This window comes from Zeugodacus cucurbitae, chromosome 5, assembly GCF_028554725.1.
Source record: "Zeugodacus cucurbitae isolate PBARC_wt_2022May chromosome 5, idZeuCucr1.2, whole genome shotgun sequence".
Taxonomy (NCBI): domain Eukaryota; kingdom Metazoa; phylum Arthropoda; class Insecta; order Diptera; family Tephritidae; genus Zeugodacus; species Zeugodacus cucurbitae.
In genome coordinates, this window is record NC_071670.1 from 28452176 (window position 1) to 28523800 (window position 71625).

Here is a 71625-nt window from a genome sequence, read left to right on the forward strand (position 1 = left end):
CAAAATGGCGAAAACCAAAAACACATAAAGTGTCATAACTAAGCCACTTGAGTAAAAATTGAGATATCTTAATGAAACTTGGAACACGTGTTCCTTGGTACCATAAGAAGGTTAAGTTCGAAGATGGGCGGAATCGGACCACTGCCACACCCACAAAATGGCGATAACCAAAAACACATAAGGGGCTATAACTAAGCCATAAATAAAAATATGAAAATAAAATTTGAAACATAGAATCGCATTAGGGAAGGGCACATGTGAATGTAATTTTTTTGGAAAAGTGGGCGTGACCCCCCCTAAATAGGTTTTTGGTATATATCTTGCAAACCAATTAAGCTATATAAACCAAATTTTCTGCAGTCGTTTCTTTTAGCTGTTTCCTTATACAGTCCAAAGAAATCGGATAATAACCACGCCCACCTCCCATACAAAGGTTAGGGTGAAAATTACTAAAAGTGCGTTAACACTAAGCAGAAACGTCGGAAACACCAAATTTTACAAAAGAAATGGCAGAAGGAAGCTGCACTGAAATTTTTTTATGAAATGGAAAATGGGTGTGGCGTCGCCCATTTATGGGTCAAAAACCATATCTCAAGAACTACTCGACAGATTTCAATGAAATTCGGTATATTATATTTTCTTGACACCCTGATGACACTGGTGGAATATGGGCGAAATCGGTTCACAACTACGCCTACTTCCCATATAACTCAATTTTGAATCCTTCTGATTCGTTCACTTTATAATGTATACATAAGGAACCGATAAAGATAGCGAAATAAAATTTTACACAAATACTGTATTTGAGCTGTCACATCACTTGTGGAAAAATTGTCAAAATAGAACCATGACTTTTCAAGGCCCCTGATATCAAACATGAAGAACTCAGTGCCTAAGGGTAATTTTTCCCCGAAAATATAGGTAGATCTCTAAATAAATTGCGAGAGTATAAAATGTTCGGTTGCACCTGAACTTAGCCTTTCCTTACTTGTTCACTTTAGTAATAACTCAGAAAATTACAAAACAACATATAATCACATTTTGGTTTACGTGGTAACTTCGTAGAGTAGCATTCGGACGCATTCGTTGGTGAACGAAATAACAAACCACTGTGGCAATGAAATAAATGCACAATTCACTAAACACCATAGCTGGTACAAACGGCAAATTTGTAACTCTAGATCAAAACAATGTTTTAGGGCTACAACAAGAATTACACACTCGACAACAGTAATGAGACAAATGAATTGTTTAACAGAGTCATATTATTTGAAATAAATGTACAGTCATTTATGTGTCGTACCGACATTGAAAACATCTTGAAAACACAATGTGTGGATTGTGGAACCAAAGTCGTTCTGAGCGACATCAAGTGTTTTCAATGCGTTGACAGTGCACAAATTTATTTGTTCGTTTAAATTTTGGGCAACGAGAATGGTAAGTTTTAGAATCTTTTATATTAGCTTAAAATTATTGTTAATGTTCGTGTTTTATGGAATCACGACAAGAAAATTTTAATAATGAAAGTACAGTAATTCCCGCTTAAGTGCCCCTTCTTAACATGCAAAATTTTTAGAACACTTAAGCGGGAAAGGCCGTGTAAGTGTCTCGTGGTACTTACCAAGCTTTTTCTCAAATACTTCGATCCAATATTTTTTCATTTGGAATGAAAGTGACATTTATTTCTTATTAATAACAAAAGTACTTATTAATAACAATAAATATAAAAAAAAAAAAACATTATAAAACTATGTATGTGTTTTCCTTTTGACAATTCTCAGCGCATTCAAGGTCAAACATATTAAAAGGCACTTAAAAGAAAAAAATTGCAAACAATTTTGTATTTGTGGCCTAAATATTACAGTCACTTAAGCGGAAAAGGCACTTAAGCGGAAGCTCTTAAGCGGGGAATTTTATATGTTAATTTAGAGAAAAAACAACGAAGCCGCAAAATATAGTCACTTAAGCGGGAAAGGCACTTAAACGGGGGAGCACTTAAGCGGGGATCACTGTATTACAACGATGATTCTTCAAGAGAATTGATAGAGACTCTTCCAACCAAGCACCTTTGCCTTGAGAAGAGTTGAACAAACAACGTTTAATCCTATTAGATATAATAAAGGAACTTGGGACGCCGATTAAATCATGTTGGATAAAACTTTGAATAGGTTTCTACTAATGCAAAAGTATTTAATTAAATATCATTAATATCAGCAACGTAAGAATAATTTTTGGGAACACGATTACTAACGAAGTTGATCTGTGTTTTTGAAAGAAAACTCTTGAATGAACCGAAGTTTATTTAATAAATTATGCGGCATCCATCGGCCCCTATAAAAAATGGATACGAACTACCGAAAAGCTATTCCGCTCGAGAAAAGGGTGGCTATAGCAATATTTGCTTTGTTACTACAACTCCACTACCATTTCTTCTAAAATGTGGCTTATTTTGCCACAATTCAATTAAGAGAGCTTCCTCCCTCTCATTCCATGAATTTCTCTTTTTGTACTTTTTTTTATTCTGTTTTAAAATGTAAACAGATATTAACTGCTAATTTGGGAATGGCAAAATATGTCTTTAAATTATATGAACTAAACTAGATTATAATGAGTGGAATGTAAGTTTTCAAGTAGTTTTCAGCGAAAAATATGATTTCGTTTGACAGATTTTGCATGGATGAAAACAAAAGTTTTAGAACGAAACCCCATTTTTCAATGAAAACATGTTTTCAAGTTTGAGCTATATCTATGTGATTAATAAAAAATGCTAATTTGTATACTCTCGCAACAAAGTCGGTACGAGAGTATTATAGTTTTGTCCACATAACGGTTGGTTGTAAGTCATAAAACTAAACGAGTTAGATATAGGGTTATATATATCAAAATGATCAGGATGACGAGAAAAGTTCAAACCCGGATGTCTGTCTGTACGTCCGTGCAAGCTGCAACTTGAGTAAAAATTGAGATATCTTGATGAAACTTGGAAGACGTATTTCTTGGCACCATAAGAAGGTTAAGTTCGAAAATGGACGTAATCGGACCACTGTCACGCCCACAAAATGTCGAAAACCGAAAACACTTAAAGTGCCATAACTAAGCTATGGAAATAAAATTTGGTATGAAGGATAGCACTATGAAGGGGCATATGTGGATTTAATTTTTTTGGGGAAGTGGGCGTGGCCCTGCCCCCTACTAAGTTTTTTGTACATATATCGGAAACTACTTAAGTTAACTTAAGGTAACTTTCTAGAGTCGTTTCTTTTAGGTACTACCTTATACAGTCCAAAAATGGAGGAAATTGGATTATAACCACGCCCACCTCCCATACAGAGGTTATGTTGAAAACTACTAAAAGTGCGTTAACTCACTAACGAAAAACGGCAGAAACATTAAATTTCATATAAGATATGACAGATGGAAGCTGCACTCAGATTTTTTTACAAAATGGAAAATGGGCGTGGCATCGCCCACTTATGGGTCAAAAACCATATCTCAGGAACTACTCGACCGATTTCAATGAAACTTGGTTTGTAATAGTTTCCTTAGATCCCAATGATATGTTGTGAAAATAATCCAAATCGCTTCACAACCATGCCTACTTCCTATATAACAGAACTTTGAAGACGATCTGAATCGTTTACTTTACAATATATAAAGTAAGCGCTAGTGAAGATATCGGTGCAGAATTTTACACAAATACTACTTATAGTGTAGCAGCCCCATACTAAAAATCGCCGAAATCGGACCATAGGTTTTCAAGGCCCCATATATCGAACAATATATATGACGAATATGTGGGTCAAATTGTGTATTATATAATATTAATAAAGTTAAATAAATAAATTGCGAGAGTATAAAATGTTCGGTTACACCCGAACTTAGCCCTTCCTTACTTGTTAATTATAAAAATGTTTTGTGCTCCAAATTAAGACCTAGGCTACCTAACACCTTTCGTAGGATTTTTTTCTCGAATATGCCAATATCGTCAAACTGTCACTATTCTAATAAATTTAATGTATTCGTATGTAAATCATACACTGCTAGAAATATACCATCTTATCTTGTTATAAATGGTGCGTTTTGAAAGATGGTATGAATTATATTTTAATTTTACATATAACAAGTAAGGAAGGGGTAAGTTATGGTACCGAACATTTTCTACTTCATTGATGTAATGATAACACACAATTTGACCCATATATTCGGCATAAAGTCATCTAGAATAACGAAAATCATCATTTATAACATATGATGTCTGAGGTAATTCCTGAACCGATTCCACTAAATTTCACCACCAATGTACAATACATATATCATTTAAAAGGTATAAGACACACTGAACCGATTTTAACCATTTTTTGTTTAGAGACACACTATTAGAAGAAAACGATTCCCTCTGAAGTGTATTAAAATATCTGAGGGATTTACGGATATTTTCGGTAAAAAAAATTACCCCTAGGCACTGAGTTCTTTAAGTTCGATATCCGGGGCATTGAAAAGTTATAGTCCGATTTCGACGACTGATGCCTGACCTCAAATACAGTATTTGTGTAAAGTTTTATTCCGCTATCTGGAATGGTTCCCAATGAATATTTCAAGATACCTTAATTTTTACTCAAGTTATCCGTTACATGGCTGGACGGACGGACAGACATACGCTATATCCAACTCATTTAGTTTTATGGGATATACACAACCGTTATGTGAACAAAACTATAATACTCTTTTAGCAACAACGCATGGATAATGCGAATGGAAGTATGACGCGGAATATTTATCTGATTTAAGCCATATTTGAAATTTGCATCACCGATGCTGAATCCACACCATCTGTAAACAATTTAATTTTACTGTATCAACAATCTTATTAATGTGAATGAGAAATAATAGTGGTGCCAATATTGATCATTGGGGTAGTTTTATGGGAAATATCGCTTCGTTAGAAATGAATGAGATCGATCCATTTAAGATCGTTTTCCAGTATTCCCAATTTATTATTGTTTATTTTTTGTATTAGTATATCAGGATCCACTTTTTAGATCCAAAAAATCGCAGTAATAACATGTTTCCTATTTAGTTCTTCCATATTTAATGACGTTTCACACAAATGTTTTCTTCTGAACTCTGATTGTTCTTTTATTATTATATTAATTGGTTTTATTCTAGGAATTTCACTGTTCTTGTCATAGTATCCATTATTTTTTATCACATGGACATTGCGTGCAGAGAAGCGACGAATTGAATAACTTTCTAGCATTGTTCAATATACTTGTTTCATTTAAACGTTCTATACATGAACTATATTGTGCCCCATTTCGGTAAGACATTATCATCATTTTCATTTGTAAACTTTCTTGAAAAGTTCAAGTTCTTCAAGAAACAAAAAGGTAACAAATTTTCAAAATTCCTTGTTTCACCTTCAATCCACTGATAGTCCTCTGTCTTGCTGAGATTACTGATACTGCTTAATATTCATTTAAATTATGTTTAATAAGTTTTTTAATTATAATCCAACTAAAATTCTTTATCCGGTTTATTGGAAATTACATATATCAGTTGGATATATATATCTCTTCACTTATCAACCACTGGGCAAATGGTTGTCGAATTTTCATCTATCGAATAAAATTCAGGAATATGTAAACAATAACGGTAATATTAAAAAAATAAACGAATTGCAATAGCTAACTTATATGCACATACTTACATACATACATACATACATATGTATATAATATTGATTCATCAGCATTCTATAATATGAAGAGCTCTGTTAAATAAATCTAAATTCAGGGCTCGCACGCTTTAGCCTTTGTTGGCCGTAAAAGGTGAAAAGTAGGCGGCTATGTAGACTAAACAAACAATGATGCGACAAATTGGAGGAAACACCTACTCGTCGACTGCCAATTGTATGACGAATCGGTGCTTGAATAGCAGCCCACTGAGCACAATTAGGAAGCTCTATGGAGTGCGCCTGTGGTGCTTCAACGTTCAGATGTTTGTACATACATGTATGAGTATGTGCGTAAGTTACATTAGAGTATGTATATTTCTGGATAGTGTGCACTTAGTAGAAATGTGATTTATGCTTGAACGTATATTTGTATGTATAATACACACATATTTTTATGTAGACGTGTCTCCGTGGTGTTTCGTTGCATTTGGTTGGCCAACAAAAGGCCGAGAAAACAACGTCACTATGGAAGCAATAGCACGTGTCGACACACTTTTTGACTGGTGACATTTTCACTTGACGACAAACCGCGTTTTAATTGGTTCTTTCATTTACAAACACACTCACAATGGGCGCAGAGTGTCAACACGTGTCCTTATTAACTAATATTTACAAAATATTATTTCGTTCTCAAATCACGTGAAGTATGCTTTGAATTAACTTGAAATTTGTACGTTTTTTTCAAGTTGAGAGCAAAATACTATATGCGCTTTTTAGTCTTATACTGTCATCTCTCAAAATAATTACAAGCATGCACTTTAAATTTGCAGGACCGAATATTATTACCTAATAAATTTCGACCAACCTTTATTTTATGGTAATATAATAGTTTATTGACACATTGTTCGTGGCCCATTCAACGAATTTCTACCATTAACATTCACCGTACAACGAAGTTCCTTTGTCGCCTCAGAGTTGATGGCAAATTTTGATGGGAAACTTCTTCACCAGCACATTTAACGCCGATGTTCCACTAATATTCATTAGATATGGAACTTACCGCAGTCCGGACTGACAACCACGGCCCAACTTAACTCATGTAAAAGTATACATATACCAAAATGTATAATACTATCATTGGAAAATCATAACCATTACCTTTCAATGATTTCCATGCTAAACATACTTACATACATACATACATACATATGTATGTGCAAATGGCAAGTGTTCTCCACCTAAAGTGAGGGTTGGCAAACGTATTTATTACCTTCAAAATAAAATATGAATGGGAAGTAACATCAAAGAGAATATCATGTAGGGACATTTAAGTACACACAGACATACATACACATACTGGTGTGCAACGATACTTACATCAAACAGTTGGCGGCTGGTGGAAATCATCACTGAGGCTCTCGTTCAATTCGCATTTTGCGTTCACATGAATTATCGAAAATCAATTAGAACGAACAACTACTAACTGAGCATTTGTTGTTGTATTAAATATAGACAACCAGCATAATGGGATCAATGTGAAAAGCAATCGAATATTTTTAATCTCACAACTTATTGCGCAGAGTAAATATTTTTACTCACCTAACAGTTGTACTAAAGTTTAATAATAATACTGTAATAAATTGAAATAAAAAATCTATCATAATAACAATTAAGGAAGGGCTAAGTTCGGGTGTAACCGAACATTATAATATTCTCGCAATTCATTTATTCAATGTCATTGAGATTATACACACATCGTTCGTACATTGGCCATATATTCAATAGAATAACGAAAATCATTAAACAGTGATCCCCGCTTAAGTACCTTTCCCACTTAAGTGATCATATTTTGAGGCATCGTTGCTTTTCCTCTCAATTTACATATAAAATTCCCCGCTTAAGAGAATTCGCCTAAGTTCCTTTCCCGCTTAAATGCCTGTAATATTTAAGCCACAAACAAAATTGTTTGCAAAATCCTGTTTTAAGTGCCTTTTAATCTTTTGAATACGCTGAGTATTGTCAAAAGTTTTTTTCATATTTGTTGTTATTAATAAGTATTTTTGTTATTAATTAGAAATAAATGTGACTTTCATTCTAAAAGGAAAATATATAGATCGAAATATTTGAGAAAAAGCTTGGTAAGTGCTTTCCCGGTTAAGTGTCTTAAATTTATAGTAAATTGGGGCAGGGGTAATTCCTGGACCGATTTCACTAATTTTCATCACCAAACTACAGTATATCCAATATTATACGATCACTAAATTGTGCTAAGATATCTCACAAATTAGCCGTTATATACGGTATAAAGTCTACCGGAAGTTTGAAAATCCGTATGCGAGGTATATGGGCCTAGAGGAAATATTGGCCCGATTTCGTCTATTTTTGGCACAGAGGCAAACAATTAGAAAAACACATCTCCTTTGAATTTAGTTTCAATATATAAGAGATTTGCCGATATTTTCAATAAAATATTTGACAAAGGCTCTGATGTCCTCATGTCCGATTACCCTGAAAAGTTATAGTTCGATTACGGTGAATTTTATACTGGCTATGTTACACTAGAAATACAGTATTTGTGCAAAGTTTTGTTCGGATATCTTCACTGGTGTTTAACTTATATAAGGTCCAATCAGTATGTTGACGGTGGGGTCTCCCTTTTTGTGGATTGGGCAGAATGCACTTAGATTCCCATCGTTCTTCCGACCATATTCCGCAAAGAAGCTGGTGCATGAACCTTATCAGTTCTTCGCCGCCGTAATTGAATAGTTCGGTCGGCAATCCATCGGCCCCCCGCTTTGTTGTTCTCTTCAGGTAATTGCTTTTTGAATTTCTTCATCGTCGGGCAATGGAACGTCTGTTCCATCCTCGTCGATTGGGGAATCGGGTTCGCTATCTCATGGTGTTGCACTTTCACTGCCATTCAGCAGGTTGGAGAAGTGTTCCCTCCACAAACTAATTATATCACCTAAAGGGGTCCTATAGGAGTGTCTTGAAACCTTCTGGTAGTCGCCGAATCTCTTCGTAAAATTTTCGAACATTACTCCTGTCGTCCAGCTTGTCAAGCTCTCTTAGTCACGCATTTCAGCCTCTCTCTTTTTTTGCCTGCAAATGCGTCTTGCTTCTCTCTTCAGCTCCCGGTATATTTCCCATCCCGCTCGTGTTGCGGTCGGTCGCAAAATTCTGAGGTAGGTAGTCTGTTTCCTCTCCACTGCGAGACGGCAATTCTCATCGTACCAGCTCGTTTTTTGTCGTTGCCGAATCTTCCTTGTGTTTGATGAGGTGTGCGCTTTGCTATACAGAGGCGGGTGCGTATCTTAGTTGCTACAAGATAGTGACTCGGACCACGGTGTTAGGGCCACGTAGCGTACGCACATAAAAAAACTGTCGTGATTCGATCTGGGGGCAGCAAAGTAGCTTGATTTATTTCTTTATGCTGGCATCTAGTACTACAGACAACAATATTTCGGGCACCGGCGAAGTCGATCAGTCTCAGCCCATTTGGCCTTTAATACGTTTGCAGTGGTCGTCATCGAAATTGGGGTCTCTCATCCTAGGCTGTTGTTTCGTTTTCATTGGGGGATTATTTTATGTGGCGGGTCCCAAACCATACGCATAACCGCATAAGCGGGATACGCCTTCTCTCTTTAGCACGCCTCTAAACGGATATCTGTTGATGTCTAAGACCGGAAGTCATGAATCGTTCCTAGTTACTGCCATTAACAGTCAGAAACTTTTCTCACTTACGTGAACTTCTACATATGACTCCATCCACCCCCATATAGCAAATGTAAATCCATAAACGATCGCTTTGTCTGACTCTAAACGATATTTAGTGATCAATTTTACATATACATATGTAAATACATTATACATAAATATTTACAGTGATCCCCGCTGAAGTGCCCCGCTTAAGCGGGATTCATTTAAGTGCCTTTCCCGCTTAAGTGTCTCAAAGGTCTTGCATGTTAAGAACTTGTACTTAAGCGGGGATTACTGTATTCTGATCTTCTATTGATTTATCATCTTCTTCATAGAATCATGTAGAACCATAATTTAAACTATTTCTTGGCGGCCGTTACGCCATGTTGAAAAAAAGTGCAGTGTTTTTTTTCATAAATTAATATCTCCGAAACTTCTTAAACGATTTTAATGAAATTTACAGACGATATAATTAATAGTACGTAGTTTAATGTTATATTATGACCAAAAAAAATTTCCTAATTTTGACCAAACAAATGTCAAAAAAAATTTTTGAGTTAATTTTGAGTTAATTTGGCCACTTTTTTTAACTTTCTAATAAAAATTTTTCGATTCCTTATGATTTCACCTTTATTTAAAAAAAATAAAATTTTGGAGACTTGAATAGTTTTCGAGATATTGAGATTTTAGTGGGAGCGCGCACCACGATTTCTATGTACTGCGTTGCCGTACCGTTAAACGTGCACGAACCTGCATTAGCTACCCTGCACATTGAACGCGTATAACATAACGCTGATTTGCTCGCAACTACATCGTTGGAGATTTATAAAAAATAGGTAAGTTTAAATAGATTTTAAGTTGAACGGCACCTAAAGCAATATTTGGGTTTCCACTATGCCACGATATAAATGCTTTAATCCTTTAAAAAAACAGCGACATGCTTTAGTTGATAAAACAAATGTCCGCCCTGTTTCAAAAGAAATAGTTGAAACGTTTTCAATTGATAGCAATAATTTTATTTGCAATACTTGCCATTTACAAGTTACAAAGTTAGAAGTCAACCTTGATATAAGTGCAAGAATTATTTCACACTGTTGAAAATGTAAACAAAGAAGAGTTTTGTCACCCAGATGATTTGGATAATAATGAAATGGAAAATATTAATTTTGTTTACGAAAGTGAAAAAGATATTGAAGAATTAAATAAAATTTTGAGAATATTAAGTATTTCACCAATTGTTAGCAGCAGGAATCTTCGTACGCAGGCGGCACAAAAAAAAAGGTAAATGAATTTCGGGAGGTTTTTGAAAATAAATTGAAAAAAGTATTTCAATATGAAGAAACTGAAAGTGCTAAAAATGATTTAGAAGATTTAATTGATGAAATTAAAGCAGAGTTAAGAAAAAATCCTAGCAAATCTCGAAAAATAGAATTGTTAACAGTGGTTCCAAAGAGTTGGAGTACTCTTCTGCGCGCTCCCAGAAAATCTCAATATCTCGAAAACTATTCAAGTCTCCAAAATTTTCTTTTTTTTTAAATAAAGGCGAAATCATAAGGAATCGAAAAATTTTTATTAGAAAGTTAAAAAAAGTGGCCAAATTAACTCAAAAATTTTTTTTGACATTTGTTTGGTCAAAATTAGGAAATTTTTTTTGGTCATAATATAACATTAAATTACGTACTATTAATTTTATCGTCTGTAAATTTCATTAAAATCGATTAAGAAGTTTCGGAGATATTAATTTATGAAAAAAACACTGCACTTTTTTTCAACATGGCGTAGCGACCACCATTTTGAAAATTTTTCAGAATTCTTTTTGGGGTTAAAATTTACTTATATAAGACTATTATTTCCCAAAGTTTCAAAAAAATCGGAAGACCACTTGCAAATCGTTTTTCTTCTGACGGAGTCTTGCCCATATGTATAAAATATACATAATACATACTTTCATAAAAAATATGTTTATATTTTTATCATAAATACATTTCGTACAATACTAAAATAAACAACGTATTTCATAACTTTAAACTTCCATATACATACATACATGTATAATATATATATGTATATACATACGTATTTGCGTTTTTTTATTTTTATTTTTATAGTAGAGGGAAGCATCGAAAGCTGAAGTGCGGAACTTTAATCCAGTAAACCTAATCTACTTCCACCATAAAACACTCCCTCGGAATCACCGGATTAAGTATGACTTCACGGGAGTGTCAAGACAATTTAAATCTCCTCTATAGCGCGGACTGACTGACCTAGCCTGTTGTAGATGTCTCAGTTCTGTCACCATTATGGCTGCCGCTTCGCTAACAGCTTTCCAATTATCGGAGGACTGACACTTTTTCCATATATCTGAAAAGCAAGGGCAATAAAAAAATACGTGCTCAGAGTCTTCTACGGACTCTGCACATACCGAGCAATATGGACTAACGTCATGACGGAATTTGTATAGGTAACTTCTAAAGCACCCGTGATCACTCAGGTGGAAATCAAGGTCCCCATGCTTTCTATATATCCACGAATAGATGTCCGGTATTAGTCTGCGGGCTCACCGTTCTTTAGTTGAGGCTTCCCACCGTTGCTGCCACTTCATGGTTCCTCTCGCCTAACTTTTTATTTTCTGAAGGGGGCGCTGCTAACTTATGCAGTCCCACGAATTCATCTCCCTGGATGTCAATAAAAGGCGGCATGCTGGCCAGCACTTCAGCAGCAACGCTAGATATGGTTCGGAAAGCACTTATAACTATTATTGCCGACAGTCTATGTATTACGATTATTGGTCTCGCATACGCTTTAATACTTGTATCTATTTTACATTCTCTGATAAGTATTCATTCGAATTTGCAAAATTTTTCAATCTGAAGTGAATTTGCAGAGAATGTAAAATATTCATAATAATAAACATTCTCTGTTTACATTCTCAGCAATTTGCAAAGCAAAACAAAAACACATATGACTAACCTATGTTCTATATAGCAGAGATATAAGTAATTTAGCATAATTTTAATATATGGCCGTGTGGCCTAATGGATAAGGCGTCGGACTTCGGATCCGAAGATTGCAGGTTCGAGTCCTGTCACGGTCGCACTGAAATTGTTTTTTTTTTTTAATTTTTGTTGTTTCGTATTATATATGTAAGTAAAAAATATATTTTAAATGTAATAAATTTTAAAGAAAATGTTGGTTCAACGAATGAGATTCAGTTAACAATCAGTTAAAAGGTGATTAATTCCAAGTTTTATTAAAAGATTTACAAACATAAACTATATTTTCAACCGGTAAGCAGAATGAACTTTCTTGTGAGAGTGTATAGTTCAAGAAGACGTCAACGACAAGTTTTAAATTATTACAGCATCGAATCCTTAGCACATAACTTATCCATTTGTTGATTGTAAAACGAGTTGAAATTGATGCGATGCACAAGATTTATAAACCGATCCGATGGGTTATCCGAGGCCACATCATTGATTTGCTTCAAGAGTCCAATAAGTAAGCCAGTAAATTCCAGGTCAAAGCGCTTTACGCGTTCGGAAAAGGTATCGTTCGGTGCCAGCGATGACTCGGACTTGAAAGTATAATTATTGAGAAATATTAATGGATTTGTTTAAATTTCACAAATGATATTTACAAAACAAAAAACATACATCGAAAGCTTAATAAAAAAATACATATATATAGAGCGACAAAATTAACGCTTTAAAGTTAAAAATAACAAAACAAAGTATGAATATGGTTGTTAGAGAACTCAGGGTGAAAGAAGTCTGAATGTAAATTCGTTTATACCTGCTTCTGACTCGAAATATCAACATCCGAATCAGAATTATCCTCGTCATTGCTGTCGCAGACCATAGACTTAAGCTCAGCATCAAGAAAGAAACGTTGGGATTTCTTTTCAAGCAATCGGAAAACAAGATTATGGACAATATTATGCACGAGTACAAGTAATATGTATAAGAATAAGGAGAGAAACATGCGCATACATATTTATAGTATTTTGAGTAGTTGTAAAGTAATAAATTATTTCAAAAGCTACTTACTACTTGCTAAACTAAAATAAGTTAATATTTTTAACAATTATTAAACGGTTATTGAAGATATTGATACCAGTTCCATATTCTTACCTGTATGAATTCACAGAACTTCAAACAAATGTTGCAGAGCTTGAAAATGGAACGATTAAGCAACGTAGTGTCAGTCAGCATACAATTCTTCAAGCAGGAGTCAAGAAAGTCTTGATGAAATGAAAGCACTTCATCGACGTTTTCAACCTGGAACAAAATTAATTAATTGCTGCTCACCTACACTCTCAATTCTCATTTAAGGAGTTAGATGGGTTTCAAAGTTTTTAAATTTGAAAGTTTTTTATATTATTAAATAGTGCAAAATGATTAAAATATTATCCAAAATATCAAATCAATCCGACTAATATTCTAGGAGATATACCATTTGGAAGTTTTAATGTAAACATTTAAACGCGTTTATCTCAAAATTCAACGATTTCTCATATGAAGTTACGAAGCGATTTTGTTCAAATTTTGCACACATCTTTGGAATGACATTATCTAGTTAATGAACGAAGGATTTTTTTATTTTTATTATAACTTTGTTTTCGAACCAATTGGTTTAAATTCTGTCAAAAATTCAAATTTCAATATTTTCTTTTTCCCTCTTTCATTAGCTATATTTATCCATTTACTTTTGAAGTCTTTTTGTTTTATTGTTTTTTATTAACCAATCATGAGTTATGATGTCCACGGAACTACCGTTTTTTTTGGACACGTCATGAAAGATAGGTGCCAACGGCTGAGTTTTCGGAATTTTTAAACAAAACTGTTTAAGCTTAATACACTTAATTGTTTAAATTAAATATATAATAGAATATATTAAAAAAATTGTAAAAATACCCTTGGTTGTAGCTTCTGAAACCCATCTAACACCTTAATAACTTTCTCATTATACCTTATTCATATTTTGTATGAAAATGTGCCAATTTGGCTCGATAACTTCTACCATCATGTAATACTCAAGATTTTGAACAGCATTCATCATGCGCTGACGTAAAGTAAATGCGGAACGATAAAGCTCCGCTGCCTGTGGCGAAAACTTTTTGGCTATTGAGTTTTCCTTCCATATTCTAAAATGATATTTGATTGCAATAAATATGTATATAAAAACAATTTAGTTAAAATATTTTCAAATTACTTGCACAACTGCCGCTCAACGTGTTTGCAGTAGAATAACTGTCTGAATAGCATCTGGTACTTTGAAATCGCTATGTGATTCAAAACCAACGAGACTGGCCACTTCACTTCGTATCTGAAAGCGAAACACTCCAAACCATTGAGGTCCAGTCGATCATGGGACAGCCAGTATTCTAGAATAAATATTTGTATATTAAAATTATAGGAAAAAAATCAATGACAACCAAAGAAAAAGGTACACACCTTCTTCGTTATTCATAATTTTGGACATTTGGGTCACTAAGTCATACGTCAACAATTCACAGTGCAAGTCATCTTTATATGGATCATGTTTAGCAGAAGACAAACGCAATGTAAGACCAAGCAAGTTCTCCAATGTCATAGGCAACACCTTATCTACATTCTTTGCCAATTCATCTTCGCAAGCATCCATGAACTGTGTTATGAAATCGCCTTGATGCAACAGTAGATAGCGCTTTACAGACATCAGGTGCCCCATTAGATCGTTTTCTTTAAGCAACACTTCTAAGAGATTCTTCGAAGCGAATCGATATGCGTTTTGTATAACAACAATATGATTTTGATTTGTGGGCGAAAATTGTAAATTCATCAACTGTGGAGGAGTCACTTTTTTGCCACACTGACGGATAACATTCAAGTATTTACCCGTACGTAAAATAATATCTGAAACTTTTTCTAGAAAACATGGTATGCGTTCACGGCGTATTGTGTAGCTGCAATAAATTTCGAAATACAATATATTCAACATTATCATCATATAATCATATCATGACATATAATATTTGATTACCGTTTCTCCCAGTAATCGGCGGAATAATGTTCGGGCAATTCTTCGCGACGTATGACCTCATTGTCTTCCACCAAGAACTCTTGCTGCGGATCGCAAATTACGCCTTTTTGTACCCACAGCTGCAGAATTTCCATGTATGGTACAGCCGCTAAATGTGTTAATTGAATGACAAACTTTTGCGACTCTTCATCGCCAGTTAAAGTGCTGATCTTGTTAAAGAGAAGCGTTAGCGCCTGACCACCACGTAACTCATTCTAGAAGAAAATTATAAGTAAATTAAACCAAAACTGTGGTAATTAGTTAACCTACCTCTAGAATATCGGATACCACACCGGCCAAAACTTCCATTGTATTTAAGGTGGGTCGCACATAAAACAACATTTTGTGTACTGTTAAATTTCCAGCATTCAACTCCGCTTCCAGTTGGGCCAAAAGCAACTTTTTTTATATCAATACACACATTATAAATTAAAAAAATACAAATATTATATTTTAGTTTGTGTGTATTAAACTTACATAATAATCGTGTATTAAACTGTTCAATGCTTCACTAAAAGCTTGTAAAACCTGACCACATTCCGTAAAGCTTGCACTTTGAATGAACTGCTCTATACATGTGTAGTAGGAAGCTAAGGGTAGCATTTCCTGTGCGATATCTCTTAATGAATTGTGTATTTGCTCAGATATAATGAATTTAATTCCTTGTCGACCGGTCATACATTCTATTGGGGTTATATAGGATCCACGCATACCTGTTAAACAGTATAGAAGATCGTACAAAAGCAGCGTTTCTTGACTGCTTATAGGAATTGCTTTTATATTATTTTGAGGAAACTGTAGATTATCAAGTGTACGGAAATCCCAAGGCGCATCTGCATGTTGTTTATTACATGAAGGAAATAATGGCGTTGTTGGAGAGTGTCCACCAGTTACATTAGTTATAGAATTATTCTGCACTGTTTTAGTTACGCACCCAGTAGCTGCTTGAACTACACGTTCCTTAATCTGTAATGCATGAATAAAATAGGGGAATGAATAAACGATACTTATTTATTAACGCAACCACCGCAATTTAATAGTTAAGAAGTACGAACAAAAATACGCCATGCCTTAAGCCCACTTGGGTAGGACTACTTTCGGTCATCGGCCGTGATTGATCCATCATCATTTTGGTGGCTTTAATACGTAAGTACAGAATAAGCAAATATTTATAGTTCTTTCACGTACCTCCGATACACAATCCGGAGTAACTGTTTCAAACATTTTTTTACTTATCAACGGTGTAGAAGTAGATATATCCTTTTTACGTATTGCCTGCATAATATTTGTATCAGAATAGTGATTTAGAAAATTCAACAAACAATAGAACGGATCTTTTCTGAAAGATAAAAATTATGTGCATTTTATTTCATTAGCACAAAAATTGTATACATACTTTTCCAATAATTTAGCAGCTTCCAGCAAATGCTCTTCAGCTTTTGGTTGGTTTTTTGAAATTATCTCTAAAATTTTCAATAATTTCCGATTTGACCGTTTTTCTTTTGTTGTGCGAAACTCCCGTAGTACATCGTCAGCAGTAAAAGTTGCACTGAAAAGAATTTGCAAATACAATGTATTGAAATAACATTAAAAAAAAACAAATTAAATCCCGCTAATTTTAATTTAAATGAATAACAACAATTTGTTACTACTAGCATTTTAGTAAACAATATACAGCAGCTGTCACAAATATAGTTCCAAATAATCTCACTTTGAATGCTGGATAAGTGTTTTTAATGCTACACGCATAGGATCCTTTGTAGTATTTGCATCCATCACTTATCAATCAACAAATTTATTTCTATACAAATTATTTAGCTTAAATATAAGCAAGCTTTTTCATTGCCCATTTAGTAAATCATAGATCGTACGCTCTCTAAATTTTGACTTATTGAAAAGAAAACAATGAAGTATTGGCCGCACTTAAAATGAAATATCGTAAAAAGGTAGATTCCCATGAATGTACTCTCAAAATTAATGAAATAAGTGTAAATTTCATTATGTATGAATTGATGATTTGAAAATCACTAGTTTTTGTTTATATCATGCAATCAATAATCATTTATTTATAAAATATTTTCACAAAATAGATTTCTTTATTTTTATTTCTTCAAGGTTTGAAAATATCCCGAAATTCAATGTACGCGTCACTAATTAGCCTATAGTAAAATATATATGTACATATGTTTATACTTTTATGGTTGTTAATATCAGCTGTTTTCAAGCTAAGGAAAAACGCCTTGTTCTCTTGTTTTCGTTTATAGTAAAAATAACAACAGATTAATATATTCGTACAAATGTTCCAATATCTTCAAAGCGGGCGTGTAAATATACAATTGTTGCAAGAGGCTGCATGCAAAGAGATTGCAAATCTTTTAGGGCTCATTGATGGATCCAAACTATTAATTTTAGATGAAGAAATTCTGGGTCCCATTGGCTTGGTGGCTTCTCCTTCGCTTTTTTCCGAACGGAACATTAAGTTGCTCAAACTAAAAGTAGATGCACAAATCCCCCGCGATGCATCTAACATCATATACATTGTACGATCACACGTCAGACTTATGGAAGTTATTGCTGAACATGTTAAAAATAATCTGGATAAAAACAGACAGTTTCACATCTATTTCGTGCCGCGACGATCTTGTTTGTGCATCAAGCACTTAGAGAACTTAAAAGTGTATCAAAATTTCACCCAAATAAAGGAATTAGAATGGAATTTCTTCCCTTTAGACGTGGATACTGTGTCCATGGAACTGCCTTTTGCTTTTCGGGATGTCGCTGTTGATGGTGATCCAACTGTGTTTTATCAAGCAGCTGTAGGAATAGTGCAGTTACAACGCCTCTTTGGACGAATACCAAAAATCTATGGAAAGGGTAGTCATTCACGAAGAATATGGGAGCATGCAAAACAATTAGGTGCCGAGGAAAAAATGTTGAACGGGGATAAAGGATTGATAGATCAAATTATTTTGCTTGATCGTTCAATAGACATTCTCAGTGCTGTGGCTACTCAACTCACATATGAAGGGTTAATCGATGAATTTTTCGGCATAAAAAACAATAAACTTGTCTTGCCAGCAGAACTTTTCACATCGAGTGCAGAAGAACAAAACGCACAGCAAACCCAATTTGTCTCGGGAAAGAAAACATTGTTTATGAATTCTGGAGAAAAATTGTATGCCCAATTAAGAAATAAAAATTTTAATGAAGTTGGCAAAATTCTGGCACGAAATGCTCGAGAAATAAGTGCCCAAATGAACACAAAAACACAGGATACCTCGGTGCAGGATATGAAACGTTTTGTGGATAAATTACCAGCATTGCTAGCACAAAAGCAATCGGTGGCAGTACATACAACAATTGCGGAAATTATTCGTAAAAAAGTGGACACCTTCGAATTTTCCGATGATCTAGCAGCCGAGCAAGAGTTTATGATGTGCGAAGACACAGACAAGGCCAGTGCATATATTGAGGATATGATAGCAAAAAAAGGTGACCTTGAAAATGTTTTGCGACTAATGGCGATGCAATGTGCAGCGGCATCTGGATTTAAGGAAAAAGTAATATTTAGTATTAAAAATCGTGTCTAAACACTTAAGTGCATATATTATTCCTTCAGGTTTTGAATTATTACAAACGTGAGTTGGTTCAGGTGTATGGTTTGGATGTTTTACTTAAAATAAGTAATTTGGAAAAGGCCGGTCTTTTGTACACTCAATCGGAATCCCGTGCGTATGCAGTCCTACGCAAGGTCAGTAACAATATATATATAAAATAAACATATACTAAAAGTTATTTATTTTTTAATATATTTTATTTTAGACTCTTAATTTGACTGTGGAGGATGTCGTTGAAATAGAACCAAAAGATATAAGTTATGTACACAGTTTTTATGCACCATTAACAGCGCGTATTGTAGAACAGACGCTGAAACCTCTAGGTTGGCAAACCTTGAAGAGTCAAATTAACAACTTACCAGGACCAACATTTGAAGATTTTCAAGCTCAACTAATAGGTATAGGTGGTCGTCACAACTCATCGACGCCAATAGATGGTTCTGCTCTTAATATTCCTCGTGTTATTTTGGTATTTTTCGTGGGCGGTTGTACTTTTGCGGAAATTGCAGCCCTGAGGTTTTTATCACAACAAGAGGATAATAATGTTGAATTCATTATAGCCACTACAAAAATTATTAATAAACATAGCTTTATGAATAGCTTGATGTCATAATCGACCTAAACATGTATTGATATGTATGAATATTACGAATATAAAATATAAAAAACTATATACTAAATTATAATAAAATATGTACATATATTCATACTAAGGTATTTTATGTTATACATTTATAACAATTACAGTTGAACTTCCATAACTCGAACTCTTGAATTGACAATAGAAATCGAACTTTTCGACCAGGGTATAATAAAAAATGTTAAATTTTAGTATCAAGGCAGAATTTCAAAGGAGACAGGGACTCCCCATCGTGTTGACATGTTGATGTGAACAAAAAATATGATATATTATACTTATGGATTGTATAAATCTTGTTACAAAGGCATGGAGTACAGGCGTCAAGAGCCAAACAATAGCAACCAACAACAAACAAAATTGCAGAATATACGTTTGAACGTATGTATGTAGTACATACAACATTTTTCCAACTGGCGCCGAATTCCTGGAAGGGAAAGAGAAGAATGGCGCGTTATTATCGATTCTGCTATAATCGGATAAACGGTTCCTACGCCAATTACATACATACATACATACATACATACATAAAACTTTATGCAAATGACATTAATAAAACTGTATAAAACAATATTTTACAGCTTTTTGAAAATTTGTATTTTTTAATGAAAACTTCTATAACTAGAAGTCTCTCTAACTCGAAGTTTTTTTTGGATTATGGTGATTCGAGTTAAAGAAGTTCACCTGTATTTTAATATTTACCCTCGATCAAAAGTAAACAGTATCTGTGCTTAAAAGTAGAACGCAGATAACTCCCATCCAATGCGACGTGATATCCGGAATTAGAATAATATATTCCCTGCCTTTGTTGATATTGCAGAAACATAACAAAATATCTGATCTGGCTCAATTCGTTAAAATTTGAGTAGACAAACCCCTTCGCTCTTTATAATATAGCTGATTAAACTATATATAGGATATTTGACAACACACTGTCATTCCAAAGAAATGAGTTACAATTAACATTTTTACCAAACATGTATGTAGACATACTTATTTGGCCAATCGAAACACCATTTAAAACATTTTCCGAATAATTTGGAGAAATTTTGCGAATTTGCCAGTCCTTGGCCGGGTAATAATTTAGCTCCGTTCTGGCTACGTAGAAAACACTGTCATGAGAACGCTTATACGCGGCAGAGTTGTGTTTTAGTTAAATTCTGTCTTACCGTATAAGTGAAGCTATTTAGGTCTGCCATACCACTTTAATGATTTTAATTTACGATTAAATGCTTTGTTTTTTAAATAAATTATTTTAGTCCAAATATATTTTCAAATTTACAAATTTTTAACAATAGACATCGATTTGCTGGGAAGAAATCGAGGAATATTTTCTCACATGTGACTACATTGTAAAACTTATTCTTACATACACATATCCTCTGGCTCTCAGTTTCTACGGAGTAACATACCAAATACCAGGTTTTGATTTGCTATGGTTTCAAATACTAAATAGCTTCGACAATGTTTTAATTTATTTTACCAACTACAACAAAAAATAAACAAACAATTTATATGATTTTTGCCGTCTTTATTTTTATAGACTTATTAATTTGTTATCTTCGATTTTATTATATCTAGCATAAAAATAAAATAAATTTGAATTTCAATATTTTTAACATAAAGTTTTTCTTATGGTTCCTTAATATGTTTCTAAGTTTTGTTGGTTTTTTTTTTATAATATATATATTAATATATATATATAGGTATGTATATGAATTTATTTTTGTTGTATTATTACAAATTGTATGTTACTACAAAACTAAACTACTAGAAATGTGTTTTAGATTTGCTTTGTTTATGTTATTTTAATAATTATAATTGGTATAATTGGTCGATTTTTGCTGGCGTGGAATCTATTTTACACATTTTTATATGTGGAAATTGCATTTGCATTGTTAATTACAACTTGTAGTGCTTATTTAAAATAAATATTTAATGAAGCAGAGGAAAGGAACAACAACTGTAGCGTTAAATGGTAATACAATATATTTTTCAATGAATTTATGTGATAGTATTCTACTGATATTTTCATTAAGTAGAAATCAGCGGAGCAATAGTGTTGAAGTACTTCAATGACTGACTCATTTGTTGTTATTCAAATCGTATTAACAATACTGTTATCCTTTCCTCCGTGAACATAATATAATTATATTTAAAATATTTGTAATAAAGTACTGTACACAGTTTAGGTTTTAGTGGGCGTTTCACACCTCATTCAAGTTATATGCTCAAGAGCTCTCCATATTTATTATTCGGCAGCTTTATTATAGAAGTTTTAAGTTTGTTTAATGATGTATAGTTTTTTCTATTTATGGTCTTTACAAATTTGTGTTGTTGTATGCTCACTTATAGGTATACATTTTTCAACTCTGCACAAAACTGAACAAATGACGTACAAAGCAATTCATTAATCGGTGGATAGGATAAATGCTGCTGCAACCTTTTTCACCACACAATTCAACAACAAAAAATAATAGAAAAGAATAAAACATGAACAAATATACAATATTAATTTGTTTACTAAAATTACGTAATATTATATTAACACAACATTTTGGCTAATTGTTAATTTTCAAAAAATTAATTTTATTTTAAATATCCTAATTTGCCTTTCTATTTTGTTATTATCGAATTTCTTGATATACAAACATTTCACTTTTTCTATGCATTTCACAATACTTTCATATTCATAATTTCTTATAAAACATGGGCGACTCTAAATAGGAAAGCGAAATCGTAATCACAAACCAACGCAGTCAAAATATACAGATAATGGCGAATATTAAATATTGCAAATTCCAGAACGCATTGACTATATGCTCAGTGACGATACTCGACCGTATCTTAATCATATAAGCTTCTCTTGATTTTCAAATTTAAGATTTATGCAAAGAAAAAAATAATTTTTAGTTTAAAAAGGATACAATATTTGAGGGATTCCACCAATAATATCAAGTTTCAACTTTGAAAACCTCATGTTTTCCTAAAACTTGCTTGATTTCGGTATCATTTAATGATTAAAAGGATTTACAGATCTTACAGCAACAAAAGATGTGCACAGTTCAAACTCATTTTAATGGAATGTTAACTCAACTACATATTTTAGCAGCAAAAGTTCCCTACGAGCAGCTTACACAAGGATTTGACAATACTGAAAGCACCAGTGGGACAAACTAGGGGATTCCGAGCAGCTCTCAGATATGGCCAGTGCTGAAAACTTGACTAAACTTTTTCATTAAGGGGATAAATTACTATTAAAAAGCAAATATGAATTTAATATTTTAAACATAACAATTAAAAGTAGCAAATTTTCTGCAATTGAGTTTTCCAAAAGCTACACTTATCAAGAAATCAAAATAATTTCTAAATATTAAAATTTCTAATGAAGGGGACTAGACTCAACTGTGGGACAGACAGGCTGATGTATGCAAAATTTTACAATTTCATACTGTTTCCGATTGTATATACACATATGTATATATCAACAAAACCCAAGATGTTGCACTCTTTGATATGTAATATCACAGTAAGAAAATTAAGAAAAATTCTCCATGTTATTAGCGACTTTTAAAGAGTGTTAAGCTTTTTTTCGAAAATAATAACAAGGACACCGATACAACTGAGTACTGCACAAAAAGACACCATACAACCATACGTAATTGTTCCAGTATTATTTGAATATACAATTGGATGTATATTTATGTTTGGCTGCATGCTTATACTCAGCATTCTGAACCTAACCATGGATATCGAAGCTCGACTGTATCAGTCTATATGAAACATAGCTCTGTAGTATAATGCGACTGCATACACCACTGTTTTGCTTTACTTTTTAAAGTAACATTGCATGATAATCCAAAGTTCGTATCATATAAATACTAGATGGAAGAGGAAATGCCTTTTTTCACGCCAGCTTTATATGCATACGAGTAAACACCATATGTAAGCGAACATTCGTGCAGACATATGGACATAAGACAGTGTGTATGTATTTTTTCCATTCGTTTATAGCGCTATTATACTGCATTATAAAAAACTAGCGCCCTATTGCGAACGCCTCTTTTTGATTATCTTATACAAAGCCTACAGCTTAAGAAACTCGCCACTAATGCATATGTTTTCTTAAATTTCATTACCGCTTTTCATATCTTGAATATATGCTTTGCTTTGTTTCTCCATTGCAATTTTGCTTTAATTAGTTCAATAACTTAATTTTAAACACATGAACCGGCGATAACTGCCATTACGTATTATGCTTTTGATGTTTATATGTATGTATTATGTTTGCTTCAATCAGTTTTTATATTTTTAATTTATTATTAGTTTTGTTTCACTCACTTGTTCATAACTTTTTTATAAGTATTTCTACCTTTTTTAATGTATTCGTTATTTTTATTAGTGTTTAGTTATAATTGTTTGTTTTGAGTTTCCTTTTTTACATTACTTCTTTTACTTGGTTTTTACCATCATCACTAGAATTACGAAATCCTTTCTTTGTTATTGAAATTATGTTAGTTGTAATAAAATTGCCGTGTTTATACTTATTAATGTTTTTATGCTATAGGGAGCCAGCCGGAAAACTTGTAGAGCTATTACTATGCGCTAAACTGATCATGGACCCTGATAAGCTACCCTCCTCGTCGGGGTATGTTTCGCGCGATACTTCGCTGAGTGATAGAGCGCTAAAAGTGAAATAGAGTAAAAAAAATAAATGTTAATAAATGCTTGCTATTTTATGCAAATAAGTCAATAATCAAAAACAAAATCAAAATAAAGTGGAATTGTAGGCCTAAATATATACGGTTTTTTGTTTAGAACAAATCAACGACGTTATAGTAAAGTTTAGAATTTATGTTATGCTGAACATTATTTTAGGTTCGATTACATCTATTTTCGTGCTAAAAAATGAGATTCTAAAATACCATTAATGTGCGAGTTATACAGTAGCGGACAGTGAAATCCGGACAACGAAAATATTATGGGTTTTTCTTATTATTTTAAAGAGTTTTCAATTTGTCTCAAGTATCTCCCGATACTTAGTCCCGTTAAGGGTGCCATCGATTAGGGCTAGTTGACCAAAAACATGGTAGAAAAAAGTAAACCAAGTTCACTCAGCTGCCACCCTGCTTAACTGTTATTTTTTATTTAATATTATTTTGCCCAAAGTAAACGGTTTCGACAGATTTTTATCGTGGCGGCTCGACGAGGGTTCAAACCAACTTCTTCGATGAACCGTTTTTGCGCTAACTTTCGTACCGCCATCTTCAAATAACACCACTTTAATGTCTTCAGAGCCAGAGCCACTTTTTTCTCTTATAGATTCATATTTAAAGAATAATTTCTGAAATAAAAAAAAATTAAAATTGCGACGTCATTTCCGGTGACCCCTCGAAAAAAAGGAGCGTCCGCTTTGTCAGCATAACTCCTGACAGGATCATCCAAATTGAAAAAAAAATAAGTGTTTTAAGTAGGACCATAAACTAGTGCTCGAACGAAGGAAAGACAAAAAAAGTAAAAATTGGAATTTTGGTTGTCAAATTGATTTTGGACAGATGTTAGAGATACAATTTACTCGTGTTTGGACGAAGGATTTTTTTAATTACAAATATTAAAAAAAAAAAAGAAAATGTGCAGCAAATTTAAGCGAAATTTTTCTTTTTTTTTGAAAATGTCTGCAAAATTCCAATTTTTACTTTCCTCCCTTTCTTTTTTTCCTTTTTTACTCGACAAAACCCATGTAACCCCTTAAAAGAGACGTGGTTCTATGAATTTTTATATAAATTCTTCGAAAGAGGACTTGCTGAAGCCAACTCTATTAGTAATTTCCGAATGGCCAGATTTTCTTTCGCAAAATCAAAATATTACTCTTTTGCATATCGGACATTATTTTTTATATTCGGTATATTTATACTTTAACGAACACGAACATAAAAATAAACTATGAAACTCTTGAGAAGAAACACCACAGGCATATATGTAGTCATATTGTAGTATACTACAGAAACCATCACCGGTGTCCCCATATTCTCACCTGAAACCTAACGCAAGCGATTCCTGATCGAAAGCTTCCAGTTCTCTGGCATGCTTCTCTTGTTTGATACGTAAACGTTCAGCACGCTCCTGATTGAACTGCTGCAACTCCGCATTCATCTGTATCAAACGAAATATAAATTCAATATTTTTCATGACTAAGAACTGGTGTTATAACTTTACTTTGCTCTCCAGTAAACCTCTTCGCACGTTTACACGATTCTCTAACTCTTTGCGCTCACGATCACGTTGCTCTTGAGCTTGTTTCTTGTTTTTATTTTGATAGGCAGTGAGCACATCAAGTTCGTATTCCAACTGCTCGTTGGTACGATGGCACTCAATCACTTGGGTCTCATCCAATTTATAACTCTGACTTTGGAACATGTCAGCGATGCTTTGTTCGTACTAAAAATGCGAAATATTAAATATTACAAACATATCTCATGCAATGTAAATCAAAGTATGCTAAATTATGTATATATATTCACCTGTTCACCGAGAAGTGTTAGTTTTCGATGCTTCTCCTCCTTTAATTGTTTTATAACCTCCTTCTGTTGCTCTTTTGGTGTTGTCTGAAGAATTTGTGCCTTATAGCGTTTATATTGTTTTGTTTGAGTTTTGCAAGTTTCCCGGAATTGTTTGCGGATTTGCAACTCTTTTTGCTATATAGAGAATACAACAATGCAAATTTAATAATAACAAATTTTAAAGAAATTGATTAAATGGATTTTGTATAATTTGAAAATAGTATTTTCTTACTATTGAAAGTTAATAGTTACTGAAACATGGCGAGCTGGGTCGAAAAATTAAAAATATATAAAGCTAGGGCTTTACAATCAAGGTTGTTGTGGAATCTGATAGTTGTCGGATAAAAAATCGATTGTGGTTCGCGTCATGAATTATGATATTATTGGTTGGATGTTCGAATCAGAAATCTTATTGGTTTTCGGTGTCATGGAAACCGATTTTTACGATTTAACTTTCAGAAACAAACCAAGGGCCTCGGAGCTGACAGATTTGAAATATTATGTTCAAATTTATTTTGATTTGCCGTTAAAACGCTTTAGAAATATATAATTAATATTAAAAGAGAAGATACGAATGCTAATTTACATACTTATTGAATTACATATTACATACAAGTTAAACAATATATTTGTACACATAAATATAAACATTTTTAATATGAGTACCACTTTTGACTTCCCTTGAACATAGAGCGAATTTCTGATTCCCTAAAATTTTCCTTTTCTCATTTGAACTATTTTCTTTGTCTAATAAAATAAAAGTTGGAATAACTTCTCATGTTAATTATATTTTACGAGTTTAAAGAATAGTTGGATGAAATAATTTGATTAGGATTTCAAAAAAATGTTCTTGTTAATTTTGCCCCATGAATAAATAGTGGCACAGCTCTAATATTGATTTTGCATGTATTCGAAAAGATGAAAATCCAATCAGATTCTGTGACAACATTGAAAATCAGAATTGGTTTGCCATTCGAATATTTAGAAAATCTTTATTTGTTTTAATGACACCTCTGAATAATATATACATATGTATATATGTAGTAGGATTCGCAATCATTAATATATACAAATACAAACCTTCAAACTTTTGGGATGTTGTCTGATTTCAAGTGCGTGCTTCCTCAAAAGTTCTTTTTTAACGCGTTCCATATAGTCATTTTGATTCTTCAGTTCCGTATCGTGCTGAGTATTTATCTGTAAAGAGCAGATTCAATGAGATTTTTTTTGCAAATTCGTGTTGGTTATCGTGATTGCTCAGTAAGCATAAATGTATATAGACAGTGTGGATAAACGAGCTTACCTGTTCCTCGCGAAGCTGATGTACACTTTTTTGTTGACGATATTCTAGTTCCTGTGTTTTTTCATGATGTTTGAGCAGAATAGCATGCGCTTGCTCCAACTGATGGTGCTTTTTGCTTAATTCCTAGAAATATGTAAATTCTCATTAGCCTAAGACTTAAATATGCGTCATTGTTAGAACTCACATCACGCAATAACTGATCTTCGAGCTCGTGCAGAGATATTAGGCGTCTCCTCCTGAACTTTCGCATTTCCAAATCAATGTACTGTTTTTGTACTCGCAGTAAACGTTGTTCCTCTTGCGCTTCCGCTTGCTTCAAGTTGTCTTTCTGTGATTGCAACGTCAGGTCACGTTGACGTTTGGGTGTCGATTCATCCATCGATAGTTCACGTTTCCATCGCTCTTTATTAGCCTTGTATTCCTTTTTACGATTCAAATCGAAGGCTTTGCGTTCACTTTCTTGTTTCAATGAAATCTCCTTAAATAGTTTCTTCTCTGATGCGGTTGTTTGCTTTGGACGTCGTTCCAAGTCCTGCTGATGTTTCGCCTGAGCAGAAAAAAACATTGTCAAGAGAGAATTTTAACAATAATTATGTCAACAAAACCTCTAAACGCTCCAGTTCTCGTGTAAAGTTGTATAACAGATTATCATATTCTTTGTCTAATGCGCCCTTGTGAGCCTCCATTTCCAATTTACACCTCTCCTCGAGCTTCACCAACGCAGCTTGATGCTCGCGTCGCATTCGTTTATAGCCAGACATTTGCTCATGCATTTCCTCCTGTTCGAAATGGGAATAATAATTATTGTACTACCAGTTGGAGTTTAAATGAATATTGTTTGACATTTAACGATGTCGGACGAAACATATTGAACTGATCGTCCAAACATGGAAAAACTAAAAGAATTACACATAAAACTGTTTTAAAAGTAACCTAAAATATATTTAACTTTAATATTATATTTTACTGATGAAATTTATTAATAATATCATCAAAGGGATTTGATTCTTCATAATAACACGAAAAATGTATGGAATTAGTTTTGATTAACTAAAATTGTAGTTGATAATCCAATCGATATTCGTAAATAATTTCAATAAAAATACTTAGAAATCCGCAATTAGTGTTGATAACTTCTTTAATTAAAAATAAGCGCCAGTAACTTGAAGAGAAGAGCACATGTAGCGGGTTCAAATTTGTAGGTACTAACTAGAAGTTTTTAATTTTAAATAAAGAAAATAAATTCGACAAAATATGATCTAAATACGTCTGTCCGGAACTATAGAGAGAAGTAATATTTCCTAATTATTGGTAAAGGTTTGTTAAAATATGGAGAAAGGTGTGGAATTGCTTCGGTGCTTAAAAGAACCTTTCTTGATTTCATTCAAAATATATAAGATATTGTGGAGAAGAGAATCGAGATGAAACAACTGAATAACGATAAGGAAACTTTTAGGCAATAAAAATTCTTCAAGTGGCTAACCAAACAAATCCAAATCGGCAAAAAATTCTGGAAAATACAGTTATTATTAAAAAGAAATCAAAACATTGTAAGTTTAAAAAATAGATAATTCAGATTAGATCGCTACTTTCATTGTCCAATAAAATAATTTCTCATTTTGATTCTATTTCTCGGGTTTAATTAATATTTTGCAGTAATTATGTCATTAGAATTCCAAAAAATAATGTCTTGTTACTTTTGCCCAATGAATAAATAGTGGCACAGCTGATTGGTTTTACTTATATTCGAAAATATGAAATCCAATCAGATTCTGTGACACCATTGAAAATCAGAATTGGTTTACCATTCTGACAATTAAGCAAATCTGCTTTGGATTCCACAACACCCCTGAGTATTTCGCTTCTGTGCTAAATTAATGCAAATCAGTGCTTCAGAGTATGCGATGTGACATTAAATACTGGGTTTTACGCTTTGGTTCACTATGTTTCATTGTAATTTTGTGTTTGTTTTTTAGTTGCCATCATTTAAGTCAGTGATTTTAATATACAAAGAAATTAATTTTTCTTTATTAAAATCTAGATTATTTGCTGCTGAATAATGAATACCTTTCAATTCAGTATGCTTTGTTGGACACTTTACATATTGATGTTTAATGACAATTTTGTTATGCATATATCTTATCTAGCAAAGCTGCAAACACTTAACCAACACACTACAAGTCAATGGACTTAATGCTAGAAAAGCAGCATTGACATTATACTCTACATGAAACTCTCATATGAATATCTTTATATATAAAATTCTTCTGTACGTGTGCATGTCACTGAACTCATCCAAAACGGTTGGACCAATTTGAATGCGATTTTCTGTGTGTCATTTGTAGTCACCATTCGGTCAAATTTATATTGGCGCTATTTAACCGACAAGCCCAAATTAATTATCATCGAAGTGATCTAACGGGAGTCCCAGGAAACGAGCTTCTTCAACAGGATCGGACCAAAGGGAAAGGAGTGCTAGATAGTGGGGTTTAGTGGACATGTAAAGAGGGGGTTAGTGTTATGCGGGGACTCTTTAAATGCAATATTAGGTATGTCGGGGTTCAGTTTGGATAAGTAGGAGTTTAACCAGCTACAGTATCCAGAACGAAGTTGAGTGAGTGTCGCACTAGTTTCGCGAATCAACTCGAGGTCTGTGTCTGCAGTGGGTGGTGTTTTATCTCCAAGTATACCATCCGCGGGGAATGTCGATGAAGGTGTTAATGGCTCTTCTGTGAGTGGCGCTCAGTGCTTGTCGAAAGTTTGTCGCATCCGAACTCCGGTGATGGGTCTGGGAGTCGGCTCGGATCGTTCGTGACACACTAGTATTAGTACATGTATTTTCTTCGAATTGTAATAAACAATTTTATTTTTTTCATTTTTACGGTTGAAAAAAATGCTTTATTGATTAACTGTGGGACTGAAATTAATTGGGTTTGATCAATTTTTAACTCGCTTTACTAAAAATAACTTAAATTTATATTTTGCCAGACCAACAACCAAGCACATTCAATTAGGAAATAATTTGAGATGACAACATAACTAATGAAATGCAACAGATGGTGGGAAATGGACGTACTTATAATGTTCAAAGACAAATAGCACTTTTAAATAACAAGCATAAAACGACCACACCCTTTCAATTGTTTCAGAAACAAGCTAATTGTGACAACTGCAGAACTAATGATTAAGAGTGCGTTTAATGAGTTTAATTTAACAGCTTAGAAACATCAGCACCTGTTAAGAAATATCTGAGAACACCGTATGTAGTCGCATGATAATACTGATTGTTGTTCATATCTCATAATAGATGGGAAGAGGTTTAACTTAAAATTCGGTAGTTTTTTCTTGAAATTCTTGTGATTGTAAAAATTCGTCATTTGTGCAAAACTTCAATTCAATTATGAGATTTGACATTGGCCACTTTTTGCGCATGTGGATGGACACAGGGCATAGGAGTATGGTTCCTATTAAGAATAATGTGTTAATCATGTATCAGTATGCTATATTTTCACATATTAATATTGAAATGAGTGAAAGTTTTAAACGAATTGTGTGCATTTGTTCAGAGCCACATAAAATGTTTGGTACTTAACTATTAAACATCGCTACTATATCTTTTGCTATAAAGATGATAAAATATCTTTTTTTTTTTTTGTTTAAAAAAATGTGGATGCACATTTTAAATTTAGTTTTATATTATGAGTGTGGGTTATAGACAAATGAGATAAATAACAATAAAGCTAAAATAACAATAAAAAGTTTGGTAGTGGTAATGCCAGTACATAAGTAAGTTGGTTCAAATTGAACTTTTTCCCAGCTTTGATATTTTAACACTGACGAGTGTTCATTTACAAATGCTGTATAATGTGATAAGTACATCACAATTTGCAGAAACGAAAATCCATATTATACATATATGGATGCTATTAAAACGACCGATTAGGTGATGGACTTAAAATTGTATGAGTGATTGAATGGTGACAGATATTTAATCAAACAACTTTGTGACCAATTATTTACCTGCATATGTTCCTTCTGTTGTTTTGTTACAATACTTGTAGTGCGAATAGTCGCAAAATTGTTGGGACCATGCTCGTTGACTTGTGACGATGCTGCATATACTGCTGCTGCGGTGGCAGGTGATGACAAAAAGCGAGGCATACGATCGCCGGCACCGCCCGCACTGCCCACGCAAACACCGCTACTTTGAGATAGCATGCCTGTACCCATATTCGCTGTAGAAGCAGGTGAACCACCTCCTGCTGAATGACTGGTTGACGATACAGGCATTATAGGCGCTGGCACAACCGAAGTTGAATTTGTTGGTGTAACATTATTGTTCATATTGTGCATTATGTTAGGAAGTGGCGGCAGATTTCTTTGTCGTGACGAATTTCGTGCAGCAGCACTACTTGCAGCCGCTGCTGCTGCCGCCGCCGCTTGTTGTTGATAATTCACAGCAATATGTTGCTGTTGCGTCAATAAATGATTTTGTGTGGTGGGAATAGAATTCGACGAAGAGCTCTGTAAAATAGAAAGATATTAATTACGTACTTATGTACTTGTGGGTAAAGTTGGGATTGCTGTACTACTTGACTACTGGCCGCCGACACACCCACCGAATGTATGGAGTGTTCTGAAGTAATACTATTACTCTTACTGCTATCACCGCCAGCATGTTCATCCTGGGTATCATCCGTATCGCCAATGGCGCTCTCAGTCTCGCAGGTATCTACCATTAGTATTTTTTTCATTTTACGATAATTCAAATTATCCAATTCACGCACGGCCGCTTTTGTACGCGCAATCAATTCCAACAGCACAATATCTGAGCGCGGCTGTGTCAAAAATTCGTGTTTTAAAAGTTTCGTTGACGAAGGTCGCTCCACGGGCATTTTTTTTAGACACAGCTCAACAAAATTGCAAAATGTATCGGACCATTCATTTTTCTGAAAGTATATTTTAGGAATAATAAATAAAAAATATTTCCAAATACTAATATTGGGTCGTGTGTCTTACGGATAAATTTGGTGAATCATTTTGAGCAATGTGATAAAGAGCAGACATTGCATTCATGTTGAAATATGGAGGTTTCCGTTCAGCCAATTCAATACAAGTAATACCCAAGGACCACACATCAACTTTGCCATCATACTGTCCCTCATCCATAGCTAGAATTACTTCCGGGGCCATCCAATACGGGGTGCCCACAAAACTGTTAGCTGGACACTTGATAGCAGCGCTTCCAAAATCCGCCAATTTGACAATACCATTATCGGTGAGTAGAATATTTCCTGCTTTTATGTCTCTATGTATTCGCCCCAAACTGTGTAAGTAACTCAAGCCATTCAAAACGCCATCACATATCGCAGCAATTTCATTCTCGTGTAAAGGTTTCTTATGTACTTCTATAATATCTGAAGCCGAACCTACACAATATTCCATTACAAGCCACGCTGTTGATTCACGTAAATAACAACCCTTATACTCAATGGTGTTCGGATGATTCAATTGACGAAGAAATCTAAAAATGTAGAACATGTTAATTAAATATGAAGTACAATAATACTTTTGTATGCACAATCAACCTGATTTCTTTAAGAATATCCTGCCATTTTTCAAGGCTTTGTTTGCCCAAATAGGACATCTTTTTAATGGCCACGATTTCTTTGGTGAGGTTGCATCGTGCATAATAAACAGCGCCAAACGAGCCATGACCAATTTCACGCAAATCCTCGAATATTTTTTCTGGATCATGTTTATAGAAAAGATCGGCAATTTCCGGATCCTTAAGACTTCCAGGACGTGCTGGTGGCATCGTTGTTCATGTTATGTTTCTCTGTGATGGTGCCGATGTATGCTAATTCTCTTGGCAATATTGGTTATACTGAACCTTCACGATTCTAAATAGATAATAAATATTAACTTTTAAAAGATATATACATATCCAAACTATATATTTACTTATGAGTTGATACCTTAATGGTATTACAATACAAATACACAAAATTTCAAACATCATAATTTCAAGTTTTTTAACAAATTTGTGTTGAATTATATTGCTTACAAATAATTTCAATCGCAAACAAACACTGCACAATTAACTATTTTTAACACAATAAATATTTTTCTTCTTGTTCTATGGGTGCGTCAACGTCGGCGCCGTTGCTTTTTTATGTTACATCTTACTACTTTCATAACGAAAAAAAAGTTGAATGATAACATGAAGAGGACATTTTATAAAAAAAAACAAAGCAAATATATATTACAAATTGAAAAAAATATTATCTATTAAATCACACCTATATAATGCAGCTAAAATATCTGCTGTAAGTTGTTTGAATTTGTAAAAAAATTTTGGCATACATAAAAAAGATAAAATATACCTTAATCCATATCTCCATCGCCCTGTTCCTAATACAAACCTACACACTTGCCCACACATTCGTCATTCACCACTAATTCTCCACTTGCGTTTTCTTATCGCTTGGACAACCCAAATTAGTTTTTATATAACTTATATTCCTTATATTTAACTACATACATTTTATATATAATAAATGTTATTACTTATGTTGGTTTTGGGAGTTAAAGTATTAAAAGTACATATTTTATCACAGCACATCCCAGCACTAACATTGTCGCCTACCCTGTCTCCAACAATTGAAAAATACATTAACGCCTTTCTACCACACTTGATACGAAGACGTTAATTCATTCGCACTCCGTGTTATGCTTTTAATTGCAAAATTGCGAATGTACCAATCATACCTTTCCATTCAAATCAATCACGAATCGTGTGTAAACTCATATCACAATATATTATTAATAAAGAACATTCGATATCTTCAAAATCTTCTCTAAATTTTAATCCAATATGAAAATTGAAGCAGACTTGGTCTTCGTCTTCTTGAAATTTTCTATGCACCCAAGTGGTGAAAAAGACAAAACAAAATGGCGAGTTGTGAAACATTATTGCCAGCTTAAAACATGTTTCATAAATATTTTTATTTAAAAAATATCATTGATATTTTTTGATATAAAATTAATATTCTATTACAAATTATATTAAAATCAGCAATAAAATTTAAGGCTTAATAGTCGAAATCTAGCTGATGCAAGTGTAAAAACCATTTTCAACACAACTACAGGAAAGTTCTATTACTTTTCCGCAACTGAGCCATCAGATAATTACCCGAGAGCGCTACCAGAGATTTATGTTAAAGTTTCTACGAGTTTCTTAAAGATAAATTCACGAAACTACCCGCTGTACGTATGATCGAATATGTATATGTGTTAGGTTCTTTGTTAACTTTCGATGCAGTTTTTGCAGTTTCGGTAGACGCGTTCTTCTGTGTTCATTTCAAATATACATTATTTAGTTTAAAACTAATTTTGATCTAAAATAAATGCACCAAATCGCCGTAATACAAACTAGGTTCTCTTTTCCCCGTCGCACCCTCTCCTATAAACCAGAAGTTCCCGAGACAATAGTATTTCCGTTTGAACGCAATCCTACGCATCATGGTAGTTGAATATATGAAATGCTATGTATGTGAGATCGTTTTATATATCTAGGTAACATAACTAATTAAAAAAGTAAAGAGGATTACATTGCGCAAGTCACACTCCAGTGTTTGAGTGCATTTTTTAAGAATTTTAATTTTTACAAATTTATTTCCGTTAGGAAATGGATATCTGATACTTCGCAAGGAAAATAACGCATAAATACTTTTCATCTCATAAGCCGAATGTGTAAAAAAGAGAAGATTTAATTTAGATACACAAAAGTTTCGGGTAGTTTTGACAATTCCATTATGAAATGTATGGAAAGTGTAACGGTAATGTGGTTGTTGTTGTAGCGACAAAAATATTTCTCACATAATTTTGAGGAATACTGCCGATTTGACAGTTCTTGGTTAGATAAAAATCCGGTACCGTTCCAGTTACGTAGAACCGACTGTAACGGTGCCTTATCCTATTTAACTGTAATCTCTCACATCGCTTTTTGGTAATAAAAATATAGTTTCCCGTTCTTCGACGTGCTCTCTCTGATGCAAATCATAAGTTACAAAAAACTTTCTGTGTCTGAACACAGTCATTACCATTTTCACTAGCCCTACCGTACTGTTAGAATAAACTATTTTTTATAATTTTCTAGCAATTGCCAATAATTAAATTGGAAATAACCAATATGCGCTAAAACACAAATAAATATATTATAAAAAATTCAAATTATATTGGAACAATTTAGCAATAATTTATCAAAAACTCGATTTAAAAAATTTCGTTAAGGTGATCACCATCTGGCAAGAGTGTAGACGTAAACGAACAGCACTTGCCAAATCATTGCAATTTCACCTCAGTTGGAATTAATCAAGCAAATAGACATGACGAAAAATAATATTTTATTCCGTGTTGGAGCACTATTTTTCCTAATTTCATTATTTAATTCGGGTACAGCCAATAAATTTGATGGAAGTAAGTCCTCATTTACTAGTTACTATTACTCCAGTAATTTTTAACCGCAATATGATTCGAACAATTAATTAAAAGTGAAAATATTGGGTTGTGTTGGTGTAAAAATAGGTGAATAAGGAAATGATGAAAGCAATTAATAATAAGATGGTATTAAACGCAAAATGACAATAAAAATGAAAAAAAGAATAATCATTTTAAAGCTTGGTTGTTGTGGTTTACTTGTGGTTTACTTGTGGTTGCAGCTTGATTATGGTATAAAAAATATATTTCAATAAAACAATATACTGGAGATATCAAAACAAGCAATTAAATAATGACTTCTTAATATATGTAAGGTTTTTTGTTCTTTGTAAATATGTGAACATAATTCGGTAATTTGCAGTAACATCGAATATTATTATAAATAATCAAATAGTGTATGATATAGTGCTGTTCTCACACTATTAATTTGATACGTCATAATTTTTATGATCATTAAATGTACATATGTGTAATTATTCTCGTGTTTTGGTTGCGATATTAAAATCAATCTCTTAATTAATCACACTGAGTATTAATAAACACTAACAGGACCTTCATTTACATTTGTACATGTATTTTGTAAAGAGTTTTAGTCATATTCCATTTTGCAAGTATTCATTAACTAAATTTGAATTGTTAATTATACATTACCGTTTATAAAAACAGGTGACGTTGCTGATTGCTTTGCGTCTCTTATTAACAATATTCTTTTCTTTGTTAATCAGTTTACATTTATGTTTTCTGCAGTGCCTTTATGGGTATATACAAACAGTTACGGTCGAAATAATAGTAGCGCGTACACTTTAGAAAAGAAATTATAAAATCAAATCACAGCCAAATGTTTCTCAAATTTCGTAAATAAATAAAACTGTATAAACATCAATATTTTACAGCTTTTTGAAAAATTGTATATTTTAATGAAAAATTCTATAACTCGAAGTCGCACCATAAATTATATAATGGGATGAGGTCTGGAGTCTGTGTCAGCTTTCCTAAGACCTTACCCTATTATTTTGAAACGACTGCTGTGCCAAATTTTTTGTGTGTCTTTTGTCTTAGTAGAACTTCTTTTCGTTATTCTGGTGGACTTTATGCCAAATATACGGGAATAATTTTAGACTTTCCAGATTTCCCATTAGATATGTATGCGTCAAATCCTCCATGACATGAGTGTTTTACATCTCCTTATTTTCGGTCTCTAAACTTGCTTGAAGGTCCAGTGCAGTATTTTGAACGTGCAAAAGAATTCTTCCTGGGGTATATGAGTTGTAGTGTTCGAATTGAAAAGATTTAAATCCGATGTTTAAAAAATGATATACATACAGTTACTGACAATAAAAGAAGACCCAAATTTTATTCACAACTATGCATTTGCAAAAAAAAAAAAATTACAATAGTTCTTAAGAGGAAATAATTATTTTTTATATGTTAAACATTTCAAAAGCAAAAATAACTTAATATAATTTAAGTATTATCTGAAAGTTTTGGTCGTATAGGGGAATTTTTTCAGCATTCTTCGGACGTCGAACTCAAAATTTTCCATCACTAGTTTTTTGCATTTTCTGCACCAGTCCAATTGATATGCGCTGAAGCAAAAGCAATTCGATTGTTCCGCTGTCTTTTTGTTAATATTGGAACTAAACGGGACAACCTTCCAAAAACATTTTTTTTTTCTTCAAAGCGACGCGCAACAGTTTTTGAAGAAATTACTACTACCAATTCTCTTTGGGGTTTGATAAAATCTTTATGTAATTGTCATCTTTGTCACCCTGTGATTTTAGTTTACTAGTTGAATATTCATACATATGTATATACATACATATAATTTCCAATTTCTCTATATATGTAAATACACAATTCTGCTTTGAACACAACAAGTCGTTCAGTCTGTCGTTAATGATATTGCCATTAATTCAATATCGCTAATATTTTATTATATGTATATATCGAAATACTTGTCTATGGCGATAACACTATGTGTTAGTTGGATATCTTTCTACATACATAAGTATATGTATGTATTTCTATTACGCCACAAATAAATGTTATCTGAAGATCAACTTCAATCTAAGTACCATTACCATATAATTAATATTCCAGGAATATTCTGAACGACTTTCTTTAATATTTCTCGCGAACTGTTTCTTATCAGTATGGCAGAATGCTAATGCTAGGAAAATAAATAAACCCAAGCGATATATGCAAAACTAAAAGTGTTTATTCATTCTTCATAGTACTCGTCTCAAAGCAAAGATTAAGACTCACAATTGTCATCTACACTAGTTCGTGAGTGATTGTGAGTTGTTTTCTCTACACTTTTTAATACAAATTTATCGCTTTGTTTCACAAATATGTATATCCCCGTATACGGTGCGGGGCATAACCAAAGCTTCACCTAGCTTCTCTTAAAACAAAGAAATAAGAAATTCAATTTTTTTTTTTGCATATTTTATTAGTTTATATATTCAACTTACCACCAGTTATAAAAAACCAAGGCAATAACTCAATGTACTGAAAACTGAAAAAGTTTTGGTTTTTAAAACACTTCTATTAATTTGTCAATAAAATCCGATATTCATGTTGCGCGAATTTTTAACTGTTTTCATATTTTTAATTATTTTGTAATTATATTCAAACATACATAACATTAAACTGTACATCGAGTCTGTATTTCCTTAAAATAAAATATTGACTACATATGTACATATATCTACACATACAGCCGTTCGATAACTGAAATCAATTGTTTCAATTAAGGCAGGTTACTTTTTCTGTGGTTAATCGACCTTACGTTTTCTGCTATTTTGTGTACGTAAGGGGTGTCCAAAATCTACGACGCTTGATTTTTCAATGAGATTAAGGTGGTCTTTTCTATATTAATTTGACTTTGACATCCGAATGTTGCCCCTTGTTAAAGACCGCACGATCTGTTTTGCCTCCAACCCCAATATATTATTCAATTATGATTGGCTTTCAGCAAAAATTGTGTCAATCATAAATATGCTCTAAATATACTGTGACAGACATTCGTTTAAACGCAGCATTATTTTTCATTTTGTTCATTCTCTCTCTTTTATATTTGATTTGCTTAAAACAAATTCTATGTTATATTACTTACTAGGGTTATATAGCTAATACGCTTAAAAATACAAGGGAGCAACTAAAAATTTTATCATTCTGCGATATATGCATTCATTTGTTTGAAATGCATTCGTCTGACGAATTGGGTCCATGATTCATACTAATTCTAAAGTAATGTAGGGTTATGAAGTTGATTTCATAACGATGTGTAATATATTTGACTGTAGATTGGTAAACATTAAAACGCAATAATTAAAAGGGTGTTTTGCATACAGTTTTATATGCATATATACATACATACAGTCAAAGACAAAAGTTTAAATACACCCATACAATTTAAATTTTAATATTTTCTATTTCTTAAGATGCAATATCAGACCTATCCTTTTTCAAAGCTTCTTTCAAGGGTTATGAAGTTGATTTCATAACGATGTGTAATATATTTGACTGTAGATTGGTAAACATTAAAACGCAATAATTAAAAGGGTGTTTTGCATACAGTTTTATATGCATATATACATACATACAGTCAAAGACAAAAGTTTAAATACACCCATACAATTTAAATTTTAATATTTTCTATTTCTTAAGATGCAATATCAGACCTATCCTTTTTCAAAGCTTCTTTCAAGGATTGGTTGCTAGTTGAAGACGCATCATACATTTTCCGTGGCAATAGGTCCTAAAAATGCTCAATTGGGTTCATGTTTGGTGATTGTGGCAGATTATAGAGCTGATGAGAAGCATAATAAAATAGCCATTCATTCACTAACTTTTGTCTCGCGTAATTTTACGTTTCTTTTATGAATTTACCGTTATATACGTAACAATCACTTTTTTTTTTAATTCCATTATTGATTAATTATCTATTATAAATAAACGGCATAATTGAATTTTTGTTAAAACCCTTTATTTCAATAAAACTTTAAATTTTATGATTGTATTTAATTCAACACATATGTATATCCTATACATTTTTCTGTTCTTATTAATTTAACTGATTTATTTTGAATTGTATGCAAAAAAATATGGCATCGCCATTGCCCACAGTGAAAAGTTTTAATTTTTTAAATTAACTTAATTAGTTAAAACAGTTTCTCAACAAATGGGTTAAAGGCTGACGAATAACTCGGAAAATGGTCGCCCATATGGTTTAAAAATATTCAGTTCTGCTAGAGAACTTATAAACTGCTTAAAAGTTGCAAGATTGAAAGAATTGAGAAACATTATATGTAGTCGCTATAACAAAAGAATTCAAATTATTTGAAGTTATTTGGAAACTGATTCAGAAAGAAGTGAAGGCCTGGTCTTAACTTCTCAAATATTATTTGAGAATCGTAATGACAATGTGTTGCGCTAATTAGGCCCTTCCCTTCTAAGCTACAGGATAATTTGTTTGTAACCAAGCTTTACTCCATTTGCGGCTAAAGGTCCCATATATGTATGTACATATATGTATATGTATGTATGTAATACGATGCCAATTTTTAATTGAGATCGGTAATAAGTACAATCTTACTTATGTTTCTTGTTTTTGTGTTTAAAACGCTACACGCTTTTAAATAAAAAGTGTGACGTTTAAATAGGCGTTTTGTGTCTTTTGCATATAGTGTGTGTTACTTTAGAAATAGTTGCCTATAAATATCTAAACGCAAACGCGCGAAATCGATTTTCTATGTTTTACATATTATGGAACTGATTACACATTAACCACCGAGTACATTGACAATTGCATGTACATACACTGCTTGCTCCATTATTAGAAACGAGATGCTTAATAAATATATATTTTGCACAAGTAAATAAAACTTAACGTTAAAAAATTGTTTCTAATTACCTGGCCACTAGTCTAAATATATATGTTGCGCACCAAGAAGCCATTTCAATTGTAGAAACAAAATGTATGTTAGACGTATTTTCTTTTATTTATATTACAAAGCTAAATACTCACACCGTATATGTTTTAGAGGTCCAAACTGTATTTAAAACCCTTTACTTGATCTATTGGCACTAATTTATATATTATTTAAACCGCTATACTATTATCTTCGAAAGGTGAGAATCAAGATGACTGCAATTAGTGCATTTAGTATGCAGAATTCATGTTATGGTAGTTACAGTTCCATTTAATTTACCAAAAATGTGCTTAATGTGCATAAAATCAATTTTTTTTTATTTTCAAAAAGCATAATAAGCACAGATCATGCTTTTCTTTTCTTTGAAACTCTATTTTTGCTGACTTGCGTATACATTTATATCTAGGCTTTTATGAAATATTAACATAAGTCTGTAAACGGATGAGCGCTTATAATTATCAAATAACTGTTTACAATTTAAAGTGGTATGTGAATAATTGAGATAAACATCACTTCGTTCTTTGTTTTCCAGCTGAGCTGTATAGTGTTTCTCCGGAGTCAAGTTCGCATAATGACGCGCATATATCTTTGGTGAGATTGCGTGAAAAGCGCCAGGCACCGACAAATTATTCTAAAAATCAGTATGACAGTGTGTCACAGAATGTGAACGCGACTGCCGGTGATGCTAAAAAGACCACTGAAACAGCTGCCACATCGAATATATCATCGATTGTGGTGCCATATAATGCAGCCGATAGACCACTTTTGGGTGTAAATGGTACTGGTCAAAGAAAGGATGTAGTAGGCGTACAGTTGTCGCAGCCAAAGCCTACAATTTCCGTTCCCATCCAATTGTCGGTAGGTGCAGCGGCCGGCTCACCAACGCTAACTAAAACTACCACGTTAACGCAGGAAACTAAAGTCATTGATCAGTCGACTGAAACGGCAGAAGAAAAACTTATAGATAACGTAGATGTGCCTGATAATGAAACACTCAGTGAAATCGAAAAAACGAATTATTCGGTCAATGTTACCAATGTAAGTGGTCTGCTTGAAAAACTAAAACAACAACTTTAGTTGATTAATTTAAATATATTTTTTGTTAGGACTATCACATCTACTATAACAGCTCCATATACGTCGACCAGGCAGAGGCGGATCGAGTTTGGGAATCAGTGAAGAACTCTACACACAATTCCATGCTATCGCAATCCCACCGACGTGCTATGGTAAATATAAACTGATCAGTTAGTTAGGTTTAGCGTTTAGCCTCCATTGAATTAAGTTCAACTCTTAATTTCGTTGTTGCTTTAACATATACATAAGTTCATAATAATAAGTCCAACAAATTAAAATACTATCTATTTTTCATAATACTAGACTGTTGAATTGAAATTCGATTTCCCGTTCTACGGTCATCCTGTGCGAAATATTACGGTGGCTACTGGTGGTTTTCTCTACACTGGCGATTATGTGCACTCTTGGCTAGCGGCAACGCAGTATATTGCACCGTTGATGGCTAACTTCGATACAAGTTTGTCAAATGAATCGTTTGTACGAACTAATGATAACGGTACGAAAACAATTACACAATTTCAAGTCATACATCTTGATTTATTTTACTTTTTTTTCGTTATTAAGGCACCGCTTTTACTGTAATTTGGGAGAAAGTTTCATTGCAAGACAAAAAAGACGTGGGAAAGTTCACTTTTAGCGTAACTCTACATGATAATGGCGATATTGTTTTCATTTACTATAACGTACCAATCGATATCAATGCCATTCAAGATGATAAGCATCCCGTTAAAGTGGGTCTATCTGATGCGTACATAATTGACAAGACCGTTTTCTGTGAGTAAACCATTTTTTTAACTTTGTTTCAAAATTATAATTTGTATGTATTTCTTTTGCATTTAGACACACGCAGGAAGACTATTTATGAATATCATCGCATCAATTTCTCTAATAACGGTATATCGAATGCAACCGTCATTTACTTGCAAGCGCTACCCACTTGTCTTGATTACAAAGACTGTGAGGCATGCATAAATCATAAGACTTCATTTGATGTAAGCGTTTTGTGCAAAATTCAATGTAACTTACTTTTTCAACAACAATTTTCATGTATTTTAGTGCGCATGGTGTCCAACTTTAAATAGATGCTCAACCGGCACAGATCGTAGGAAGCAAGATTGGCAACAAAAGGGTAAGACTTCTTAAATGTGCGTAGCTTAATTGTTAATTTATTTACTTCAACTTTTTTGTTTTGTATTAAAAAGGATGTGATCGTACGCAAATCGTTGATATATCTGCGTGCCCTGCACTTGGACAGAAAGGTAACAATGCACCTGGCAGCAGCAGCACAAATGCCAGCACGAACACTACACCAACTAATTTGCCCACTGAAAGTGTTAACAACAACACCGCACATGAAAGTAGCACGCATATAAGTGAGACGAATAACGCAACGGTTTCTCCAGTACATGATGACAACCAGGCGGCGAAAGTAACAAAAGAAGCTTTGGCAACACACGCCGAGTCGAAAAGTATGGGGCTGGCTCTCGGTTTCTTAGTGCCCATCTGTCTAGTGCTAACTGTCATGTTATGGGTGTTTTATGCGTACAGAAACCCACACACTAAAAGCGGTCAACTGCTTATACAGGTACGTAGTACTCGAGGTTCTTACGATATCTATAAAAAAAACTTTTTAAGATTTCTTCTTTTCAATACGATAAAAAATAACTGTTTTTTTATTTATTTGGCTAAATTATATATAGCAAAGGAATTTATTCATATCTTTTATTTAAGAGTAAACTTATTTATTGACTTATTTAATTATTTTATATTTACATGCAGTCAAAGCACTTGCATCAGGTTTGTACAAGAAAATTGCACAAGTTCTTCATGCATCATTCACCACTTTATAGTATTTTTTATTTATTTCTTGTTGACTCATTAAAGTGATTAGTTATATGAGTAGTCTTTTCGATATGCAACTGTTTTGTTTACCTTTTTTCGTTTTGATATTAAATTCCTGCAAATTATAGTAGTTATTATTTCCATACATTCCAAGCAAACAGTTTTAGACTTTCTATTCATAAATATTTTATATACGATGACGTACCAAAGTAAAAATTAATTATTGATATACTAGTATGTATGTGATTGACGTTGAAACCGTTTAGCCGGTAATAGCCGAATCGCAGTTCGACGTCAGTTGGAGATCCCAAGTGTAACCAGATCGCTCTCCACCTGGTCCCTCCAACGGAGTGGAGGCCTTCCCCTTCCTCGGCTTCCTCCAGCAAGTACTGCATCGAACACTTTTAGAGCTGGAGTGTTTTCGTCCGTTCGGACAACATGACCTAGCCAGCGTAGTCGCTGGCTTTTTATTCGCTGAACTGATATACTAGTTCTAAGGTTAAAATACCTTCCTACATTTTCTTTACCTATTCTATACGCGAAGCGTATGGGTCTGGTGGTGAATGAGGACAAGACGAAATATCTCCTGTCATCAAACAAACAGGCAGCGCACTCGCGTCTTGGCTCCCACGTCACTGTTGACAGTCATAACTTTCAAGTTGTAGATAGTGTCTACTTGGGAACCAGAATCAACAACACCAACAATGTCAGCCTCAAAATCCAACGCAGAATCACTCTTGCCAGCATGTGCTACTTTGGACTGAGTAGACAATTGAAAAGTAAAGTCCTCTCTCGACGAACCAAAATCAAACCTTACAAGTCGGTTATTATTCCCGTCCTGATGTATGGCGCTGAAGCGTGGACGATGACAACATCCGATGAGATGACTCTTGCGGATTTCGAAATAAAGGTTTTGCGCAAGATTTATGCTCCTCTGAACATTGGCAACGGCGAATACCGCAGACGATGGAACGATGAACTGTACGATTTATACGACGACATTGACATAGTTCAGATAATAAAAAGACAGCGGCTACGCTGGCTAGGAAAGACCAAGTGGAAATTTTTTCTTGGAGACTGAGTTCTACTTATGTCTCAATCTCGTGGAAAGTTTGGAGAGTTTCAAACTTGCTAACCTGGTATATTGTGAATACTGAAGCAAAGAATTCGTCTGGGGCATATTAACCGTCAGTAAGAGTGCTTAATATTCTGAAAAATGCTGCTGAGATGACAGTAGTGGCAGTATATTGGTTGAAAAATCTTTCAAACATGTCTTCTTAATTTGTAAAATAAAATATATTATTATCATATTTAGTTCGGACTTTATTTAAGTTCAAATACATACTTAATTGTAGTGTTTAATAAGATTTTCAACTCATACAAAGCTCACGAAAGTAAACTACAGTTGAACATCCATAACTCGAAGTCTAACTCGAAATTTTTGTGTGGATTATGGGGATTCGAGTTAGGGAAGTGCAACTGTAATATGTATATAATTTTTAATGTTTATTTTTGTAAACCATTTCCCATCGGGTCATTCTCACTTTCAATCATTTACATGTATTCTCTCTTATACTAAATAACTATTTCTTATTAACTTTTCAGTACCGTCCAAGTCAGTGGGGATGGCGACGTGGAGAGGCGCGTTACACAGCGGCAACGATTCATATGTAATGTAATTATAAATTTCCCACTCTTTTCCTGGCATATGGAAATGTCAAAACATATATTTCAATGCTGCTGCATGTATTGAACAATTTAGACATTTTGTTGATTGAATTAATTCTTTATAACTGTAATTTTATTAATAACATTATGCAAATGAAAATCTATTGGTTCTATAGTGAAGTTATTGTACTGTAACTCACCTATTACTATTCGCTACCTTTCAAATTAGTTTCAACTTAAGTGCAAGGACACTCCGAATATAACCCGAAATTAAAACAAACAAGTAGTAAAAAAATATATATTTGAAAAAACAACTTCTGCTTACACAGATAGGAAGTTTTTGCAGAGTATATATTCACTTGCATACATGTATATGGTAAGGTGAATATACGAGCGTCCCAATCAACGTTATTTCTTGTCGTGTTTATTGCATTAATTTAATATATGTGTGAGTGTTTGTTTTTCGTTACTAATATGATTTATACCCTAAATATAAATAGTTCCGTACTGTCTGTTTTATTCAAAAATTTTATAAACTATAAATTTTTTTAAGCGTTCCATAGCTAAATTGTATAAATAAATTTATTTTAATTTTCGTTCGTAGATTTGTAATTTTTGTTTATGTATTTTAACTTTACGTACTTTTAAACAATTGTTCTTTATTTCCTTTTTTGTGAATATACTTTAAAAATAAATGTATCAACTCTTTAATGACACTTATCTAGCTGTGCATAAGCACAGTTTTTAAAGTAAACCAGATGTATTCGGATTTAATATATAATTTTTAAAACAATTACTTTTTAAGCGATAAACAAACAGAGCAACTTGCTTGCTTCTTAGTATCAAATCTTTAATGCCACTTCTCTAGCTGGGGTTATGCACAGTTTTTAATGTAAACCAGATATATCCGGATTTTAAATATAATTTTTAAAACAATTACTTTTTAAGAATAAAAAAAGCGATAAACAAACAGTGATAACAACTTAGGGCCAATTTTTCCAGTGCAATTATAACAGAGCGTGTGACTCATGTTTTCCCCCATTGCTATATAGAAGTATTTGCCCTTGTCAAAACTAAATGCAAAAAAAAATGTTTATATTTGTGTTATTTTTAAAGATTAAAAAACAGGTTTTTTATTTGAATGATTCATTCAATTGCCGATTGTAATACAAATGTTTCCACATACTTGATAAGCGCCTTTTTTCAAAACTTTGGCGAAAAATAATGTTGGCTTTATAGCGGTTTTATTAAATTTATTGGAATCAAGTTTATAAAATGTGTATTATTTAAATAATTTAACTCGGTACACGTTTTACAAACGTTCGAAGGGTTCAATTATATATTTTTTAGAAAAATTATATTGTATTAGAAATATAGCTGTAAAGGCACTTCCCGTCTGATATATTTTTTATTTCCATTGAAGATTATAGTAAATTTTTTTAGTAAAATTTTACAACGATCTATTATTTATAAATTAACGGCGCTTCTATTATTGCAATTTGAAATTTTGAAATTTTTAAAATGACGTGTTGAGTCTCAGCACCCGTTTCCCGTACAGAATTGCAGGCAGATATCTTTAGTAATGCACATTATATATATTTATTATTGCAATATTCTTAATATATATCATACAGCAATAAAAATAAATTACGTAAATTAGAAGAAATGTCGATAGTTGCCGTATACTTATGTATGTGTATCCAACAAGAAGTCATATCAATAACATTTTGCCGTCAAATGGTTAACTATTGCATTTGTAAATGTGTGTGGTTTTATGTCTAAACGTAGAATTCCATGTAGCGTAATGGTAAATATGTAAACACATTTAATATTGGTTGGCATTTCCCACGAAAATTGTATTTTATTGGAGAAAACATAAATAATTCTAAAATTACATTTGCCAAATAATTGTTGGTATGATTTGAATAAAGAATCATCTAAAATCTAATACACTCGTATTATCACTACAGAAATAAACAAATTTCTATAAAAGCAATTCGTCACCTAGTGTTAGCAAACAATATTTTCAAAAACAACATTGTATAGTATATAAAACACCACACACGCCTTATGTACGAGTATATTTGTATGTTATAGTTATTATGGAATAAACGTATATATCGACAATGCGTTAACAACAACAGCAATTGTGAATCACACTTTGTATGAAAAATTTAGCCGAAAACAGAAAGCAACTTGTAATCTATGCATATATACATAAATAGTTAAATAAAATGGATTAGAATGTAAATCATGTGTAAATTATAAATGAATATCGAAATTTTGAAATCTACACATACATATTTTAATTATAAGTTAATAATGGTTGCAAATATATTAAATAAATGGACGTGAATAAAGATAACATTATTAGATATGGATGAAAAATAAAACTTGTATTTAATACTGGATATGATAAATAATGCATTCAATGACAATTTGAACCTTGTTTGCAAACAAGTGCTTTTTCTACGCATTACATTAACTCAAAGGTTTTGGTATAAATAACAACTTCAAACGATAAAACAGATCTTGAAGTTTTCAAAAGATTCTACTGTAAAATTGTGAACTAAGATTACCGAACTTCTCATGTTCGCTTTCACCGTTGGGAACGTAATCGAGTTGGGTTTTTTCTCCTCCGCAAGCACTGACTGGCAACTCAATTCGGAAAACGTAAAACCAGCTGTCGTGGAAATTGATTTAAGTAAACATGTTTGATCGTCGCTGCAATTTGGTACTTGAATTCAGCAAGAAATGCATACCAATGAATATCTACCTGACCATCACTATATTGGGTCTAGAAGGTTTATTATTAAGCACTTGTTTCTAATAAATTTTATTAAAATAACACATAATTAAACCCTTGTAAAACATTTTTGAAGTTACTGACGCAATCTCATCCCAAGATTGACGAGTAGCATTTTTGTGTTTGTGAACACTGTTGTATTGTTTCTCTTATGAAACGTTATCAGCATGTATGGATGCATTATCTTGCTGGAAAATGAACTCTATCTCTCAGGATAATATGTCATCAACACATCTTCTAATAACTCTGGGAAGATTTCGGAGTTCATTTTCGTTGTAATAAGGAAAATTTGTGATTCTCCAAAATATAAAAAGTCTGACTAAACCATTACTGTTCGTCTCCCGATGCTTGCTTAGATCATGGCAATAGCAGTTGTAATAGTCCGAGCTCTCCCTTTTATTGAGTTTATGTAAATTTCTCATAAACTTCTCGAGAGCTTTCAGCAAAACTTGGTGGAAAAGGTGAGTTCGTGGACCAGCTTTACGTAGAGTACAAACCTTTTAAGATTTTATGGGAGAAGGATTTTTGTTCTTCTATGAAACTTCGTGAAAATCTTGAAACAACAATCCCCCGGCAAGGATTTAGCCAGTACTTTTGTAATTTATAGTAGGGTTAACATAGCAATAATAATACATATTAATGTGCGTTACTGGATCGATTGGATTTCGCTATAAAAGTAAAACCATACCCTTTTTAACCGATGTAATATATGTATTCATTCATTTATTCTAAAAATATATTAAGGCGCAATAGGAATTTAAACTGCAATTCCTTGTCTCTTAAGGAATTACGGCACCCTGAAATTTTCAAAAAATTTGTTTGCTTAATTTCAAAGTCTTGTTCTAACGAGCATTTTTAGATGTCTTCGAAAACAATGTCTCAATAATTACGAAAGTTATGATTTATATTAGAAATCGGTGCGGTGGCAGCGTGCCGAGAGTAAATTTTTTTCTTCCTTTGCGTTTTTCTCAAAACTACATTTTATGAGACGGTGTACACGATAACTCAAAAACTATTCAAAGAATTTACTTAAATAGATGTTCCACAGTGTAACGTAGGATTTCATCGAGTCTGGATGCCTCTTCGTTTACAAGCTGGCTGCTTGGCTTTAGTACTTGATTATATATAAACAGCTTGTTTTCGTTTGATAGCGTGAATCTCTTACCGACTAGCTGGTAAAATTAGCAAATTTTTCATCAAGCTCACCCCTTTTTTTCTTGACATGCTCTTTCCAGATTCCTAGGTAGTTAGCATTATTGTGATGTGGTATAGGCGTACCATTTATATAAATGGGATGGTATGATGTTTTTTTTTTTAAGTAAAGTCTACGTGCATTGATTTGGAATCGTTTCATTTAATGCGCCACTTGGAAGCACATTTAGTAATTGCATTGACTGCTGTTTGCACTCGAAGGGTAAATACTGAGGTTGACTCTCCTGCTGTTAACAGGGCTGTGTCATCCGCAAAGGTCGCTGTCACATAACTTGAGTGAGTGGAGATATCACATGTAAAAAGCAAGTAAAGCATTGGCCCCAACACGCTTCCCTGGGGAACACCCGCTCGCTGCTATCGGTTGCAGGTTTGAGTATGCATCCACGTGTTTTATGCGAAAGTATCTATATTTTAGGTAGGAAGCAATTATTTCGCAATATTGATATTGTTAGGGTAACATGCATTTCAATTTCAGCAGTAGACCCGAATGCCAAACTCTATCAAAGGCCTGAGCCATGTCTAAGAAGGCCACCGAACAAACGTTCTTTTTATCCAAAGCATTTTCAATGCAATTAACGATTCGGGTCAATTGTTGAATGGTGATCACGAAAGCCGAACTTATGTACTGGTATAAGGTGTTTTCAATCTATTATTGATTTGAGCCTCTTTATGAGAACATGCTACAAGACTTTCACATCATGTAGTGGTTTACCCGGCTTAGGTATCATAATAACTTCAGATACTTACCAAAGCGATGGACTCTATTAAGTATAATGCACAGTTTGCAATGTTTACAATTTTTTTATACAATTCGTTGGTAGGTTGCGTAATATTTTTTCGGTTATTAAAGCAAACCCAGGAGCTTTTTGGAGCCTTTAGTTCCTGACAAGACTTTTAATTTCTTTACTAGTAACTGGAGAAATGCTGAGGAGTGGACCCAACCAACTATTTTCACAGTTTAGCTCATTTCCATCGTTAGGTGTAAATGTGTTTCTCAAATGATTTGCAAATACTGCAGCTTTTTGTGCATTCGTTTTGGCCCATTCAGTTTCTATTAATTTTATTGGTGCGACATGTTGTTTGTTTATTAATATTCCTTGCAGATTTCCAGAGCGAATAATCGGTAGATTTATCAACAGTGAGTTTGGACAAATACGTTTTGAAGGAATATTTTTTAAACTGTATAAATTTTGTTCTTAGTTCCGCTGTACATCTATTATGCTCAGTTTTGAGAGCAGCCGACCTAGTTTGCTGCCATCTTCGTATAAAGTTCAATAGAATAACGAAAATCATCATAAATAGTATATGGAGACTGAGGTAATTCCTAAACCGATTTCACTCGTTTTCACCACCAAGATACAATGTATCGAAGACTATACGCTCACTTAATATTACTTATAATTAGGTATATGGGATCTGGGGGAAGTTATGACCCGATTTTTACCATTTCAGGTACACAGAGAAACTGTTATAAGAAAAAAATTCAGAGGGAATGAATTACATTAAAATAGCTGAGGGATTTACCTAAGTATATTTTCGGTGAAAAATTAACCTTAGGCACTGAGTTCTTCATGTTCGATATCAGGGGCCTTGAAAAGTCATCGTCCGATTTTGACAATTTTTCCACAAGTGATGACACAGCTCAAATACAGTATTTGTGTAAAGTTTTATTCCGCTAGCTTCATTGATTCCTTATGAATACATTATAAAGTGAACGACTCAGATGGAATTCAAAATTGAGTTATATGGGAAGTAGACGTAGTTGTGAACCGATTTCGCCCATATTCCACCCGTGTCATCAGGGTGTCAAGAAAGTGTTATATACCGAATTTCATTGAAATCGGTCGAATAGTTCTTGAGATATGGTTTTTGACCCATAAGTGAGCGACGCCACGCCCTTTTTCCATTTTGTAAAAAAATCTCAGTGCAACTTCCTTCTGCCATTTCTTATGTAAAATTTGGTGTTTCCGACGTTTCTGGTTAGTGAGTTAACGCACTTTTAGTAATTTTCAACCTAACCTTTGTATGGGATGTGGGCGTGGTTATTATCCGATTTATTTCATTTTTGGACTGTATAAGGAAATGGCTAAAAGAAACGACTGCAGAAAGTTTGGTTTATATTGCTTTATTGGTTTGCGAGTTATATACAAAAAACTTATTTGGGGGTGGGGTCACGCCCACTTTTCCAAAAAAATTACATCAGAATGTGCCCCTCCCTAATGGGATCCTATGTTCCAAATTTCATTTTCATAACTTTATTTATGGCTTAGTTATGACACTGTATAGGTTTTCGGTTTCCACCATTTTGTGGGCGTGGCAGTGGACCGATTTTGCCCATTTTCGAAAGCAACCTCCTCAGGGTTCCAAGGAACATGTGTTCCAAGTTTCATTAAGATATCTTAATTTTTACTCAAGTTATCGCTTGCACGGACAGACGGACAGACGGACGGACAGACATCCGGATTTCAAATCCACTCGTCATCCTGATTATTTATGTATATATAACTCCATATCTAACTCTTAAATTTCTTGGTGACACAAACAAACGTTATGTGAACAAAACTATGATACTCTGTGCAACAGGTTGCGAGAGTATAAAAATGACTAAAAGTGCGTTAACTCACTAACCAGAAACGTCGGAAACACCAAATTTTACATAAGAAATGGCAGAAGGAAGTTGCACTGAGTTTTTTATACAAAATTGAAAATGGGTCAAAAACCATATCTCAAGAACTACTCGACAGATTTCAATGAAATTCGGTGTATAATATTTTCTTGACACCCTGATGACACTGGTGGAATATGGAAGAAATCGGTTCACAACTACGCCTACTTCCCATATAACTCAATTTTGAATCCTTCTGATTCGTTTACTTTATAATGTATACATAAGGAACCGATAAAGATAGCGAAATAAAACTTTACACAAATACTGTATTTGAGCTGTGATATCACTTGTGGAAAAATTGTCAAAATCGAACCATGAGTTTTCAAGGGCCATGATATCAAACATGAAGAACTCAGTGCCTAAGGTTAATTTTTCACCGAAAATATAGGTAGATCTCTAAATAAATTGCGAGAGTATAAAATGTTCGGTTGCACCCGAACTTAGCCTTTCCTTACTTGTTAATTTTAAAAATGAATGGTTCGTAAAATGTGTTTCTGACAACAAACATACGTCAATATTTCTGTTGTTTAGAATAACTTGCAATTAATTTTTACTTTTGGAAAGACTATTGGCGTTCCATAGCATTATTTTCAAAGAGTTACTGTTCATCAATAAATTGTATATGGTATTCAAGAGCGCTGAGCCGCTAATTTATGGACTTAAATAATTTTGAAATTCTTTTGCAATGACACAACCACGGTAGATTGCAGAATGAGAAGCGCCGCATTTGCAACATTTGGCAAGATCTTTTTCGGTTTTGGTGCATTCAGTTGTAGGATGTTTGCCTCAACATTTCACACATCTCGATCTTACCGGAGAAGTTTTTTGTATGTCCAAAAGTTTGACAGTTTTTGCACTGAGGGATTAATTTAGAAGCTTTGATAGGCTCAACCTTGACAACAGTATTAAGAATACTTTGATCTGATAAACTTTTCTAATGTTCTTGTTAGCTCTGAATACTACTAAAAACATATCTAGCGGTTCTTTAGTCTTCCGCTTAAGTTTGTTAATTGCATTTAACACATTAAAGCCTCGATCTTTAAAGTCGATCAAGATGGATTGAGTATCACATGAGTGATGTAATTTTTTTATCATTAGAAATACAACTTTTTATTCTGTATAATTATTTGCTTACGCACGTCTTTAGCACGGCTGTCTCTATTAATAATAACTTTTTTTTTATAAATTGATTTTATAATTTTCCGATTCACGAAACGTTTAAGTAATATTGTTTTATTTTTTATCAGATTCCGCAAACCGCACAAGTGAAAATATATTCAATTTGCGTCAGGACTCTGTGTTTTTCTTTAATGCACAAAAATGAGGTTTCGCATTCAGTTTAACAATGTAATTTAAACTTTTTCACGGCACCGAAAATTGTACTTGTCACTTCAACTGTGCAACGGATTGAAGAATTTGAAAAATGTTTATCCATATATATATGCGGTATATTTAGTCCAAAATATAAAGTCAATTTTTGAAGTTATACAATTTGCGTAATTTTTTTTAACGGCTTCGTCACTCTGTTCAACATTTATTAATTTTTAAGACAAATATTTTTTTACTTGTTTCAGACAAAAATTTAAATCCCAATCATGTACACCATCATGGAGTGCACCGGAGGAGTTGATCTACGCCAATGCTTATATATCTGCTATTTTTAACTACAAACAAATATTCTTCAATATTTATAAAGCTTAAGATACATATGTATTAAATTAGCAAGAAGTCCTACCTCAAACAGCTATGTCAAAAACATTCCTAAAAACCATCCGATTTCCATGCGTTCAGGGTGGCTTAACCCCTTAAAAGAACAAACTCCGAAAACAGCAGAGAATGCGAAAAGACAAATATAATAAAATTGTTGGAAAATAAATAAAGTAGATATATTTATATAAATAAGTAGCGAAAAATGCTAACTTTATTAAATTTAAACGAACAATTTATTAGAAACAGGATGCCAATTATGGACTTTTTTTATTGACATGTACCATTTGTTAAATGAAATCGATATGTTTTGCACTACTTGTGTTTGTATTTTATTGTAGTATATTAAATTTCACTCTTTAAATATTTATTTTTAAATATTTGTACATTACATGAGGGTGGCCCTTAATTTATATTTGCTACACAACCTTTGCATTGCATAATAATTGTAAAGAATCAAAGAAGTTATTTTAATTCAAAACTAATTTTGATGTTCTATACAACACATACATGCATTTATTAAATTATAGTATATTCACATTATAATACAAATCTGAGTAGAATAGCTGAATATTTATTTCTGGTCAATCTATAAATAATAAAAAAGAATGAATACTTCAGATTTTATTGAATAACACGATATATCATAAGTTATAAAAAATGTGGTCCTCGCGTCAATTTATATCAGAGAGTAAGAAACAAATTCTTTTTGTATAATAAGACACTAAATGAGACTAAAATAGGTTTTAAAAATAAAATGAATTTTCAGAAAACCACATCAGACGTAACTGATGTGTCAAGAACGCTCCTTAAACCCACCACAAATATAGTCGACCAAGCCATTCAGTGGTAAACCCTAAGAAGTAAGCGGAGATTCCAATTATTTTAATATTCTTCTGAGACTAGAAAATTAAAATTTCCTACGGTTCCACTGCGGCCAGAGTCCCAACTAGACTAAAAATGTAATACTGGTTGTCAATGGCTGTGCTATTCAAGAAATGTGTGTACATTTTACTTTTTTAGAGTTTTATTCTACGTATTTTCAGCAGAGTTTAGCCTTTGGTTTTTATTTGAGTCCACCCTAAAGACTGTGAAATGTACTCGTCTGCATATTCGATGGGATTGAATCAAGTGTAAAAGTTGAAAGAATTTCATGTTTATGGCATGAAGTTCAACGTTTCACATACACATTTTTTTTATTTTAAATAACAGTACATGTGTATGCGCAGAGTAGTAATCAACGACAGTTATTACATTTTTGCAAATACATACAGAAGGGCACACAAACTCAGTCACATAACTACACTATTCATATCAAAGTTTTGAATATGTATAAAGCTGTATATAGTTAAGGACAAAAGTATTAACGAAAATACCATAATACGTATGAGAAATTATAAATATCTACAAAAGGGCAGTAAATTTGCCCATATTAAATCTAGAAAAGTTTATTTTTAACAGTTTTATTTTATTTAATAACTTTATCTTGAGAACCTATAGCACACCAAGGACCTCTTGGCAACATTTGCTACAAGCCCAGCACTGGCATAATCCCATCTCGTTCCAGACTTTCCTATGTCCATATCGTACATTTCGGTTAGTGAGGATATATCAGTAAAAAATAAATCAATAATAGAATTGATTATAAACTTTGTATTACACAAGATTTTTTATAATAAAGTTTTGCAAACAACTGTAAACATTTGAAATCCTATGATTTTTAAACATTATAAGAGTACATGTTGGTCGGCAGCACCCGAACTTAGCCCTTCATTACTCGTTGATATTTAGAACCTGTGGATATTCCGATTTGGTGGAGTGCATTCCCACATTCAAAAATGTATATATGTACTGATACTGGTGCACCACACATAACCGTGTGTAGGATTGAAAATCTCAATTACTTTGCGGGTTTTGTGAGTTGTGCATTGCTGTGCTGTTGTTCGGCACAATAATTGTGTTATTGGTCAGTGAAATCGAATTGAATTGCGTGCAGCTAACACTGTTACTACCACTAGCTACGCGCTTTCGTCGCCTGACCCAGCCGCTGAAGCCTGCTTCGCTCATCCTTCTGCTGGAGCCGCTGCTCATATGCATCCCTTTGAATGTGTCGAGAAATGCACGCCGGAAACCGGCATTCATGAAGCAATATGTTATGGGGTTGCAGCAGCTCGAGGAGTAAGCGAGTAATTGAAAAAAGCAGATAGATGTGTAGTCTATGTACTCGTAAATAGCTGGGCCAATAAACATGACAATAGTGTTGATCACATAGAGTGGCGTCCAGCATATGAAGAACTCCAGCACCAAAACGAAAAGCATTTTGACGACGCGTTTTTTACTTTCCAAATTTTTCGCTTCGTTTGACCTGTAATGAATAAGAAATTATAACAAATTTAATACTATAAATATGGAATACTTTGGAAAGACTTAGTTTCATAAATAATTTCTTATATAAAATACATAGTTTACTTCAGTCTTAAATGTTTTTTCTTATAATCGGCATGTGGTTGAAAGTCGGCAGCACGAACTATTTTGATGAACCTTAGAAATTAAATCATTCTGTAAACTGATCAGATCTTTATTTTAGATGAGTGTGAATGCCCGTTTACATTGTATAACCTAACATGTATTGTAGGTTTATACAATGCCCGTGTATCACACTCATCTTAAATAAAGTTCCGGTCGGTTTACAGCCAATATGAAGCCAATATGAATATTTGAATATTTCGTATTTGTCTACTAGTTCGAGTTCGAGTTATAAATATGTATGCTAAGTCTCATTGTCAAGCTCACCTTCTCAATGCGGATTCCGAATTTCGTATGCTTGGTGAGAAATCGAATTTCGGGCGATCTTTAACCAAATATTGTTGTTGTATTTGCAGCGGTGTTTGTTTCCAAAAATGTTGCCCTTGCTTACTGTTATGCTGCGGCAAATTGGCACGTAGTGTCAAACGAGCTTGATGATGCCGCTGAAGCCGATGCGGCTGTAAGGAAAATAATGAGGACTCACTCGTATTGCCATTGTTGTTGTAACTGTGCAATTCTCTGGTTGTATTATTTCGAATTTCCCGCTGTGCCCTTTGTTGCAAGTCTATTGGTTGCTCTGCCATATCTACACACGACTGCACACGCAAACCAAACAAGTTTTTCTGTGTTTTCGCTGTTGCAGTCGAAAAGGACTTGTGAGATACGTCCTCGTTGCCTGGATCATCTATGTGAGCGCATAGAAAGAGTAAACAGAGAAATTCAGTATGGTTGATGGAAAAATAATAACAAAAACTGTAACTGTAAAATTTTTTGTAAATTTGATTGAAAGTTTTCTTAAAACAAATATACAGCTTTTTTTCTAGGACCAAAGTTTAAAACACTTCCCAATATAAACTTATATCATCTTTAAAATTCTATTAATTATATTTTTCATACCATTACCTATGTATATTGGTAATATGTGAGACATCTTAGCAAATTTAAGTGATCGCAAAATCTTGGATATACTGTAGCTTAGTGGTGAAAATTAGTGAAATCGGTCTAGGAATTACCCCAGTCCACATATACTGTATAATAATGATTTTCGTTATTCTAATGGATTTATGTCGAATACATGACTGAATTTGTGTGTTATCTGAGTAAAATTGAGAAATAGCCTGGCAGAATTCAAAAGTAATGTATTCATATTTTTGTTGAAGAGGCGTTCTATGCTCAGTAGCAAATGTACACAAGATTGCTTTTATTAAACCGCATGCAAATACAATAACGATTACATCATTACACAGTATGTTGAACTCCAAAAATCCCTCTAATTGCGACAATTACTTGCTATTGAGACTGTAATTCATATTGTGTTTCAAATAATTTGTTGTTCTAGAATTAAACGTTCAAAAAAATTCCATCGTGCGCGTGTCGTTAATTTCTAATGATGCAGAGTAAATTACTTCACAATACCCCCCGTATGGGCCAAAATATCCAAGCGTGCTAGTTCGCTTTCCTATTAGTGACAATTAAGTAAATACTGTTATGCTTCTTATTATATGCTTTGTTACCAAGTAGTCAATTATTTGTACTTTAATAAATATTATCCTAGTCTACGAGATTATAAGAGTTTGCTAGTATGAATCTAATTTCTCCCTGATGGTGACTATTAGAAATGTGATGCAATTCCTTGCAAGATACTTCCGTATGTCATTAATGATATTAAGTCACGTCACGTGTCACAATGTACATACATAAGGTGTGTTAAAAAAATAATGATACTTTTCGTTTTTTGAAAAAATATTTATTAATTCGTCTAAATTATTGTTGTCGCCTTTAAAATAGACCTCATTCGACATTATGGAAACACTTTTCCAACTCGTTATTTGGATAGGCGTTGGCTTTTTTAGCGATTTCTAGTATGCTTGTAAAACGACCCTTTCAGGTCACACGCAGGTAAGTTTGGCGAATATGGAGGCTGGGGTATCGTTACATTATTGTGGCTTCAGCGTACTTCAGGGAAATGCATATCAATATAATAAACAAGCAAGTAAGGGCTAAGTTAGGGTGTAACCGAACATTTTATACTCTCACAATTTATTTATTTTATTTTATTAAGAGAACACACAATTTGACCCACATATTCGGCATACTATGTTATAAAGTCCATTGAAAGTGCGAAAACCGTCATATTAGGTAAATGGGAGCTAGGGGAAGTTATAGCCCGAGAAAAATATTCCTTTTTATCTCTGAGAGACTTATCTATATTAAAAAAAAAAATGATTAGAAGCACTGAGGTCTTCATGCTCGATATATGGGGCCTTGAAAACTTATGGTCCGATTTCGGCTACACTATAAATCTGGTATATGGGAAGTATGCGTGCCTGTGAACCGATTTGGTATATTTTCATAACATATCATTGGGATGCTAGGAAAATATTTTGCAGCGAATTAGCAACTTTGTTGCGAGAGTATAAAAATAAAACAAGTAAGGAAGGGCTAAGTTCGGGTGTAACCGAACATTTTATACTCTCGCAATTTATTTATTTAACTTTATTAATATTATATAATACACAATTTGACCCACATATTCGTCATATATATTGTATAAAGTCCATTGAAAGTTGGAAACCATAATATTAGGTATTAGGTTAGAAGCACCGAGGTCCTCGTGTTCGATATATGGGGCCTTAAAAATCTATGGTCCGATTTCAGTCCGATTTTTAGAATGGGGCTGCCACACTATAAACATATTATTTGTGCAAAGTTCTGCATCGATATCTTCACTAGTGCTAACTTTATATATTGTAAAGTAAACGATTCAGATCGTCTTCAAAGTTCTGGTATATAGGAAGCAGGCGAGGTTAAGAAGCGATTTGGCCTATTTTCACCACATATCATTGGGGTGTAAGGAAACTATTACAAACCAAGTTTCATTGAAATCGGTCGAGTAGTTCCTGAGATATGTTTTTGACCACGACCATTTTCCATTTTGTAAAAAAATCTGAGTGCAGCTTCTATCTGCCATTTCTTATGTGAAATTTAGTGTTTCTGACGTTTTTCGTTAGTGAGTTAACCCACTTTTAGTAATTTTCAACCTAACTTTTTGTATGGGAGGTGGGCGTGGTTATTATCCGATATCTTTCATTTTTGAACTGTATTAAGAAGTGGCTAAAAAAACGACTGCAGAGAGTTTGGTTTATATAGATCTATTGGTTTCCGAGATATGGACAAAAAACCTATTTCCCCAAAAAAATTACATCCAAATATGCCCGTTCATAGTGCGATCCTTTATTCCAAATTTTACTATTATAACTTTATTTATGGCTTAGTTATGACACTTTATTTGTTTTCGGTTTTCGCCATTTTGTGGGCGTGGCATTGGTCCGATTTTGCTCATTTTCGAATGCAACCTTCCTATGGTGCCAAGAAAAAAGTGTGCCAAGTTTCATTAAGATATCTTAATTCTTACTCAAGTTACAGCTAGCAGGGTCGGCAAAAATCCCCCGCTGAACCCTCCGCGAGGGTGCCGACTGGTAATAGTTACCACAGTGTCGCAACTGTGGAGGGAACTGTCCGGTAACGGTCTGTCCCCACCACAGTCGCGAGGTATCTATCTAAGGTGCGACTCCGTTGTTTGTTGCTCTTCAATAGCACAGCATTCGGTGACGCAGTCGTATCATGGTAGGGGGTACAACAAAGGGCTGGATCAAGGTGTCATGCGACCCATGCCGAGGATCAACCTGGCTGGGGGCCCTTAAATAGCCCAGTCTCGAACGGAGCTTACGGATACCTGGCGCCCTCCGTAATAAGATAGCCTTGCTTGCGTATCGGGGGCTATGCGCAAGTGGACATTTATTCCCCTACACTCCTGGGTCCAAAATATGAACACATCAATTAACAAAAATGGAAGGAAGGAGCGTATTGTTTCGAGAAAAGAGCAGCGTTTGCAACGAGCTCTAAGACAGTCACCTCGAAGACAGTGGCTATGCCTGGTCTGAAAGTTAAGGCTGGCACCAGTGCTGAAACTACAGCTAAGCCAGGTTCCCGCAAGACAACAACAACAGCGGCACCCGGAGCCAAGCCTACCAACCAGACGCAGAAGGCAAAGGGAGAAGCCAAAAGTTTAGTTGCTGGTGCAGTGCCGAAAGAATGGCCTACCCTCAGGGTGGAAGAGCCATCGAAGGCGAAGTATGCAGAGAGGAAACGCGCTTCATACATTCTAAGAAGAGCTCACCTGCATCCACCAACCAAGGAGGAGCTCACTAAGGAGCTCAAAGAAACCATAGAGTGTGCTAAAGCGGTTCTTCCCAATTTTAGCATAGAACCGCCAGCAGGAGCAACAAAAAGACAGAGGTCAGCTGAAGAGGCTAAGCCGTCGGCTAAACGACCGAAAATAAAGGAGACGCCCAATAAATCGTTTGCGGATGTGGCCCGGAACCGCGTTATCATTGGTGTTCTGGATGAGGGAGATCCCGAAGGCAGAATTCCCAGAACCCAATGGAAATGGGTGCAAGCTGCGCTGGCTAACGTGGCCCTGGAAGTGCTACTAAGCAATCCAGGTCCACCGCCGTCATGCACAGCTGCCGGTTGGTACCAGGGCCAAATTAAAATAGTAGCATGTGACCACGAACGATCGGTCCAGCTCTATAAAGTGGGAGAGGTATATCCTGGGGCCAAACTAATAGCGGTCGACAGGAAAGATATACCGTCTAGACCAAGGGCACGAGTGTGGATATCGGCTACACCATCTCAGCCGGATCAAATTATGCAGCTGATCAGGGCTTGCAACCCTAACCTACCAACGGAGAGTTGGAAGTTCGTTAAGGCATTCGACGAAGCGACAACCGAATCGGGCGTGGAGACCAAAAGGGCCACAATGCAGATTTTGTTGTTGCTAACGAATGACGCAATCGAACCGCTGAACAAAAGTGGCGGTGAAATCAATTATGGCTTCACTAAGGTCAAGGTGAAGATATATAAAGCAGATGCCGGTGCTATCGACCATCTTACCTCGGATAACGAGATGGGTGAAGTGGAGGAAGATCCTATGGAGTCCTCGAGCGATGTCGATAGCCTCGAACAAGGTGAGTGTTCCTCAGGGTCTGAACTGGCGGAGGCTCTCTAACTTATATACTGAGAAAGAGCTTTTAAGCGATTCTCAAGACGATGTAGATGTAACTTTAACTAATGCATCTCTTACAAATTAATCTTCACCACAGCAAAGTAGCGTCAGTAGCCCTAATTAACCGCATGGTAATAGATCAGCCTGACTTTGTCCTCATTCAGGAGCCATGGGTTAATGGAGGGCGGATTTGCGGCCTGAGGACGCCAAACTATAAAATTTACATGTCACATTGTGAAGGTAAGAACAGGACATGTATATTGGCTAAAAAGGATCATAATGTTTTTATATTGTACAAATATAGTGACTTGGACACAACGGCAGTAAGCTGGGAGACGAGCAAAGGTAACTACCGGCTTGTCTCTTGCTACATGCCGTATGATGAGGAGCAGGTACCATCACTGCTGATAAAAAGACTGGTGCAAGAAAGCGAGGCGTCCAGGAGTGTGTTATACTTGGATGCGACTCCAATGCACATCACTCACTATGGGGCAGTTCAGATATCAACACAAGAGGTGAGCTGCTTTTTAGTTATTTATTAAGCACTAAGCTATTGTTGTGTAATAGAGGAAACACGCCAACTTTTATTACCAGAAACCGACAAGAAGTATTAGATATAACACTTGTGTCGGAAGAACTGGTAGACAGAGTAATACGATGGAGGGTTCTAGAAGAACACTCCTTTTCCGATCATCGGTATATTGAATGTGTACTGAGTGACAAAGTAGGTCAAGATAATATATATAGGAACTATAGGAAAACAAACTGGCTAGTGCATATGCAAGAGCTAAAGAGGTATATCCTTATGACTCCTCCATTCCAACCTAAGAGCAGGGAAGACATAGATTCCTTAGTTGAAAGGTTCACAGAATCTTATCAACAAGCATTAGAAGTGGCATGTCCACTTACTCGCAGTAAGGGAAGAATTAGACCCCAATGGTGGTCCCCCGAGCTCAAGAAATCTCAGAAAGAGTGCAGGAGGCAATTTAACGCAGCGAAACAATCCCAAGTTGAGCGAGACTGGGAACGATACTATAGCCTTCTTAAGTTATACAAAAAGGAAATCAGGAAATCAAAACGTAAATCGTGGAAATCCTTCTGTGAAGAAATCGAGACGACGACAGAAGCGTCTCGCTTAAGAAAAGTAATAGCAAAGGCTGCACATAACGTTGGGTACCTACAGAAGCCAGATCAGAGCTGGACGGAATCCAGTGAAGAAACCTTAAAATTGCTGATGGATACTCACTTCCCGGGCAGCTCAGAGAGCTCCACCGCTGAGTATACTCTAGACAGAGTAGTGGACACAGATCCTAATATTGGAGACTTAATATCAATAGACAAAATAAGGTGGGCAATTAACAGCTTAAGCCTTTTAAATCTCCGGGACCTGACGGTATATTCCCGGCTCAATTGCAGAAATCACTCAGTTACGTAACGGGCTGGTTAACAAACATTCTCGAAGGAACCCTTCGGTTAAATTACATTCCTTCATTGTGGAGAAAAGTGAAGGTAATATACATACCAAAAGCGGGCAAAAGCTCTCACACAAGTCCAAAAGATTTTAGACCATTTAAATTTTAGTCTTTCCCCATTTCTACTAAAAACACTGGAAAGATTAATAGAAATTAACATAATAAGCTAGCTGCGGAAATGTTAGCAGTTTCACAGCACGCGTACTCCAAAGGAAAATCCACGGAAACCGCCTTAAACTCGGTGGTAACAGATATTGAAAGGGCTCTAGTGGTAAAGGAATACGCTCTAATAGCCTTCTTAGACATAGAAGGCGCGTTTAACAACATCTAGCCGAAGGCCATTATCAACGCGCTTAAAGATCTGAACGTCTCGGAATCAGTCATGAAACTTATTGAACAGATGCTTCTAGGCAGGTTCATAACTTCAACGCTGGGGGACCTGTCCAAAGGGGTACATCTCAAGGAGGCGTGCTATCCCCACTTCTATGGATCCTAACAATGAATAGTATGGTGTTAGATCTAGAGAAAGGGGGAGTACATGTGGTGGCCTACGCTGACGATGTGGCGGTATCAATTAGGGGAAAATTCCCACATACACTCGGTCCTTTTTTTACGCGATCTCTTTTTACGCTATTTCACTTTAACGCGGTTATTTTTGCAGTGCAAATTCCTTTTTTCACGCGAATTTCTCACTTTAACGCGATTGCTTTTTTCGTTTTTTGCTTGTTTACATAGTTTTACATGTATGTAATAATTTTTGAATATAATACGGGGAAGTCCCAACAAAAAATTTTTACTCTATGTGTATCAATTATTGCAAATCTAGTTATAATGTATTTAGTTAGCGGCCGGTGCAGTTGTTTAGGTATGTATGTGATTGGCGTTGCAACCGTTTAGCCGGTTACAGCCGAATCGACGATAGTGCGCCACCTCTCTCTCTCCTTCGCAGTTCGGCGCCAGTTGGAGATCCCAAGTGTAACCATGTCGCTCTCCACCTGGTCCCTCCAACGGAGTGGAGGTCTTCCCCTTCCTCGGCTTCCTCCGGCGGGTACTGCATCGAACACTTTCAGGGCTGGAGTGTTTTCGTCCATTCGGACAACATGACCTAGCCAGCGTAGCCGCTGTCTTTTTATTCGCTGAACTATGTCAATGTCGTCGTATAACTCGTACAGCTCATCGTTCCATCGTCTGCGGTATTCGCCGTTGCCAATGTTCTGAGGACCATAAATCTTGCGCAAAATTTTCCTCTCGAAAACTCCTAGTGTCGTCTCATCTGATGTTGACATCATCCAAGCTTCAGCACCGTAGAGCAGGACGGGAATGATAAGCGACTTGTAGAGCTTGATTTTGGTTCGTCGAGAGAGGACTTTACTGTTCAATTGCCTACTCAGTCCAAAGTAGCACCTGTTGGCAAGAGTTATTCTGCGCTGGATTTCGAGGCTGACATTGTTCGTGTTGTTGATGCTGGTTCCCAGGTATACGAAATTATCTACGACCTCGAAGTTATGACTGTCAACAGTGACGTGGGAGCCAAGACGCGAATGCGCCGACTGTTTGTTTGATGACAGGAGATATTTCGTCTTGTCCTCATTCACCTCCAGACCCATTCGCTTCGCCTCCTTATCCATGCGGGAAAAAGCAGAACAAACGGCGCGGTTGTTGCTTCCGATGATATCAATATCATCGGCGTACGCCAGGAGCTGTACACTCTTGTAGAAGATTGTACCTTCTCGGTTTAGCTCTGCAGCTCTTATATTTTTTTCCAGCATCAGATTAAAGAAGTCGCACGATAGTGAGTCACCTTGTCTGAAACCTCGTTTGGTATCGAACGGCTCGGAGAGGTCCTTCCCAATCATGACGGAGCTTTTGGTGTTGCTCAGCGTCAATTTACACAGCCGTATTCGTTTTGCGGGGATACCAAATTCAGACATCGCGGCGTAAAGGCAGCTCCTTTTCGTGCTGTCGAAAGCAGCTTTAAAATCGACAAAAAGGTGGTGTGTGCCGACCCTCTTTTCACGGGTCTTCTCCAAAATTTGGCGCATGGTGAATATCTGGTCAGTTGTCGATTTTCCAGGTCTAAAGCCACACTGATAAGGTCCAATCAGTTTGTTGACGGTGGGCTTTACTCTTTCACACAGTACGCTCGATAGAACCTTGTATGCGATATTTAGGAGGCTGATCCCACGGTAATTGGCGCAGATTGTGGGATCTCTCTTTTTATGGATTGGGCAGAGCACACTGAGATTCCAATCGTCAGGCATGCTTTCTTCCGACCATATTCTGCAAAGAAGCTGATGCATGCACCTTATCAGTTCTTCGCCGCCGTATTTGAATAGTTCTGCAGGTAATCTATCGGCCCCCGCTGCTTTGTTGTTCTTCAAGCGGGTAATTGCTATTCGAATTTGTTTAGGTAAGACTTTAAAATATATCTAAAATTTTGTAATAAAAATTTTTAATAAGGAATTTCAATTTTTGCTAGCTTTATAATGGAAGCTAATTCCGGAAAAAAACGCAAAGGCATTTCTTTAGAAACAAAAATAAATGTTTTGGACTATCTAGAGCAGGGAGCTGGCCCAACAAATGTGGGGAAGAGGCTTGGACTCAGTGAATCTACAGTGCGGACAATAAAAAAAAAATAAAATAAAATGCAATTAGAAAATCTGTAGTTTCGGCAAAAATGTAAATGCGAAGAAAACTTCATTCTAAAGAAATGATTTTATTGCAGAAATGGAAAACCTTTTATTATTTGAATTGAGGATCTCAGAAACGAATCCCAGTTACCAAAACGAACCCAAATTCCTTTGGTGGCTACAAAGATGCAAAAGACCGTGTAACGTTTTTATTATGTAGCAATGCTTCTGGTGGCCGTATGATTAAACCGCTGTTAGTAAACAAAAGTCTCAGGCCGCGAGCACTAAAGGTCACAGATTTAAAACATTTACTTGTTCAATAAATCTACCTATTTTCTATTATCGTCTCTTTTATATATGGTTTTTGTTTTGTATTTTGTTATGAATGAATAAATCATAAGTCTGAAATTTGAAACTTATTGTATTGCTTTTGAATATTTTTTTTGCACGTATATTTTGTTATACGCGATATTTTTTATATTAGGAACCAATTCGTCAGTTAATATTGGAAAACTAACCATTTTTACGCGATTTTTTTTTTGCGATTAGTGGCAGAACCAAAGGACTGAGTGTATACTCTCGCACCTTATGCAAACAAGGCTAAATGAGATAAATCGTTGGGCAAAATCATGTGGATTAAGCCTAAATGCAACCAAAACTGAATTAGTGATGTTTACAAGGAAACACAAGATTCCAGAGTTTACACCACCTTCAATAAACGGCACCTCGCTACCAATAAATGAAAAGGCAAGCTACCTGGGACTTATTTTAGACAGGAAGCTGTTATGGAAACCAAACTTGGAGGCCAGGGTAAAGAAGGCAGCTTTGGCACTATACACTTGCAAAAGAATGGTTGGACCAAAATGGGGACTAACTCCCCGCGTATCACATTGGCTCTACACAGCTGTAGTTAGACCGATAATGACATATGGGATACTGGTCTGGTGGCCAATAATTGACAAGTAGTGAAAGCAGTAAAGCGTATGGTAAGTTTAGAAAGAGCTGCATGTATATGTATCAGTGGAGCTCTCAGAACAACGCCGAGCCAGGCATTAGATGCGATTCTGTATTTACTATTCTCTATCTCTATCTATTTTGCAAACAACAGGCGGCGAAATCGGCACTAAGGCTGAGAGAATCGTCGCTACTGCAAAACTGCAATGGGGGACATTCCAGTATACTCGGCAAGTTCCCATTTCTACCGAATAGTATGGACTTTCGAAATCCTATAGAAATGAATCTAAACTCGGACCTACACATATCCTTCCCCTCTAGAGAGGAGTGGGAAATGGGAAAAGTGGACAAAGATTCTGAGATAAGTATCTATACAGATGGTTCAAAACTGTACAAACGAGTAGGAGGCGGGGTATTTTCAGAGAAACTGGATACCAGAATCGCTTTCCGATTACCGGGTCACTGCAGTGTTTTCCAAGCAGAGATCTCTGCAATTAAAGAAAGCCTTCTCGTTTTGTCAAAAAGAGTGCTAACGACTAAGCACATATTCATATTTTCGGATAGTCAAGCGGCTTTAAAATCACCAAAGTTGCATAGAATATCATCGAAGATAGTGAAAGAGTGAAAGAGTGTTTGGATTTACTAATAGCAATGACATCATATTTCACGATACACCTGCAATAGGTCCCGGGACATAGTGACATTCCTGGAAACTGTGTAGCAGATGAATTAGCCAGATTGGGCACAACATTGCAGTTAGATGCTAATAAAGAGGGAATTTATATACCTCTGGCAACGTGCAGTTACCTAATAGATAAACATGCTGTTGATATGGCTGAATCACAATGGAAACAATTAACGACTTGTTCCGTAAGTAGACAAACATGGCCTGAATGGAGTAAGAGCCGCACTTGTCGTTTACTAAAATTTGGTAGGAATGACACAAGAACCCTTCTAGGGGTGTTAACGGGACACTGTCTGATTGGTAGACATGCCAGCAGGCTGGGGTTACTTAGTAACGATTACTGCAGAAGCTGCCAGGAAGAAGAAGAGGAAGAAACGATTACACACCTATTATGTGGATGTAAGGCTCTGTATAGGAAAAGAATTGCGACTATTGGACGCGGTTTTCTCGAGAATGTGGGTGAAGTTGCTCATATCAAATTATGTGAACTTTTTCACTTTATTAAGACCACAGGGTGGTTCATAGATGACCCTATAGTGTGACGGATCTTAGTCCCAGTGGTGCCACAATGGGCCTCCAAAAGGCCTAGGTGCGTCGTTTTGAAAACCACATAACCTAACCTAACCTACAGCTTGCAGAGACGGACGGACGGACAGACAGACATTCGGATTTGAACTCCACTCTTCACCCTGATCACTTTGGTATATATAACCCTATGAAATATGTATATATATAACCCTATATCTAACTCGTTTAGTTTTGGGTGTTACAAACAACCGTTATGTGAACAAAACTATAATACTCTCTAGCAACTTTGTTGCGAGAGTATAAAAATGACAATTGCCTTCCTCATGCCCGTGGGATATTAAATTTTGCAAGTCCCCTTATTTTCTGAACTCACCACACATATAAATATGTATAAGTTATAAATAAATCAGCTTAATAGTATACAAATACTATCCTGTTTTTATACTCTCGCAACATGTTGCAAAGAGAGTTTGTTTGTAAGTCATAGAACTGAATGAGTTAGATATATGGTTATATTTATGTATATATCAAAATTATTTGGGTGACGAGTAGATTTTGATTTGATTTGGACGGATGTCTGTCTGTGCAAGTGATAACATTGCCACGCTCACAAAATGGCGTTAACTGTAAAGTTATAAAGTGCTATAACTATGCCATAAATAAAGTTATGAAAGCAAAATTTGATATAGAGGATTACAATAAGATGGTTCATATTTGGATGTAATTTTTTTTCGAAAAGTAAACGTGGCACCGAACACAAATAAGTTTTTTAGATATATCTCGATAACGAAATACGCTATTTAAATCAAATTTATCTGTCACATTTTTTAGCAATTGATTATACACCATAAAAATAGGTGAAGTTGTAAGTCGTAATAACCACGCCCACATCCCACACTGAAGTTATGTTGAAAACTAGTAAAAGTGTGTTAAATTTCTAATGAAAAACGTCAAAAACACTACATTTTACAGCAGAAATGAGCGCTGAGGCTAAAAAAATATAGATATGGGCGTCGCATCGCCCACTATATATAATGATTTTCGTTATGAATATCCTATCTTGTTATATAGAAAACTACAACAAAACATTCTAATTATCATGATTATGTAAATTGTGTAACAATTAGGAAAATTGTACACTTCTATAGTCGATTTCACTACATGCATATTTGTATACATATTTACACATTTGTTTGTATATAATTTTGTAGATATTTTTATACATTTGTACAAACACATGTCAATCACTACACTATTCTAACACGTAAAGCGTTTTCGCACACAAATTTAGAGACGACAATCAATGTTGGCACGTATTTATAACGGTCGTATGCACTTTTACGTTCAGTTGCTTGTTAGAGATGAACAGGGGCTTGAAAATACTTGTAGTATCTGACAAAAGCTTATATTATACGAAACTGTGCTCTCAGCAACATTTGTGTAACGTATCTACTTATATACTCTGATAACTAGTTCAAATGGTTTTTTTGGTGCTAAGTCTAACGGTAATACTGCTTTTATGCATTCACTTGCTATGGAAAGGCAGTTATTGGCAGAGGCATGGTATACGTGGGCCGCGTGGATGGCCGGTTTTAGGCAATATGGGTGCATTCTTTTTCGGTCGCAAACATTATGGTGACGTCTATAAACTCCTTTACGAGTATGCAATAAAATGTTTTGTGTTAACCAGTGTTATTATAATTGTGATAACATCTATTAAAGTGCTCATCCACACCTTCCTTATTTCGGCATTTATCGGCTCTTTAATGAGCCGGCGGTGTTGTTGCGGAGTGCGGAGATGATCAAAGAGGTAATGATACGCTCATTTCAGCATTTCCAGGATAATGTGTTGTGGATTAATCGGCAACGTGATCCCATTGTTTGCTATAACCCATTCATCGCGAAAGGCGAACTATGGAAGAATATGCGAGCAGAAATTGTACCGATTTTCACCCCAAATAAGGTGAGTTGAACTGAGAATGAATATGCGGTTAATCAATTTATTAAATACTTTAATAGGAAATATAAAGCTGTAAATGAAGAAGTAAGGAAGGGCTAAGTTCGGGTGTAACCGAACATTTTACACTCTCGCAATTTATTGATATAATTTTATTAAGATAACATGCAATTCGTCCCATATGTTCGGCATAAAGTCCAGTAGTTTATAAACGAAAACCACCATAGCGCTCATTTACTTGAATAGTGTCACAACTCAAAAAAGTCGACTTTTCAGGAAAGCGATTTAAAGTTTTCAATTGTCACTTATTTAGATAATATAGAAAAATGCCACCAGTCTATTGACTAATCTAGTGGCCTGTAATATATTAAATACAATGTTGAGTATAAATGGATCAAACAGAGTGAACTAATGCTTTTTCTTGGGCATAAATGTGACCCACTTTGAATTATGTCGTTATTTGTGAAAAATATAAACCAGTTTCGCCGTCATAAGTCAAATGTGTCGTTTTTGCTGAAACAAGCAATATGAAAACTTTAATTAATTTTTCACCAATATCGTTGTAATACAAAATGTGTCGTTCTTTTTGAAAAGAAAATCAAATTCACCCTATGACAATATGTGTTGGAAGACAAAATATGTCGTTGTTTCGTTAAAAAAATTATAACTAATTCTGACACAACTGAGAAGTGTCGTTATTGTGGTTAAAAACTAATGCAACAAAACAAGTTTAAGAACGGCACATTCTTATTTCACGGTTTATTTTCCTACGCATCGGAATTAAATTGTTATACAATATGGACGATGAAATTGCGCACATTTCTGCATACTCAACTCAAAAATCGTGGTTTTTGAGAGCTAGAGTTTCCAAATCACAAATTTCAATTTTTGGACGGAAGTGTGAATGTCCCATTTGATTCGAGATTTGTTGCCATTAATTTAATCAAACTATCGGCGATTCATAATTAATAATATTATTATATAAAACTTTCGAAGGATTAGAAATTATTTATTATTTGTTTGATTGTACATATGTATGTGTGGTAATTTAGTCCATTTATTTTTTCCAGGTCAAAGCTTCTTTTCCCCACATTAAGTCCATTTGCGGAAAACTTAATAAGTTTGTGTCCCAACAAATAAACAACTCAAACAATTCCTTCGAAGCAAAAGATGTGCGTTCAACCAATTGCCATTTAGTAAAATATCAGAATCCGCACATACATATATACATATTTATGCTAAAGTTTGCACTCGTTTTAACAGCTGTTCTCCAAGTACACACTCGATGTGGTCGCCTCAGCTGGCGACTTCGTTCGACAACACCAATTCAGACTTTACGCAACTTGTTGAGCATCTCTTCATGCCGAATACTTGGAGTTTACTCGAAACGATTGCATTACTGTTCTCACCATTCCTCGGCGACATCATAAAATATCAGTAAGTGTGTGCAATGATGCATTTCACTGGAGCCCATTCCATTATTGCACGTTATTGCAGCTACGTGCCGGCAGGCGTGCAGCACTGGCTGTGTGGAATAATTGGAAAGATTCTAGAGGGGCGGTGTTTGTCGGCAAAGCCAAACAAAGGCAATGTGGCGTCAAGACCAAGTGATTTTTTGCAATGGCTCATTGAAGGCAGACAGAAATCGCACGAACCGGTGGATATGGCGACAATGGTCGGGCATTGTAGTACTTTCCTACTTGAAGGCTTCGAGACATCATCATCACTAATGGCATTTGCGCTGTACGAGGTATGACAGAGATCATTCACACCTTCACACACTGGTACATACATTCACTGTGCGGTGCATAAACTCTCATAGTTGCGTATAAATAT

The 71625-nt window shown here is 34.6% G+C and overlaps 7 protein-coding genes and 1 non-coding gene across 14 annotated transcripts in view; 5 read left to right on the top strand and 3 right to left on the bottom strand.

The window, feature by feature from the left end:
• Positions 1 to 12394: 12394 nt before the first annotated feature.
• On the top strand, positions 12395 to 12467 carry Trnar-ucg (transfer RNA arginine (anticodon UCG)). Its single transcript has one exon. It is a non-coding gene; the product is annotated as a tRNA-Arg (tRNA).
• A 129-nt stretch (positions 12468 to 12596) lies between these two features.
• On the bottom strand, positions 12597 to 17331 carry Grip84_2 (gamma-tubulin complex component 2 homolog). Of its 3 annotated transcripts, XM_011189245.3 has the most exons (12): positions 17145 to 17331; positions 16830 to 16982; positions 16622 to 16772; positions 15911 to 16399; positions 15704 to 15832; positions 15395 to 15648; positions 14827 to 15317; positions 14585 to 14756; positions 14342 to 14516; positions 13504 to 13650; positions 13166 to 13270; positions 12597 to 12947 (listed from the first exon to the last, which is right to left on the bottom strand). In XM_011189245.3, the coding sequence occupies exons 1-12, from the start codon at positions 17207 to 17209 to the stop codon at positions 12729 to 12731; spliced, it is 2550 nt and encodes an 849-aa protein (XP_011187547.1). In that variant the 5' UTR covers positions 17210 to 17331; the 3' UTR covers positions 12597 to 12728. The 3 variants fall into 3 exon arrangements, with proteins under 3 accessions (XP_011187547.1, XP_011187548.1, XP_011187549.1); XM_011189246.3 differs by lacking the exon at positions 13166 to 13270 and having other exon boundaries at positions 17145 to 17328; XM_011189247.3 differs by lacking the exon at positions 17145 to 17331 and having other exon boundaries at positions 16622 to 16708; positions 16830 to 16971.
• Positions 17332 to 17598: 267 nt separating this feature from the next.
• Positions 17599 to 21705, top strand: LOC105215373 (vacuolar protein sorting-associated protein 33A). The gene is made up of 4 exons (XM_011189244.3): positions 17599 to 18993; positions 19053 to 19184; positions 19256 to 19676; positions 19798 to 21705. Exons 1-3 carry the CDS (start codon positions 17731 to 17733, stop codon positions 19661 to 19663), a joined length of 1803 nt encoding a protein of 600 aa, XP_011187546.2. The 5' UTR covers positions 17599 to 17730; the 3' UTR covers positions 19664 to 19676; positions 19798 to 21705.
• On the bottom strand, positions 19392 to 34496 carry LOC105215372 (serine/threonine-protein kinase Tao). Of its 4 annotated transcripts, none has more exons than XM_011189242.3 (13): positions 34322 to 34496; positions 33139 to 33453; positions 32570 to 33074; positions 32143 to 32499; positions 31571 to 32074; positions 28156 to 28329; positions 27735 to 28097; positions 27551 to 27673; positions 27328 to 27444; positions 26209 to 26382; positions 25904 to 26125; positions 25722 to 25840; positions 19392 to 24372 (listed from the first exon to the last, which is right to left on the bottom strand). In XM_011189242.3, exons 2-13 carry the CDS (start codon positions 33366 to 33368, stop codon positions 24249 to 24251), a joined length of 3012 nt encoding a protein of 1003 aa, XP_011187544.2. In that variant the 5' UTR covers positions 33369 to 33453; positions 34322 to 34496; the 3' UTR covers positions 19392 to 24248. The 4 variants fall into 4 exon arrangements, with proteins under 4 accessions (XP_011187544.2, XP_011187541.2, XP_054086496.1 ...); XM_011189239.3 differs by having other exon boundaries at positions 32140 to 32499; XM_054230521.1 differs by lacking the exon at positions 34322 to 34496 and adding an exon at positions 34188 to 34208 and having other exon boundaries at positions 32140 to 32499.
• A 1373-nt stretch (positions 34497 to 35869) lies between these two features.
• Plxdc2_0 (plexin domain-containing protein 2) lies at positions 35870 to 47723 on the top strand. 2 transcript variants are annotated; one of them, XM_011189236.3, is made up of 10 exons: positions 35870 to 36031; positions 41522 to 42027; positions 42096 to 42218; positions 42370 to 42562; positions 42631 to 42840; positions 42907 to 43058; positions 43123 to 43195; positions 43269 to 43651; positions 43846 to 43863; positions 45514 to 47723. In XM_011189236.3, the coding sequence occupies exons 1-10, from the start codon at positions 35941 to 35943 to the stop codon at positions 45580 to 45582; spliced, it is 1818 nt and encodes a 605-aa protein (XP_011187538.1). In that variant the 5' UTR covers positions 35870 to 35940; the 3' UTR covers positions 45583 to 47723. The 2 variants fall into 2 exon arrangements, with proteins under 2 accessions (XP_011187538.1, XP_011187539.1); XM_011189237.3 differs by lacking the exon at positions 43846 to 43863.
• A 7475-nt stretch (positions 47724 to 55198) lies between these two features.
• LOC105215416 (uncharacterized) lies at positions 55199 to 57641 on the bottom strand. Its single transcript, XM_054231484.1, has 2 exons — positions 56763 to 57641; positions 55199 to 56334 (listed from the first exon to the last, which is right to left on the bottom strand). Exons 1-2 carry the CDS (start codon positions 57077 to 57079, stop codon positions 55866 to 55868), a joined length of 786 nt encoding a protein of 261 aa, XP_054087459.1. The 5' UTR covers positions 57080 to 57641; the 3' UTR covers positions 55199 to 55865.
• A 2785-nt stretch (positions 57642 to 60426) lies between these two features.
• LOC128922131 (uncharacterized) lies at positions 60427 to 63239 on the top strand. Its single transcript, XM_054231752.1, has 2 exons — positions 60427 to 61803; positions 61868 to 63239. Exon 1 carries the CDS (start codon positions 60427 to 60429, stop codon positions 61564 to 61566), a length of 1140 nt encoding a protein of 379 aa, XP_054087727.1. The 3' UTR covers positions 61567 to 61803; positions 61868 to 63239.
• Positions 63240 to 69064: 5825 nt separating this feature from the next.
• Positions 69065 to 71625, top strand: part of LOC105215369 (probable cytochrome P450 308a1) — a 4267-nt gene continuing 1706 nt past the window's right edge. The window contains 6 exon segments of the mRNA XM_011189235.3: positions 69065 to 69492; positions 69555 to 69795; positions 70860 to 70961; positions 71053 to 71090; positions 71092 to 71226; positions 71287 to 71539. Coding sequence (XP_011187537.2) covers positions 69311 to 69492; positions 69555 to 69795; positions 70860 to 70961; positions 71053 to 71090; positions 71092 to 71226; positions 71287 to 71539 — 951 coding nt within the window. The 5' untranslated portion in view covers positions 69065 to 69310.

Coding starts and splice junctions, on each gene's coding strand:
- LOC105215372 (XM_011189239.3), bottom strand. CDS start 33,368: ATGCCACCAGCACGTCCTGGAAGTCTTAAGGATCCGGAAATTGCCGAT. Junction 28,098..28,155: donor GAGAACTGGAGCGTTTAGAG/GTTTTGTTGACA, acceptor TTTTCTGCTCAG/GCGAAACATCAGCAGGACTT. Junction 26,126..26,208: donor TAACACTTCTCGGTGAACAG/GTGAATATATAT, acceptor TCGCATTTTTAG/TACGAACAAAGCATCGCTGA.
- LOC128922131 (XM_054231752.1), top strand. CDS start 60,427: ATGCCTGGTCTGAAAGTTAAGGCTGGCACCAGTGCTGAAACTACAGCT.
- LOC105215373 (XM_011189244.3), top strand. CDS start 17,731: ATGTTCCAATATCTTCAAAGCGGGCGTGTAAATATACAATTGTTGCAA. Junction 18,994..19,052: donor CATCTGGATTTAAGGAAAAA/GTAATATTTAGT, acceptor TTATTCCTTCAG/GTTTTGAATTATTACAAACG. Junction 19,185..19,255: donor CGTATGCAGTCCTACGCAAG/GTCAGTAACAAT, acceptor ATTTTATTTTAG/ACTCTTAATTTGACTGTGGA.
- LOC105215416 (XM_054231484.1), bottom strand. CDS start 57,079: ATGGCAGAGCAACCAATAGACTTGCAACAAAGGGCACAGCGGGAAATT. Junction 56,335..56,762: donor TCGGAATCCGCATTGAGAAG/GTGAGCTTGACA, acceptor TATTCATTACAG/GTCAAACGAAGCGAAAAATT.
- Grip84_2 (XM_011189245.3), bottom strand. CDS start 17,209: ATGGATGCAAATACTACAAAGGATCCTATGCGTGTAGCATTAAAAACA. Junction 16,400..16,621: donor CTCCGGATTGTGTATCGGAG/GTACGTGAAAGA, acceptor CATGCATTACAG/ATTAAGGAACGTGTAGTTCA. Junction 15,649..15,703: donor TGGTATCCGATATTCTAGAG/GTAGGTTAACTA, acceptor ATTTTCTTCTAG/AATGAGTTACGTGGTGGTCA.
- Plxdc2_0 (XM_011189236.3), top strand. CDS start 35,941: ATGACGAAAAATAATATTTTATTCCGTGTTGGAGCACTATTTTTCCTA. Junction 42,219..42,369: donor AATCCCACCGACGTGCTATG/GTAAATATAAAC, acceptor TCATAATACTAG/ACTGTTGAATTGAAATTCGA. Junction 42,563..42,630: donor TGTACGAACTAATGATAACG/GTACGAAAACAA, acceptor TTCGTTATTAAG/GCACCGCTTTTACTGTAATT.